The 72,089-nt window shown below is 36.1% G+C and overlaps 1 protein-coding gene across 9 annotated transcripts; it reads left to right on the top strand.

Moving 5' to 3' along the window:
- The first annotated feature begins 14,415 nt into the window (after positions 1-14,415).
- On the top strand, positions 14,416-48,031 carry LOC131155811 (uncharacterized). Of its 9 annotated transcripts, none has more exons than XR_009136909.1 (6): positions 14,553-15,411; positions 15,493-15,570; positions 15,723-15,993; positions 45,427-46,321; positions 46,623-47,247; positions 47,363-48,031. XR_009136909.1 is itself a non-coding variant. In XM_058109241.1 (5 exons), exons 3-5 carry the CDS (start codon positions 15,916-15,918, stop codon positions 47,096-47,098), a joined length of 1,449 nt encoding a protein of 482 aa, XP_057965224.1. In that variant the 5' UTR covers positions 14,556-15,411; positions 15,493-15,621; positions 15,723-15,915; the 3' UTR covers positions 47,099-48,031. The 9 variants fall into 9 exon arrangements, 2 of the variants coding, with proteins under 2 accessions (XP_057965224.1, XP_057965223.1); XR_009136904.1 differs by having other exon boundaries at positions 45,403-46,321; XR_009136903.1 differs by having other exon boundaries at positions 15,493-15,621; positions 45,403-46,321.
- Positions 48,032-72,089: the final 24,058 nt, after the last annotated feature.

Below are 72,089 nucleotides of genomic sequence, written 5' to 3'. Positions count from 1 at the left end.
AATAATACTTGTAAAACAACTGGAATATGATCAATATAGTTGAAATGTCAAGATGGAACTATTAAAACCTTGACTGATGTTAGGTATGTTCCAAGCCTAAAGAAAAATTTAATTTCACTGGGTGCCTTAGAATCTAAAGGGTTCATTATCACTTTAAAAGATGGAACCTTAAAGATTAAATTAGGTGCACTGGTGGTGATGAAAGGAATAAGGAAAAATAGCTTGTATTATTTACAAGGTAGTACAGTTATTGGCTCAGCAGCTGTTGTTTCTGAGAAAGATGTAGGTTTAGATACAATCAGGTTATGACATATGTGATTAGCACATGTAGGAAAAAAAATATTTGCAACAATTAGCTAAGCAAGGTTTGTTGAAGGGTGTAAAGTGTGCAAACTTGAATTTTGCGAGCATTATATTATGAGAAAATAGATTAAGTGAAATTTGGCATTGCAATCCACCATACTGAAGGTATTTTAGACTACATGCATACAAATGTATGGGGGGCCACAAAAATGATTTCATTGGGTGGTATGCATTATTTTGTCACTTTTGTTGATGATTTTTCCGGAAGAGTTTGGGTGTATTCTATGAAGCATAAAAATGTAGTGTGTTATATTTTTCTTAAGTGGAAAAAATTAGTTGAAACTCAAACTGGAAGAAAGATTAAACAACTCAAATTAGATAATGATGGTGAATACAAGAGTGACCCATTTATAAAGGTTTGTTAGGATGAACGTATTGCTCAACACACCACAGTTAGAGATACACCATAGCAGAATGGGGTGGTAGAGCGCATGAATCGGACTTTGTTGGAAAAAGTTCAACGTATGTTGTCTAATGCTGGGTTAGACAAAAAATTTTAGGCTGAAGCTATTAGATATGTGTGTCATCTCATCAATCGTCTACCATCATCTGTAATAGGGGGAAAAACACCCTATGAAGTATGGTTTGGAAAGCCTTTTAGTGATTATGATTCTATTTATGTATTTAGTACTATGACTTATTATCATGTTAAAGAATCTAAGTTGGATCCAAGATCCAAGAAAACAATATTCTTGGGGATAAGTGCAAGAGTCAAAGGATACTGTCTTTGGTGTCTTGAGATGAAAAAAATTATTTTAAGCAAGGATGTGACTTTTGATGAACTTGCGATGATGAAGAAAACAATACACAAGGAGTCACGAGTTGAAGAGAAGACCAGTGGTGAAACGACCTGTTAATAAAATAAAATCTTTTCCCCTATCTTAATATCAAAATATTAACCTAAACAATGGGAAGCCAATCATATAAAATAAATCCACACATAATACAATACCATAATGTCAAATCATCCCACAATATACAAACGTCATTGTTCTCTCGAAACTACCCTTACTGATACCCATGGTTTACAAAACATGCCACCCAAAAATAATACTCACTCTCAAAAAGGGCAGTACAACAACCCCTCTACCTACGAGCCTGCCCCGCTCACCTAGCTGGTTTACCTGAAAAACAATTCAACACTAGGATAAGCCAACGCTCAGTAAGACGAAACATGCTATTATGAGTGTGTGGCTACTGAGTTATATTTCTATATAAATAATCTGATTTAAAAATAATATCGTGGATAACTGAAATTTATAAATGCTGGTATAAACAACATATATTAAAACTATACAAATTTACTTTTCATAATACTACCACTATTTCTGAAAAGTCTACTTATACTTATAATATCTGAGAAAATTTTCCTGGATGACTATATGTAATGATTTAACCCCTCATGACAGGGTTGTGCGGCTCGAAGGCGGGACCTATCCTGGCTGGCCGACCAGGGTAAGTCAACTAAACTCCGATAGTTTGATTGGCCCCCTTAATCTATATTTGATGGAGAGCCTGTCCCGACGTGGGCACAATCAACCTCATACCACTTACTATCTGAGTAAAGTGGTTGCACTCTGAACTGAATATCTATAGCTATGGTACCGTGCTATGCTATCTAATCCATCAGGGTCTGATACTATATAGGTAACTGATATCTGTAATATACTATTTTTACTATGGTTTCTAAAATAACTATAACCCCATAGAATTTATCTGAAATTCTAAATAAACTGACTGAAAATTTGATTTCTGTATAACTGAACTACTGTATGAATATCTGTATATCGGGGTGTTATGGTACTGATAAACATGACATTCTAAAATTACTGATAATGTATATTTCTGAGTATACTGTATACTGAAAAATTTGTCATTCTATAAACATGAAAATATCATGGTATTTCTGTTAATAACTATAAACATGGTATTCACAAATTCTATAAATATAGTATTGTTCTGTTATCAACTCAAGCCACACAAATAAATATTAATAATATCAGGCTCTGAAAACCTTATATATAACTTGAATAATAACTTGATAACAACCTATATTTTGTACTGAAATCATAATGAAATTTCCTAACATAGCATGTTCCCTTTACCTGACTACTAGAAAGCCTCTACTGAATATCGATCCTACTCGCAGGGTTTCCCACTCAACTCCCTGAAAACCATATTCACCAGAACAAAACATCATTATTTATCTGTCTACTTCATTTCCTACAACTGCTGAAAAGTCTAATTTCGAATAAAAGACCTTACCCTGAACTTGGGGAGAAATTTAACTCGATCCCACTGATGATTTGCCCTGGCAAACTTGAAGAGAACTCCACCAGGAGTGTCGTGGTGGCCTTAGATCATCGATCCAGCGTCTGACGAGGTCGAAATTGAAGAAAGAAGGGAGAGGAACCGTAGAAGAGAGAAAGAAAAGAGAACGACGTTGAATTTCTACATTAATCTGAGGTTTTGCACTATTTATACTGCGACCTTCGTCGATAAGCCACATCATCTCATCAATGAGGTCCAAAAGAAGGTTCGTTGATGAATACCATCTCCTCGTTGACAAAATTTAGAATTTGAAAAACGGTCGCTCAGTATTTTCTCATTGACAAAATGCTACCTTGTCGACGAAGTCCTCATGTACCCTCGTCGACGAACATAAGTCCTCATGTACCCTCGTCGACAAATCCCCTGTGTTTGTTGACGAGGCCCTAAGAAAATTATTGGGTTATTACATTCCAAAATGCAACGTTACTATTTCCATTTTCCTCCCTCTTTATTATTTAAATATCATTATTCTTCGAGTCATTACATTCTTCCCTCCTTATAAAATTTCGTCCTTGAAATTTATTATTCCTATGATTCCTCCTTCTTAGAAAACAAAACGGTCTACTTATTTTATTACCTGCCCTTACTTATGGCGGAGGAATACCGTGGTTACATGGGTAGTTCTGGGAGATTACAACTATAAAAAGAAAATTCTCTTAAAACCAAAATACTACCTATCCTATACTCCATATTACAATTACATTATACAAAACAAAATAAAATTACTACTACTCTAATATATACATCACCGCTGGGTTCACAAATAAGTGGGGATATTTCTGTCTGATCTTATCTTCAAGTTCCCACGAGGCTTCTTTACTGTGTGATTCATCCACAAGATTTTCACTAACGGAATCCATTTGATGCGTAATACCTATTCTTTTCTATCCAGGATCCGCACTAAAGCTTCTTCGTATGCTAGATCACCACTGAGTTCCAATTATGCATAGCTAATGATATGGGAAGGATCTAGGACGTATTTCCTTAACATAAAGACATGAAACACGTCGTGAATCCTGAATAAAGATGGTGGTAGAGCTAGCCGATAGGCCATTGACCCAATTCTCTCAAGTATCTCAAATGGGCCAATGAACCTAGAGCTCAACTTACCATTCTTCCCAAACCTTATGATCCCCTTCAATGGTGCTATTTTCAGAAATACATGATCACCCACTTGAAATTCCAGTTCCCGGCGGCGAGTATCCGCATAGCTTTTCTGCTGGCTCTGTGTTGCACTAATTCTATTTCGAATGAGTCAAACTTTATCGCACGCCTACTGAACCATCTCCAGAACCACAACTCGCCTCTCGCCGACTTCATCCCAGAAAAGAGGAGATCGACATCTTCTACCATATAACGCCTTATATAGTGCCATGCCGATGCTAGCCTAATAACTGTTATTATAAGAAAATTCAACTAGCGGCAAAAATTGAGTCCAGCTACCCCCAAAATCAAGTACACATGCTCGCAACATATCCTCAAGTATCTGAATCATTCTCTCTGTATGACCGTCTATCTGAGGATGGAAAGTAGTGCTAAATGTTAGTTGAGTCCCCAATGCCTCCTACAAGCTCCTTCAGAATCGCGATGTCAAACGTGGATTATGATCCGAGACTATGGATACCGACACTCCATGGGGTCGAACAATCTCATGAATGTAAATTTATGCTAATATGCTCATAGGGTAGCTAACTTTAATGGGCAAAAAATGAGTTGTCTTTGTCAACCTATCAACCACCACCCAAATGGTATTCTGACTATGCGGTGCCGACGGTAGCCCAGTAATAAAGTCCATAGATGTGTGGTCCCACTTCCATTCAGGAATGAAAAGTGGCTGCAACTGACCAGTTGGCCTCTAGTGTTCAGCTTTAACTTGCTGGCACGTTAAACAATACTGCACAAATTTTGCTATTTCCCTCTTCGTACCACTCCACCAGAAATACTCCCGCAGATCCCTATACATTTTTGTATTGCTAGGATGAATAGTGTATAGAGATCTGTGTGCCTCTTCTAGAATTGTTCTCCTAATGCTATCATCCACAGGCACGCACAATCTGGTGCAAAATCTGAGAGCCCTATCATCAGAAATGCTGAATTCCTCTCCTTAACCATCCTGAACTCTAGCTAGCACCTCCACTAATTCGGGATCATTTTTTTGAACAACTTTAATTCTTTCATACAATGCAGGCTGTACAACCAGACTGGCAATAAACGTCAGAGGATCATCTTCCACTAACTCTACACCAAGCCTTTCCAAGTCCATTTGAATTGGGTGCTGAATTGCTACTGCTAACTGCGCTGTACCCTCTGATTTACGGCTTAAAGCATCAGCCACCACATTTGCTTTACTTGGGTGGTAACTGATGGTGCAATCGTAATCCTTAATGAATTCTAACCATCTCCTTTGCCGCATATTCAACTCTTTCTGTGTGAAGAAATGCTTTAGACTCTTGTGATAAAAAAATATCTCACACCTCTCACCATATAAGTAATCTTCAGTGCATGTACAACCGCAGCCAATTCTAGATCGTGAGTAAGGTAGTTATTTTCATATTCTTTAAATTGCTTGGATGCATATGCTACCACCCTACCTTGCTACATCAGTACACAACCGAGCCCTTTCAAAGACGCGTCATTGTAAATCACATACCCATCACCTCCTCATGGAATCGTCAGAACTGGTGCAGTGATGAGCCACTGCTTTAATTCCTGGAAACTCTGCTCGCATTCTTTATCCCACACAAATCTAGCGTTTTTCCTGGTCAAACGCGTGAGAGGTCTTGCTGAAAACCCCTCCACAAATCGACGATAATAACCTTCCAGTCCCAAGAAACTCCTGACTTCCTGCACATTCCTCGACCTGGCCCAATTCATCATCGCGTCAATCTTGCTGGGATCTACTGAGATATCATCTCCTAAGATCATATGACCCAAAAATGCAACTTGCTCAAGCCAGAACTCACACTTACTAAACTTGGCGTAAAACTTTTCCTCCGTAAGTGTTAGTAGTACCTGCCTCAAATGCATCTCGTGATCCTTAAAATTCTTTGAGTACACTAGTATACCATCAATAAAAACCACTACAAACTAATCTAGATACTGGTGAAAGACCCTATTCATCAAGTCCATGAAAACAGTTAGGGTATTCGTCAGACCAAAAGGCTTAACAAGAAATTCATAGTGCCCATACTTGGTCCTGAAGGCTGTCTTTGCAACATCCTCTGCCTTTACTCTCACCTGATGATACCATAATCTGAGGTTGATCTTGGAATATACCTGTGTACCCTGGAACTGATCAAACAAATCGTCTATATGGGGTAGAGGATATTTATTCTTGATAATAACCTTATTGATTTCTCTGTAATCAATACACATCCTCAAAGACCCATCTTTCTTCTTTACAAACAACACTGGAGCTCCTTACGACGATACACTGGGTCGTATAAACCCTTTGTTTAGCAAGTCCTGCAACTGCTCCTTTAATTCTCCCAATTCAGCTGGAGCCATACGGTAGGGAACCCTAGAGATAGGTGCTGTCCCTGGAGGTAAATCTATAGAAAAATCCACCTCGTGCACAAGAGGCAACCCAGGTAGCTCTTCTAGAAAGACATTTGAGAATTCCTGTACTACTGGGTTACTGACAAATTTCGATTCATTTTCTGACACTTCCTTTTCAAATGCCACAAACCCTTGACCTCCATTCAGGAGTAATCTGCTTGCTTGCATGGCTAACACCAGCTGCGGTGGAGCACGTACCCATGAACCAACTGAATTCCTACTCATTAGGGGGTCTGAAATTTAGCTCTTCCTGACAACAATCAATGCTGGCGTGATTAGCAGCCAACCAATCCATACCCAGTATTACATCAAACCCACACATATCAAATACAATTATATTTTCTGGTAGCACTCTCCTATGAATTTCTATTGGATGGCTTCTAAGTACCCTTTGACATCTCTTCACTAACGCTGATGGTGAAGCGACTGACAATGCTATATCTAACAATTGGGTCTCACTTTTAGATAATTTAACGTAAGATGCAGAGATAAAGAAATGAGTGGTACCTGAGTCAAATAGAACAATAAATGGATATGATAAAACAATAAATATACCTGTCACCACATTCGCGGTAGTTTCAGCATCACCCGGCGTCAGAGCATAAACTTGCGCTGGGGCTACATTCCTCTGCTGGCCTCCATGAGGCACCTGATATCCTCCCCGAGTTGCCTGATGTCCTCCCTGATAAGGGCTGGGAGCTGGAACCTGGTCATATGGTCCTGGGCATGCATGTGCCATATGGCTGGGTCTCCCACAACAATAACATACACCTCTCCTTGCTAGACACTCTCCCAAATGACGTCTCCTACATTTCTGGCACACTGGAAAGGTCTGTATACCCTAGTACTCCCGAGGTCTTGCCGTCTACCTCTGATCTCCTCTATCACGACCTTCTCTCCATGGACCCTTACTAGAGCCAGCCTGATAACCCTGAGGCCGCCGACCCTTTCCTCTGACTTTGAGCTGCTAAACCCCTTTGAATACCACTCTCAATGATCGTAGCTCTGTCTACAACCTCCGTAAATGTCTGAGCTCTAAAGCCAATCACCTGCTCAAACAAGTTTTGCCTCAATCCCTCTTCAAACTTCTTGGCCTTTTTCTCTTTATCGGGTGCTAGATGTGGAGCAAAACATGACAACTCGATAAACTGAGCTGCGTACTGGAATATGGTCATCTGCCCCAGTACTAGATGCAGAAACTCTACTGCCTTCGTGCTACGAACGACAGAAGGAAAATATCGCTCGAAGAGCAGCTCCTTGAATAGATCCCAAGTCACTGGCACTGGAACCGGCCTTTGCTCCTCTATCAGTCACGCTGATCTCCACCAGCGCTTCACCTCCCCTGTCAGTTTAAATGCTACAAATATTACCTTCTGTTCATTCGAACAAGGAAGCACGACCAACGTCTCTTCAATATCCTGGACCCAATTTTCAGCTATAATTGGGTCATCTCCTCCAGCAAAGGATGGGGGCTTCATCAGCATAAATTTCTCTATCCAATAGCCACGCTCCCCAGAGCTCCTGGCCATATCAGCCATCACCTGCTGGGTGACGCTGCGCAAAATGGCGTCAGTATCGGCACCTCCCATACTGGAAGGTCCTACTCCATCCCTCCTAGCATTCGTACCTCTACTTCCTGGATCCATCCTGAAAAGCAACAACACACTTAAGAACCTTATCTTCTGCACATACCCTATCTATTTCATTCGACTTAAATCCTATATTTATAATTAACTACTTTCCCTAATCTTAACTCAAAATCCAATTCTACCACCTAGACAAATGACCCGATGATAGTTTACTATGATTTTCCTGAAATCGTCACCCTAGGAAAAACACAGAAACCACCATGGAAAATCCTGTACCCAGACCACAGAACAAACCTCAAATCATTTCCTACACTCTGTTATTGCTTCCGTTGCATTCTAAAGTCTACAGAACAGAGTAACTTAGGCTCTGATACCAAATTGAAACGAATTGTTAATAAAATAAAATCTTTTCCCCTATCTTAATATCAAAACATTAACCTAAACAGCAGAAAGCCAATCATATAAAATAAATCCACACATAATACAATACCAGAGTGTCAAATCATCCCACAATATACAAACGTCACTGTTCTCTCGAAACTACCCTTACTGATACCCAGGATTTACAAAACATGCCACCCAAAAATAATACTCACTCTCAAAAAGGGCAGTACAACAACCCCTCTACCTGCGAGCCTGCTCCGCTCGCCTATCTGGTTCACCTGAAAAACAATTCAACACTAGGATGAGTCAACGCTTAGTAAGACGAAACATGCTATTACTAGTGTGTGGCTACTGAGTTATATTTCTATATAAATAATCTGATTTAAAAATAATATCATGGATAACTGAAATTTATAAATGCTAGTACAAACAACATATATTAAAACTATACAAATTTACTTTTCATAATACTACCACTATTTCTGAAAAGTTTACTTATACTTACAATATCTAAGAAAATTTCCTTGGATGACTATATGTCATGATTTAACCCCTCATAACAAGGTTATGCAGCCCGAAGGCGGGACCTATCCTGGCTGGCCAATCAGGGTAAGTCAACTGAACTCTGAAAGTCTGATCAGCCCCCTCAATCCATATCTGATGGAGAGCCTGTCTCGACGTGGGCACGATCGACCTCATACCACTTACTATCTGAGTAAAGTGGTTGCACTCTGAACTGAATATCTGTAGCTACAGTACCGTACTCTACTGTCTAATCCATCAGGGTCTGATACTATATAGGTAACTAATACCTGTAATATACTGTTTTTATGGTGGTTTCTAAAATAACCATAACCCTATAGAATTTATCTGAAATTCTAAATAAATTGACTGAAAATATGATTTTTGTATAACTGAACTACGATCTGAATATCTGTATATCGGGGCGTTATGGTACTGATAAACATGATATTCTGAAATTACTGATAATAAACATTTCTGAGTATACTATATACTGAAAAATTCGTCATTTTATAAGCATGCAAATATCATGGTATTTCTATTAATAACTATAAACATGGTATTCACAAATTCTATAAATATAGTACTGTTATGTTATCAACTCAAGTCACACAGATGAATATTAATATTATCAGGTTCTAAAAACCATATATATAATTTGAATAATAACTTGATAACAACCTATATTTTGTACTAAAATCATAATGAAGTTTCTTAGCATAACATGTTCCCCTTACCTGACTACTGGAAAGCCCTTACTGAATATCGGTCCTACACCCGTAAGGTTTCCCACTCAACTCCCTGAAAATCACATTCACCAAAACAAAAACATCATTATTTCTGTCTACTTCATTTTCTACAACTTTTGGAAAGCCTAATTTCGAATAAAAGACCTTACCCTAAACTTGGGGAGAAATTTAACTCGATCCCACCGACGATCTGCCCTTGCGAAATTGAAGAGAACTCCGCCAGGAGCATTGTGGTGGCCTTAGATCATCGATCTGGCGTTTGACGGGGCCGAAATCGAAGAAAGAAGGGAGAGGAAACGTAGAAGAGAGAAAGAAAAGAAAATGGCGCTAAATTTCTGCATTAATCCAAGGTTTTGCACTATTTATACTGTGGCCTTCATCAACGAGCCACATCATCTCATCAACGAGGTCCAGAAGGAGGTTCGTTGACGAATACCATCTCCTCATCGATGAAATTCAGAATTTGAAAAACGGCCACTCGGTATTTTCTCATCGATGAAATGCTACCTCATCGACGAGGCCCTAGGAAAATTATTGGGTTATTACATTCCAAAATGCAACATTACTATTTCCATTTCCCTCCCTCTTTATTATTTAAATATTATTATTATTCGGGTTGTTACAAGTGGTACTCAACAATAGGTGGAGGTTGAGATAATTTTGGGAAACCCAGTGAGAAATAAGACTACATAAGGTAACTCTCTAGTTACAATGGGGAATAATGTTCAAGAAGAGAAGATTTTAATTCGAGAATCTTCCCAGCAACAAGAATCAATTGTTTCTCAGGGGCCAAGAAGAGAAATTCGAAAACTTGCTCGGTATACTCAGTTGTGGAGGATAATGTTCCTTGAACTTTCAAAGAAGCAATGAGAAAGGAACTCTGAATTAGACAAGTGGAAAAGAGCGATGGATGAAGAAATGCAGTATCTTCATTAGAATCAGACTTGAGAGCTGGCCTAGCTGCCTAAGGGTAAGAAAGTAATTGGTTGCAAATGAGTTTATATAAAGAAAGAAGGATTTCCAGATGCAAATAATGTTCACTTCAAAGCTAGATTGGTAGCTAAAGGCTACACACAGAAAGAAGACATTGATTATAATGAGATATTTCTTCAGTTGTTAAACATTCTTCCATTTGAATTTTGTTGGCTTTAGTAGCACAATTTGATCTTGAACTAGTTCAGCTCGATGTAAAAACTGCATTTTTACATGGTGATTTGGAAGAGGGAATCTATATGACTCAGCCAGATGGATTTCAAGTTGTTGGAAAAGAAAATTAGGTATGTAAACTAGGTAAATCATTGTATGGTTTAAAACAGTCTCCAAGATAGTGGTACAAACGATTTCATCAGTTTATGATGGGTGAGAAGTACATCATAAAAAAACATGATCATTGTGTTTATTTTCGTAGACTACAAAATGGATCTTTTCTATATTTACTCTTCTATGTTGATGATATATTGATAGCTTCAAAGAACAAGGAAGAAATCAACAAATTGAAAAGTCAGTTAAATCAAGAGTTTGAGATGAAAGATCTTGATGAAGTAAAGAAGATACTTGACATGGAGATTCGTAAAGACAGAATGAGAGGAAGAGTTAGTTTGTCTCAGAAACAGTATTTGAAGAAGGTAGTACAAAGTTTTGATATGTCTGAGCAGTCAAAACCTGTAAGCACTCCTCTTGCTCCTCATTTTAAACTTAGTGCGACTTTATTTCCTAAATCAGATGAAGAACGTAAGTATATGTCACAGGTTTCTTAAGCAAGTACTATTGGTAGTCTGATGCTTGCAATGGTTTGTACTAGACCTGATATTTCACAAGCTGTTAGTATGGTGAGCAAGTATATGCATGATTTGGGTAAAGGATATTGGCAAGCTGTGAAATGAATTTTGAGATATATTATGAATACGATTGATGTTGGTATAGTATTTGAGAAAAATAATACTATTGAATAACGGGTTGTTGGATATGTGGATTCTAATTTTGTAGGTGATTTGGATAAACGTCAATCAACTACTGGATATGTTTTTACATTTGCTAATGGTCTAGTGAGTTGGAGGTCTACCTTACAGTCTACCATTGCCTTGTCTACAACATAAGCAGAGTACATGGAAGCTTCAAAGGCTGTTAAGGAAGCTATTTGGTTATAGGGTTTACTTGAAAATTTGGGATTTGTTCATAAGCACATTGTTATGTTCTGTGATAGCCAGAGTGCTATTCATTTGGCAAAGAACGAAGTCTATCATGCACGAACGAAGCACATCGAAGTTCGGTTTCATTTTATGCGGGATATTATTGATGGAGGCAAGATACTTCTTCAGAAGATTGCTACAGTTGAAAATCCCGCAGATATGTTGACCAAGATTGTGACAACAATCAAGTTCAAACATTATTTGGACTTGATCAATATCTTGCAAGTCTGAATATTTTTGAAAGGCGTCGATGATGTGGAAGTCCAAAAAATGTTGATGATTGAAAAATTTGTTGAATTTATCATCAAGGTGGAGATTTGTTATTTTTTGTCCCATATTGGTAGAATAGTTCCACATTGGTATAAAAAATTGTTTTGAATTTTTTATTTGTTTGTCCCACATTGGTGATAAGTGTTTTTTGGACTTAAGGTTGAAGCTATATAAAAAGCTAAACTCTCCATTTGTAAAACACGCCTCAAAGTTGTACTTTGTCAAGAAGTAGTGGATTGATCATCAACACCCAAGGTCGTAGGTAATTTTGTACCGAAACTCGTTAAATTCTTGTCTTGTTCTTTTTATTGTCTTTTATTATTAGTTTCTACATTCCTTTAGTTTCTTATGTATTCAATAGTATTAGTTGTAGCATTGGTGTTTGGCACAAATGGGGTGCCCGACACAACAAAAGCATGCTAATACCTATTTGCAAAAAGAAAAGTGATATTGAAAATTGTAATAACTATTGCATAATTAAACTTATGCATTATATGATGAACTATGGAAAAAGGGCAATTGAACAAAAAATAAGAATAGAAAAAGGGTCTCATAGAATCAATTTGATTTTATGCCTGAGAGATTGACAACATAAACTATATACTTACTAAGAAGATTAATTGAAACATTCATCGAAAAGAAGAGAGACTTGCATATGGTTTTTATTTACTTAGAGAAAGCATATGATAAAGTACCCAGAGAAGCTTTTGTGATGGGTTTTAAAAAAGAAGGAAGCATGTAATATATATACTGATGAAACTTTTATGATGGGCTTCAAAAAAGAAGGAAGCATGTAATAGATATGCTGATGTCATTAAAGATATATATGTATATACTTATTAAGAAGATTAATTGAAACGTTCATTGAAAAGAAGAGAGACTTGCATATGGTTTTTATTTACTTAGAGAAAACATATTGTAAAGTACCTAGAGAAACTTTTATGATGGGTTTTAAAAAAGAAGGAAGCATGTAATAGATATATATTCACTTAAGTTACGCATAACCAATAGAAGATAAGACAAGGACGGACTGACTTGGTTTGGACATTTAAAACACATTCCAATTAGTGTATTAGTGAGAAGGAGCAAAGTAGTCATTGTTAATGGTACTAGAAAAGAAGGGATGTATCTAAAAAAATTTGAAATAAGGTAGTAAGGAAGGATTTAATAAATTTTAAGTTAGTCAAAGAAAATGCCCTCGATCACATAAATTGACAAAAAACAATTCATATAACTGACCTCACATAGTAGGATTTAAGGCTTGTTGTTGTTGTTGAACATATATATATATATATATATAAATATAATGTATTTATAGTATTAAATATATGTGTAAAATATATTATATATCTTATATACTATAAAAATAATAAAATAAAAAGGTTGATTAGGCTCAACTAGGCTCATGACTAGTATTGTAGAGGTCGAACTTGACTTGTTAAGATACTCAAGTAGCTCAAACGCGAGTAGAATCAATTTGAGTTTAATTGAGTTTACATAGCTTGCCAGTAGGTTTGACTTATTGGTACCACTAGTTAATATTCCATATAGAAAAATAGGCTGATTCCAATTCCTATGACTAGGTATTTCAAACAACAACAATTTAATTCCAATTTTGATTCTATATCAAACCAAATGCAAAATTGGAACTTGTCATTTCCAATTATTCAAGTGCATTTTGATTTTGATTCCAAATTTGATTCTAGTTATAACAAAACACTACCTAAGAGAGAATTAATACGATAACGGATTTTGCCCTTTTTATCTTTAACGCATCTTCGAGAAGATAATGAAATATTTAACAAAGGATTTCATATTTTGCGGAGTTTAAATTCATGCAATTAAATGCAATTTTTTCAATTCTGCGGCCTTCTACAAAATACACTTAACATGAAGGTGGGACCAAAATGGGTATCCAAAAGGTGAACATTTAGTGTTACCCTACTTATAGTGCCATATGTCCAAGTGTCCTTTTGCTTGTCCTATCATGCATAGGGGTAGTGTGACACTCATGAAGAAATATAAAAGGCTTGTCATTGGCATGTGTGAAATTTTAGGAATAAAGTTTTAGCATGCTATGTCATCATTCCAATCACTCAAATTTAAAAGCATACGTACTAAATCACAAAGATGTTGTCCAATCTACCCCGGATAAAAGGATGTTGGGAAAAGAAATATCTTATATCCCAGTTCAAAATATATTTTGAAGCTTTGATAGAAATAAGTTACATCAACACTAACTTGGTTTTTCTTTTATCTTAAAAATGTTCATTGATCTAAGTATTATGAGTTTCCTACTGAAGAAGCCCCAGCCGTACGTCACTCATTTCTATCCTACTTTGCTAAAATCATTTCTAAGCTGCCTCAAGCCTCATCCAAGTTGATGTAAAATACCCATACGCTCCAGCAGCTAAACGACGTCAATTCAAGTTCTACCCCAGAAGTGCAAGTGCAGTTCTGTTCTGTTCCTCTCGGTGCAAACGTTTCTCTCTCTCACTGGGTCACTGTTTGTCAATGGGTATGAGGTGTAAATTCCATCTTTTTTTTCTCTCTCCCCTCTTCCCTTTATAAATAGGCCTTTGCTCCTCTCCATTTTTCTCCTCTTTCCGGTCTGTTTTGGTGTGAGTGGAGAGAGAGAGAGGCCCTCTCTCGACAAAACCCACATGCTAAGGATTGAAATTGAAGGAAGATCTGAAAAACGCCCACATAAAATTCAAAACATATCCACACAGTTATACGTAGAGGGAGAGATATACACCTAGAGAAAGAGAGGCACTTCGATTAATCTGTTTTCCTTAAATTCTTTCTCTGCCTCTTCCTCCTCCTCAACGATGACTCTTTTGTGCCCAACGAAGCTGTAAAATTTGATGAACCTTTTTTTTTTCTTTACAAACTTCCCTTCTTCTAATATATTATTTTCTATCATTAAAGCTCTTTAATTTTAATTGCGCAGCGGTTTTTTTTTCTGGGTTTTGTTTGAACAGAATTCTGCTTTGCAAATTTTTCCCTACCTTGATATTTCTTTATTTCTCTCCCATAAATTCTGGGTTTCAACAATTTGAATCAGGGTTTTATTTTTTTATTATTGTGTCTTGTGGTTGGTTCGTCTTCTAAGGTCTGATCGATCGCCACTGGTATCAACCCTAATTGTGGTTTTTGTACTATTAGGGTTCTGGTCAGGAGGGTGCAGATTGTAGATAGAAACTAAGCATTGTTGGATTGTTCGGCCGTGTTTTTTTGTTAGCGTAGCAAATCTTCAGTCGAATTTTTATTTAGCTAGCTTTCCAATTTTTTTTTTTTTGTTTTTTCTGTCAAGTGGAGATTGTGGGTTCACTAGGTTCGGTTTCAACTCACGGGGCAAGCATTTGCGAACATTGATGTGTGGAATTTTGTTTGTAAAGAAGCATTAGAATGTAGTAGCTGGAGATGACAAATTGAGAATATCTTCATTTCAAGGTTATGGTGATTGCTGCCTTTGTCAAGTTATTGATATTCTTGGTCAAGAATGCGTCTGATAATGTTTTTGCTAATGAGCAGGTGATGGTTTTTTATTGGCTTAGTAGGCAAGAAAAAGAGTACGGGTGATATAGCTTGGTTGAAATTTCGTTTATCTTGGTACAGTTGTGGTTGTTCAGTCTTGTTCTACTGTAAACTTGATCATTTCAGGCATGAACATAGTTTGTATATTTAGTTTTATGCCGAGTTTAAGATGGGTCATTTCAGGCATGTAAATCGTGATAAGAGAGATTTTGGTTATTGGGTTTCAGAATCTTTTGTTTGCAAGTGATCTGAGAAGGTCATGGAAGGACAATTGAGCTGCAAATGACTTCAAGGACATGGTGCATGAACAGGTGCACAGTTTCTGGTCTGTTCCTGTCCTGGAACAACAATGCCAGAAACTAGGTGAGACCTTTCTGCTGGTGGAAGGATCCTGCATTGCCATTTCAAGGACTCTGTGCAATGTCTCGCTGCTTCCCATTTCCACCTCCAGGATATGAAAAGAAGGCTAAAATTGATGTTACAGACTCGCTGAGAAAGGTGTCCATATCTTTGCTAGCTTCAATTCTGCTTATTATTTGGATCTCTGTATTAAAGTTCAGTTATTCCCAATTGCTTGTTTTCTCACCGTCTAAATTTAAGGTGTGTTTGTTTGTTTTTTCAGAAAAGTCATTTTTTATGAAGCATAAAAAATGAACATCTCCATTTAATCCATTATGAGAACATACCACCTATGTCATTTGAATATATGATGTTGTAAGGATAATTTGTGTATAATTATTATTGAAAAGTTCAATTACATAAGATTGGGGCTTTTGAGATTATGCAAAGGAGAGTGAAGTTGAGTGGGTACTAAACTCTACTGATTCTTCAAACAACATTGTGTGAGATTATTTTGTCACAAGCTTATTCTTTATACTTGGACAAACCCATAGCCATGTTCATTCTCATACAGCATAGCTTACTTTGAACTCATGCACCCTTCTCACTCAAGATTTAGGTAGCATGAAAAACACCATAGCCATGCTCATTCTCACGCAGTTTTAGATTTGTTTGTAACTCATGTTCCTAGGGACATAATAACAGCATAGCCATGTTCATTCTCACGCAGCATAGATTTGTTTGAACTCATATTCCTAGTTCACTTATGTCCCTAGGTCACTCAATTGATTTGCTTTTAATTGTGGATATTTCAAAAATCAACCATGTATGTTATATACTTATATTCCTTCATTTCAAGCAAGGGTTATAGAGAAATCAAAACTGGATGGTAAAATAACATGTCTACTTTCTCTGGTTTATGGGATTTAATATTGGATAACTTCATATAGATCACCCACGACTATAGGTCATTTGATTTCATCTGTGTGGGCTTGTAAAATAAATTACACTAATAAATGTTTGAGGCTGTATTAATTTTTTACTTTTAACTCGGCACCTGTAAATTTTACGTCACATCCATTTTATTGGTTCTTGGATCTAGATGCTCTCTGTTATTGTTTAGCTCAAAGAAAAAGATGCAGATAAAAATTTTTTGCTCCATCTTCACTTTCTCTCCTGAGCACTCTCACTTTCATTGTGCCTCCGTTGCTGGAGGGCAGCCATCATTATTGTTCCTGGTGACACTGCCATTGGAAGAGACGGAGAACCACTATCTTCATTAAGAGAAAGTCATTTAACCTTGTGATCGAAAGGGATAGAGTCGATCTCCTCCGGATTACTGAGAATCAAAAAGGTGGAAGAATGTTGATCTTTTTGGAGAAAAGGGAAGTTGAATGGCTCTTCTATGTGCTCCAGGAGTTTTGGAATTGCTTCAAGGAGTGATATATCCTTCTTCTTAGAGGACACGTACCAGAACAAAGGAGAAGATCCTTCAGCTTGACCTTTATGAAAATAGATCTGGCAGATCTTCTTGCCCTAAACAGAGTCAAATGAAGGTGGTTGGAGGGCTGTTGCCTTCCTTGAGGGCTTTTTCTCGAAGGAGTGGCTCAAACTCTTCATCACCACGGTGGAACTAAACAGAAGAATTTCCCCTGCCTCCCTGCTTGCTTCAGGTCTAGTTTGGAGTAGTTGAAGGCTTTGATCTAGCTTGCTTCCTAGTTGGAATCATTGGTCTCCTCTCTTGCTCCTTCACTGACAGTCTCCCCCACCTGCCCTCATTGCAGTGGCTGCTTGATTCTTTCTGTCTCGAAGTTGCAGGTGTTGGAGATGACAAGTGGAGGCATGCGCTCCTTTGCAAGTGTTGTTCGTGGTTAGTCTCTAGTCGACATGCAGTCAACAGATTTTGAATTTCCTGGGCCATGTCCCCCTCGGCCCAAACTATTTACTTGTTTAAGAGAAGTTGGAACTTATCTTTCAGTAGGCCCATTTGCACCCAGTCCTCGTTTTTTCAATTTTGGGCTACCTCCCAGCTGGACCTCCTCCTCACAACCTCCTTCCAAGCCCAATGCCTTCTCTCCTTTTCCCCTCTTTTGCTGGCACAACCAGAGGCAAGGCCCCCAAGCCTCCTTTTGGAGCCCCTATCCCTGTTCATGTTCATCCTCCGCCTAGAACTATTGTCTTGGGTGAAGATCAACAAAGGGATGAGTCTTCGGTGCCTGGGAGTCAAGTGGACAAGCTAGCAATCACCCCTATTGAGGAGCCTAATCCTTCAAATGCTGCAGGATCCTGCCTTTCATTTCCCTTGTTTGATTAAATAAGCTGGATTTTGGAGCCCCCCTTCAAGTTTAAGGTTTTGAACTGGGTTCTCAGAAAAATGAATTTAGTGAGCAAGCAGATTGGTGTTTCCTTTAAATGTTTTGAGGAAAGAACTTTCTGTCTCTTGAGGAAATTGTAAAAAAAGAGAAGAGATGAAGGTTTGGTTTGTGAGAAAAAACAAATAAGAAAGGCATGAAAAGGGAGCTGAAAAGATTGGAGTTTTCTATTTACTACGATAAATCAGATAGAGTTTCAGACATGGGAGTTTCTAGTTGCAGCGGGGTGAACTTACGTTGAGGAAAATAATCTCTTGGTATGTGAGGGGGCTAAATGACAAGGCCAAAAGAGCAGTTTAGATCATTTCTCAATGATTGGAGAGGGGATGTCTTCTGCTTTCAAGAAACTCAGGTTGAATCTATAAACTATTGGTTGATAAATAGCTTATGGGGTGAAGAAATTGTCAATTGTTTGAGTTTAAAGCCACAGGCACAGGAGGGATTCTTACCATGTCAAACAATTTGGTTATAGAATTATTAGATCATTTTGTTAATTCCTTCTTGTTGTCTTGCCTATTCAAGAACTTGGATGACAACTTATGCATTTTCATTGGGATCAATGGTCTTGGCAAAGGTTGTTTTAGGTAAGGCTGCAAATGAGCCAAGCCGAGCCGAGCCGAGCTTCAGCATGCTCAGGCTCCGCTTGGGCTTGACTTGGTTCGAGCTCAGAAAGTTGGGCTCGAGATTAAAAATATTGGCTCAAACTTGAGCTTGGGCTTGGCTTATTTGCAGGCTCGGTTTGGGCTTGGGCTTGGTCTCGGGCTAAAATTTTATAAATGACTTAATAATGATGGTTTAATCCACCTATTTTGTTTGGATCAAAATTTGTCCCTTTCTTCTTGGGTGATTAGGCTATTGGACTCTTGGGATTGGGCCAACTTAATGAGCATATTAACGTGCTTATTGTTGAGGTCCTTAACGAGCCAATTATTGAGCTACTCACAAGCTGAAATGAGCCGAGCTCAGCTATGCTCACGCTTGGCTCATTTACAAATCGAGCCTAAAAGTTAGGCTTGGGACTCGTTCATTTAGATATTAAATGAGTCTGAACGAGCCTTTACTGAGCTAAGCTCCCGAGTTGCTCTTGAGCAGCTTTGGATAGTAGAAGTAAATGGGAAGCCCCCTAGTGTGTTTTTTTTTCTGGGTTGGGTTTTAACTTGTTTTTGTATCCTTATGAAAGGAGTGGGAGATATTTGGACTCATCCAATATGTAGGAGTTTCATGACTTGGTGAGCAATTGTGGCCTCTTTGACCCCCTCTCACTCAAGGATCAACAAATTCCTTATCTCCTCTAACTGGGAGGAACACTTTCCAAGAGTGACAACCCTTTCTCCCTTAGCTTGTTTCGGATCACTTCCCATCTTACTTGACAGAGGAGGAATCAAGTTGGTGCCAACCCCCTTTTGTTCTGAGAAACATGTTGCTTAAACATGAAGGTATTGGCAACTTGGTTAATAATTGGTGGCTTAACATACATATTGAAGGGAAGGGTAGCTATGTGGCTGCCATGAAATTAAAACATGCTAAAAGAAAAGGTAAAGTGGTGGAATAAAAATATCTTTGACAATATCACTCTAAGGAAAAATGAGATCACTAATGACATGATAGAGCTTGACGACTATGAGCTTAGAGGAGCTTAAATGCTGAAGATATAACCAATAAATTTGCTCTCAAAAAAGCCCTTCTTGAGATTGTTAACTCGAAGGAGATAAGTTGGAGACGAAAATCTAGGGCCCTTTAGTTGAAGGCATGAGATAGGTTTTTCCAATTTGTTTTATCACGTGGTTAATGTGCATCAAAGGTACAATTTGCTAACAAAAGTTGAAGTGGAAGGTAGGCTCCTTCAGGAGGAGGGAGATATTAAAATGAGAATTTGCAATTACTACATAAATATATATACCGAAAAGGAATCTTGGAGACCAATTGTTAATGGTATATCTTTCAAAAAACTGATTTTCTTAATGGCTTGGTGGCTTGAGAGACCTTTTGAGGAAGAGGAAATTGTTTCAGCTCTCAAGAGCTGCAATGGAGACAAGGCCTCATGACCTCACAGTTGTAATATAACATTCTTTCAAAGGAATTGAGTCTCCTCAAGCAAGACATTATTGGAGTCTTTAAAGGTTTCCTCAGCTCAGGCAAATTTGTGGCTAGCATCAATTCAACCTTTGTATCTTTAGTACCTAAAAGAACAGGGGCTTTAAGCATCAAAGACTTTCGTCCCATCAGCCTGGTTGGTAGCCTGAATAAACTCCTCTCCAAATTTCTATAGGCAGGCTTAAATTGGCGATGTCAGAAGTGGTTGGGAAGCACCAACATGCCTTTGTGGCAGGCAGACAAATCATGGATGCTGTCCTTACTGTGAATGAGATTGTAGTTACCTATTTAATGGGAAGAAAAAGAGGAACGACTTGTAAATTGGATATGGAAAAGGCTATAGACCATGTGAACCGGAATCGTGTTTCTACCCCATCATTCTTTATGCTGATTAGTGGCTATTCTTTGCGTGGTTTGAGACAAGGTGATCCCCTTTTTCCCCTCTTATTATCTTATTTATCTTGGTTATGGAGGTTTTGAGCCATATGAGAACCAAAGCAAATGAGGATGGCCTATTTAAGGGGCTTAACATCGGAAGGAGTAGTGATAATTTTGTAGTCTCCCATCTCTTTTTTGTAGGTTACTAATAGATTTTTTGTGAGGACTATCTTGAGCAAATTCTTAACCTTTGATGCATCGTCTTTGGGTTTGAAGCAATCTTGAGTCTGAAGGTGTATTTGGGAAAGAGTGTTATCATACCTATGGAGCCTTGTGATTGTGGTCCCCTCCTTGCAGGCATTCTAGGATGCTATCTCGGAATCTTTCTTATTTCCTACCTTGAACTCACTTTGGGAGCCAAGTTCAAGGGCAAGGATGTTTAGGATTGACAGATTTGAAAGGAAATTGGCTGGTTGGAAAAGGAATTATCTTTCCAAGGCTGCCTGGCTCACTCTTATTGAAAGCACCTTAGCCAATCTCCTAGTCTATTTTATGTGCCTGTTTCCCATTCACAGGGCAGTGGCCAATCATTGGAGGGCATTCAAAGAAAATCCCTTTTTGGGAACACAGGAGAGGAATTCAAATATCTTGTGAGGTGGGGGGTTGTCAAATAGTCCATGCAAAAGGGAGGACTTGGCCTTGGATCCCTTCTTACTTTTACCAAGGCACTTTAGGGGAAATAGCTCTAGAGATTCATGTTTGAGAAAAATTATTTTTGGCGGGAGGTTATTGCTACTAAGTATGGCTTTCACCATAATGGTTGGTCCCCCAAGGAGACAATTGGCTATAGTAGATGTGTCTAGAAATTTATCAGAAGAGGGTGGGAGAACTTCTTTCCCCATATTCATTTCAATGTGGGAAATGGGGCGGATGTGTTTTTGTTTTTGTTTTTGGTATGGCATCTGGTGTGGTGGCTCCCAACTTAGTGCCTCATTTCCTTCTATTTATAGATTTGCCTATGATAAAATTGCCCTCATTTGCCAACACTTGGAACACTCAATCCATGGGATCATTTGGAAGTTTCCCCTAATCAAAAATGTATTTTGATTGGGAAATTGATACTCTTATTATTAATTTTTACAAAAGCCTTTACAATGTTTTGAGTTAGGCCTCCTTGAATAAGCGATGTGGTGCCCGAGCAAGAAAGGAACTTTTTCATTCAAGTTTTACTATAATCACCTTAGCTGTTCGGTGGAGTGCATCATCTATGTTTTTGGAAGCCCATTTGGGAAGCAGCAGCCCCTTCCAAGGTTGCTTTTCTTACATGGGAGCTTGCTCTGGGGAAGATCCTCACCCTTGCCAAACTTCAAAGAAAGGGCTTCTGTATTGTGAATAGGTGTTTCTTGTGCCTTGAGGAAGTGGAATCTATGGATTGAATCCTCCTTCATTGCCCCTGGGCCAAGAATCTTTGGGGCTTCACCGTTCCCATCGTCAATTAGAAATGGATCACTAGCATATCAGTTAAGGGTGAGATTTGGGCTTGGAAAGGAATTTTCTCCAACAAGTTCAAAAGGAGAGCTCTTTCCCTTGTTCCCCTTGCTATTTTTTGGGCAATTTGGAAAGAAAAAAACAGAAGGGCTTTTAATGGGATGGCCTCTTCTTTGTAGGCTGTCATGGATAACTAGATTTCTATGAACTTTAGTTGGCATAGTGGGACGCCTGAGAGGGACTTCTTTGTTATTCTTGATTTCCTGGATTCAGCGGCTGGGTTTGTTTTTGTTCGCTTTCACTGTGCTTGACTAGCATCTTCTTGATTCCCAGCTTTTATCTAATAAATTTCTTTGGTGATAAAAAAAAATGTTATTGTTTACACCAAAAAGAGGCCAAGTGGTTTGGAAATATTTGAGAGCCTCACTTGGAGTATGAAGCTCAGAACATGTTTTTTACTTTTAAAATGTATGCACATACCATAGCATTTGAAGTCATAAAATGAGCATATGATTGTACTTTGTTCTACCCTATGTTTTCACTTACGGTGAAAGATCATGAGAGTATTTAATTACGTATTTTATCTATATAAAGTCTGGGGTGTCACACGCTACATGTGTGTTCCACATCCCTAAGTTTACTGTTTTTAGTGAGATGATAGGGGAGTTATGGGTAGAATGAAGAGTAGGGAAGGAGGGAGGGGGCTTGGGGCTGAACCACTTTGTTTATAATTAAAACATAGGGAGACAAGTGTACAAGAATAAGTACAAAGGCTCTATACTAATAACATAATAAATAATAACTGCAGCACTCCTCTTCAAGCCAGAGCATGGATATCATACTATGAATGTAATTAACCCCTTGACCACCCCCCTAGAGACTTGGTGAAAGCATATCTGCTATAGTTTATCTTCTTGAAAGTTGAGGTGTGATCCCAAGAGAGGGGGGGGGGGGGGTGAATTGGGTATTTAAAATTTTATGCGTGGAAGCTTTAATCAATTTTTAAATTATTATTTCACACACAATCTAACTTCTTAACAGCAATGTTCTTCAACAAATAAGTATATCAAAATATGCTTTGAATATAAACAGGTTTATGCTATGATTTAAATATTAAACCAAACTACACAATATTAACACTTCTTACAACAAATCGATATCACTCAAAATATGCTCAATCCATTAGATAGTGTATATTATAACTTGAATAAGTGATATACCAATCACAATATCATTCCCTGCAGATATATACCAATCACAATAACATTCCCAGCAGATTAAATCAATATAATCTTAGTAACTACTGCAGATGTTAATAAGAATATTCAAATCATTCACAGCATTCAAAAATCAAAGTAAAATAGCATTCACAACAGATATATTTCAAGATAAATATGCTTAGAAATATAAAGAGATAAGGGAAAAGAGTGAAACCAGATTTTTTTTCAAGGTTCGGAAACCGTGCCTATGTTCCTGCCTCAAGCAACCCGCTATGAGGATTTTACTGTCCCTCCTTCAATAGGCGGAGAAGCCTCTTTCTTTTAGTAGGCGGAGATGCCTTTTACAAACCTCCTTCAATAGGCGGAGTCGCCTCTCTCCTTTATGTAGGTGGAGTTACCTCTCTCCTTTGCTTGGTTGGAGTACCCCACTCCTTCACTAGGTAGAGTCACCTCTCTCCTTTACTTAGGTGGTGTTACCTCTCAAGAGAAAAATCCTTTCACTTGTTCAATGATTCACAACCAGAACCGTCAGAATACAAAGAAACAATAATACTAGAGTTGTGCAAAAAGAAGCTCTCTGAATAGAGTAGATTGTACACAATAAGCTAATGCACTCTCAAAATGATATTGCTATGAAGCTCGAAGAGTAAAGGCTAGGTTTTCTGGGTTTTGAAAGCTTTGAACTTGAAAGAACAACTCAGAAAATGAGTTTCAGCAAGCACAGCGCAAATCACCTTTGATATTCAATAATAGGTGTAATCTCTTGTCCAAAACATGTTTAGGGTTAACTATTTATATCATCTTTTGAATTATAGCTGTTGTGCATGTTTTGGTAACTTTATATTTGAGAATCGAAAGGATTTTCGACCGTTTGCAAAAGTTATCACAGCGCTTTGGTCGATTGAATAGACAGTTCGATCGCCCTAGCCAATTTAAATCTGAATTTCAAAACATAGCCATTTGGTTGACTGAACTCTAAGTTCGGTCGCTTGAACTCAACTGTGTCTGGAGCTTGGCAGTAACCATTCGGTCGACTGAACCTATAATTCGGTCGCCTAAACTCTCTGATAGCAGACTAGTTTGTTCAGACTCTTGCATTCGGTCGACTGAGCATTAGCCTCATGCGCCCGAACATCCTAAAATTCAATATTCCTTTAAAATTTTGATTTTAAAAATGATTTTTAACCTTTTGAAATAACATTTAGACTTTGTAAAAATATTTTTCAAGTCTTTAAAAGGTATCTAGGGTCCAAATATATAACCTAAGAGCTTAATAAAAAAAACCAACTAAGATGTACTTACATAAACCCTATTTTACAATACACATGATACGCTATTTAGGTTTTCCTTAAGGCTTGGTCTTCGTCCAAGCTTTCCTTCAACAGCTGTCTTTCATTTACTTGTGTTCTTCATGGCTTTCCATTATGCATTTTTATTGTGCTTTTATATAGTAATACCTGTAAATACACTTGATAGCACAATTAGATCCCTTGGTTTGTCATTATCAAAATGAGATCTAGTCTTGTTAGGCCAATAATCTCCCCCTTTTTGATGATGGAAAACAAGGAGAAAAATGAGGTAGCCTTGATAAGGCTCCTCCTCACAATAAGCATAATCATAATCAAAAGAGTAAGCAATATAAAAATATTTGTTTAGGCTCAATTGTGATTAAATTCTTCCATTTTCTAAAAAATCTCCCAATTTTTACTTAGAATTCAAAAAGGTATTTTATAATAATTTATGCATTTTGCTTAAAAATTTCTCCCCCTTTTGACATAGAAATCAAAAGTATTATTTTACCACTTAGAAATTTCATTTTGCTTATTATTCGCCCCCTTTGGATATCAGCAAAAAAATCCCAACAAAAATTCAGCATTATAGTACAACCATGCAAATGGACAGTTAGAGCAAACATATGTTTGCCAACAACCAGCATGCAGGTCACAAAGATATGACCACCAGCAATATGTGATAAGCATACATTAATCAGCCAAAGTCTGCCAATATTCAACATTACATCACAACCAACATTCAGCAGTCAGCATGCATACACAATTAGCATTTCAACATAGAACTCATAATGGTTGCTAACCAGTCATGTATATATTAATATCAGTAATCATACATAACGAAGCTGTTTTCAACCGAACAAGAACCAAAAGAAGTACAATCAAAGTACAATCAGTTACAAAAAGTTTCAAAGATCACTCACTTTAATAACTAGCAAAACTCTCATCTAGTCCTCATCGATAGGATCTCCATTGGATGAGTTCTCATCCTCCTCCTCATCAGCATCTTCATCCTCTTCACTCAAGCTTACTTCCATGGGTGCTTTCCCTTTAGATGAGGAAGCACCACCCATGTTACTTTCAATCCTTGCGAGGCGTTGATTGAAAGAACTGAAGTTAGAGTGAATATCTCGCTGCATAGTGTCAAATCTGAAGTCTATATGCTGACGAAGATCATGGAGAGTTCCTAGGATAGAGGCATAATCAGAAGGAGCAGTAGCTAGAACAGCAGGGGCAAATTGCTCCTCATGGTGTGGATCATCTCTATGTGCATGTTCACGTTCCTCCTCCATGCGTACATTCACATCATCTCGCGGAGGTTGACGGTTTTTAGGGATCCAACCAAGTACACCAGCCAGCTCATAGCCATTTTTTTAAACAGTGGTAGATGAGAACTTATCAGATCTTTTTTGTCTAACAAATAAGGTGGAAGGATGGGCAACGCCAAGATGTTAAAAAATGAGGTTTAGAGCGCCCCTTTGTAAGGAAGAATGACTCTATGGGTTTCCTCTTTGACGATCATCCACCTTATGATGAGAGAGGGAAGATACAGACGCCTTCCGGTATATATACACCATATCACAAAACAGTCTACGTAAGACACGTGATTCCTAGATCCAGTTCTAGGGAGGATTTTTTATGTGATGAGTAGGTGGATTATTTTGGCTTCAAGAGTCAGATTTTTGTGCGAAGGAGAATGCCCAAAATCATTGCTTGGTTCAGTTAAAACAAGAGGCAAAAAAGCTTGGGGGGTAAGTGAAGGCTGAACCTTGCAGCCATGGTCTTAAATTTCCACGAAATTGTTGAAATTTCCGTCGAAATTTCCGGTTTCCATCACCCTCAAAATTGAAATGGCAATCGATTTCCGTCTTGGATAATATTCGTCTAAATCTCAACGAATCATCCAAAATTTATCGAAATTTTGATATTTTAGTGAAACTTGTCGAAAATTTAACTATACACTGAAATTTGCTCAAAATTCAAATGAGAGATTTAGGAGTGAGTAAAATTTCTCTCTTTATTTATTTTATTTATTTTTATTGAAACGAAAGATTATTACAAGTGCTTTTGAAATTATATGAAAAAATAAACTTATAGTAACATTTTATTTAACCATTCATGTCTAAATTATCATTATTTGTATAATAAATAATATTTAAATGATTTATGAATTGCATTTGTTTCAATTGAATATGTTTAATGTACATTATTTTACAAATATGTTTGTAACACATACTATATTACAACATTTCCATCTCATACACAACATAGATGTATCTAACTTGCAATATATTAGTCCTAAAGCTTACATTATTATGTCTATTAACCATTTCTAAAATTTCACAAAGTATTCCATGCTTTACTACTAATTTGCGTTATTTTTTCAAATCGAAATCGAAATTTCCGTACTTTTGGAGCTTCGAAATTTGAGTCAAAATTGAAATTTAAGACCTTGTTTGCAGCAATGTTGCTGGCATTGAGCGTAAAGGTTTTGGACATGATTTGTATAGTATGTTGGTTACCCTCCCCTCCTAAATTAGCATAGAAGAGACGTACTAGATTTCGATATACCCCTTGGGGTTGATAAGATACAAACCTATCCCAACCTAAGTCAGAAAACCTCCGAAAAATATTTGGAAAATGTTCTTGCATAAATGGAATGTCAATAATCTTCCCTAGAATAGGTTCCAAAGATCAAAGATGCTCATTGTATATTTTCTTAGCTCCTGGAGTCAAGAGCCAATGATGAATGAACTCAATGTCAGCTTTACATGAGGTGGGAGTTTTCCGTGCAATGCTCTTGGCTCTGGGCATGATTTTCGAGGTTGAATGCAAAGAAAGCTGTGATTAGGAAGAGAAATTTGAGCTTAGATATGAGTTTAGGAAGAGAAATCGAAGTGTAGAAAGTTCGAATAGAGAGAGACGCACGTTGGGTGAGAGAGGAATGGCGTTCAAGGAATTGAAGAGGCTAAAGTTAGGGTTTTTGCGAGAGTTTAAGATTTTAAATGCTCGCGGTTCAGTCGACCGAAAGTGGGGTTCGGTCACCTGAATCACCTGACGCACCAAAATATTAGAGGCAGTAATAGGTTTGGTCGATTGGATGTGTCGTTCAATCACCTGAAGCACTTAATACTCTCAATGACCAGGTTAATATGGGTTCGGTCGACCTACCCTCTTCCTTCGGTCGTCCGAATGTCCTGAGATTTTCCAATTTCTTAGATTTAGCTTGAAATACTTAGGGTAATGATCTAATTCTCCTCTAACACCTTTCCTAACATATAATAATCTTGATTTGCTTCAAATTTTCTCCTTTTTGACCAAGATCATTCATTTTGCAAACTTCCATATAAGATCTCCATTTTACCAAACAAGAACAATATTATGATTGGCTAAGGTCTGAATGGTTTTCCAATCTAGCTTAATCGACTCCTTGTGCAACCAATGTGGATTTGTTGAGGCCAACCATGCCATTTTCATATTCATTTAGTTCCAATACTTATATGATCAATAGGCCTAAGAACTAACATTCAAGATTGTCTAAACTCATTTTATCTTTGATTTGCACAACAAATTTCTGGGTTCTAAGATGCAAAATAATTATCTATGATTTAAAATGAAGAGCTGGTAGTTGACCTATGTAGAAATTCACCAAGTGTTTGATAAAAAGTTGATAGCTGAATAGAGAGTATGGAATTTTATCAAAGATAAGCCTATTTTCATGCTTGTGGATTAAGCATGATAAGAAAATTCTAATCATTTAGGCAATATGTATTTAGGAGTGATGATATCTTTTGGATTTATGTGGAGACAAATTCCGTTGCAGTCCTAAGCTAGCATGCTATCTCATCCCTTGAGCTATAGCCAATACTTTCATGCATTAATCAATCAGCAACGATATATAGTTTAGAGGATGTACTGGATTTCTTATTTTGGCTTATTTCTCTTAGGTCCTTAGTATAGTAGACACATCTATTGGGATTTGACATTTTAAGCGTTATCCACTATCAGAGCATTATTATTGTCATTACTAAACCTTTTCATTTAGACATGGTTGAATAGACTTGAATCCTTAATAGATTACTAATCCTAAGTTCTAAGGAAGAATTATTTTAAAAATTAGGTCATTCTTCTTGGAGCCCATCTTCCTTGGGTTTCAAGGTTTTAGTATTAGATGTTTTCTTGACTCTCCAAACTTGTTTTGTTTTCACACCTTTTCTTTTAAATGGGCTATTAAATTTGATATGACCCTTCTTTTTGCATAAGAAGCACGTGGTGTGTGTGTAAGCATTGTTTGAAGAAGTGTTGACATAATGTTTAGATTCTCGTACAAAATATCCCATATAGAGCTTCTTCTTTTTCTTATTTTCTTTTCCATTAAAGCCAATGCCTTCTTTGTCTAAGGTCATCTTTTGTGAACCTACTAGCTTATCAAAGTTATCTTTACCACTTGTAAATTTATAGATTATCTTAGCATAGTCATAAGCCTTTCTGATCCTTCTCATTTTCAACAGTAGCTTGAGATTTTAGGTCTTCTAGCTCTTTTGTCACTTTTTCAATCTTATTCTCCAATCTATTAATTTTTAAGTCCTTTTCCTTTTCAACAATAGTATGAGCTTCTAATTCTTTCATTAAAGCTTCATTCTCATTCTCCAATGAAGTGTATCGTTTAGTCATCTGAACTAGAATCTTATGAACCTTAAATAATTCTCTTTGTAGTTGTTCATAAGATGGCATACTTTCATCATTCGATTCATCATATGATTCATCACAATATTCACTATATGAATCGTTAAATGAGTTCAAAGAAGAACTTTGTTCCTCATAGTTGTTTGATGCCATAAGGCAGAAGTTCACAACCTTCTGGTCGCTTGATTCACTTCCTAAACTACTGGAACTTGAGCCTTCATTGCCTTTTTCTTCTTAGAGTCCCTTTTGAGTAATGGACACTCTGGTTTATAATGTCCAACCTCCTTGCAGTTGTAGCAAGTAGGTGGTTCTACTTTAGACTCTCTTCTTCTTGACTCTCCTTTATCCATCTTGGAGTCTTTGAATTTTCTTGTAAATTTCTTATTTTTTTTAAGGAATTTTTTGAGTCTTTTGGTTATAAAGGCTATGTCATTTACATCCATCTCTTCTTCATCTTCATCACTTGAGCTTTCCTTAGAAGCTTTAAGGGTGATGGATTTCTTGGCTTTAGGGTTTTCACTTGCTAGTTTGTTAATAGCCATCTCATATGTGAGAAGTGACCCGATAAGCTCGTCTAGGATCATTGCCTTTAAATTCCTACCTTCAACTATGGCTGTAGCCTTAGGTTTCCAAATAGATGGGAGTCCTCTAAGAACTTTCCTAATCATCTCATAGGTAGGGTAATTCTTTCCAAGAGCATTCGGGGAATTTATAATATGAGTGAACCTAGTGTGCATACTAGATATGGATTCATCAGGGTTCATTCTAAAAGCTTTATACTCACTAGTGAGCATGTCTATAGGATTATCCCTAACATCGACAATTCCTTCATAATTTATTTCTAACTTCTCCCAAATTTCTTTAGCATTTTTACAACCCATTATCCTATTAAATTCATTTGCGTCTAGCGCGCAATATAGGACATTCATTGCACTGGAGTTGATTTGCATTAATTTCATATCTGTTTTGTTCATTCACTTTCTTCCTAAGGAACTTCTTTATTATCAGTGAATTTTTTAGGCATGTAATTGACTTTATAATAACTCTCCAAGCCCTCCAATCCATGGTTTGTATAAAAATTCTCATCCTTTGTTTCCAAAAGGTGTAGTTAATACCGCAAAATATTGGGGGCCATGTGGAGGATTGACCTTAACCAAATGGGGATGCACCTAGGTTTGCCATTTAGATCTTTATGCAACTTCTTGTTAGGATTTGTTGCAACTAGGCTCTGATACCAATTGAAAGTTGAGGTGTGATCCCAAGAGGGGGGGTGCATTGGGTATTTAAAATTTTATGTGCAGAAGCTTTAATCAATTTTAAAACAATAATTTCACACACAATCTAACTTCTTAACGGCAGTGTTCTTCAACAAATAAGTATATCGAAATATGCTTTGAATATAAATGCCTTGGTGGAAGGTTTCTTTTTCTCTTTGAGAGTTGTATTACTTTAATCTAGGCTTGTTTTTGCCTTGATTCCCCTTTATTTTTTCATCTTGGTTTAAGGTTCTGGTAGGGGTTGCAGCTAAGCTCGTGGTGATTTTGAGCAGGTGTGATGAGTGGAGGGACCATCTTGTGGGGAGGCTGTTTGTGGGTCTAATGATGACAGGGGCTTGGGTCTAGATAATTTGGTCAATGTTTTGAAAGGTAAAGGCGCGAGTGATGCATTTTAACCCTTATGAAGCAAGGCATGAGCCTTTTAGGAATTTTATTGTTCAAACATCTAAATAAGTTATGTATATTTTCAAAAATAAAGAAAAAAATTAATAAACTTACGAAAAAAAAAAATCAAGTAGGATTGGTCATTGGAACATAAGAGGGCTGAATGAGCCTCTTAAACAGAAAGTAGTTAGTTTGATCAGAGAAGAAAAACCTTAGTATGATTGTTCTGATTGAAACTAAGGTCAAACCAGTCAAATTTTTAAGAATCTCTTCTATTCTTAATAATAGATGGGCCTTTCTTCCCAATTATACTAGTGATGCTTCTAAAGGCAGGATTAGGGTTGGTTATGATCCTAAGCTCTTCAACATCGTGGTCCTCAAATCATCTCTCTCAAGCTTTAAGTATGAAAGTGTGTATTTCAGCAGGTTATTCTCCCATCTGGATTACTTTGGCTCCAATTGAGCAAATGAGAGGTCCATGCTTTGGATGTATCTGGTGCATTAACTTTAGATTGGGAACTCCCTTTGAACTGTCTTATGTGACGTCAACATCATCAGTTTGTTTAATTAGAGTTTGAATATTCTCTCTCCTGCCTGTGTTTCAGCTATGTATTACTTTAGATGCTGTCTGAATTCTACTGGTCTGCTGGATACTCCTTTTCTGGCCCCTATTTTTCTTGCTCCAGCGAGAGAAAATCAGGTCTCGTTGCTAGAAAGCTGGATAGAGTCTTGGCCTCTCCTGATTTCTCTGGTGCTTTTCCTGATATGCTTTCAGAATTCCTCTATTCAGGGATTTCTGATCATTTTCCAGGGGTTGTTACTCAAAGATCTCTCTTAAGGAAAAAAATTTCCTTCCAATTTTTTGAGTTGTTAGACAGATCATCCTGACTTTCATAGAACTACCAAGAGAGCTTGGTCCTCTTGCTCTCCAGCTGGATCCCCTATCATTTTGGCTCTGTCAAAAGCTCAAGGGCTTGAAGATCCATTTAGAGATTCGTAAATCTTGCTTTGCATACTGGTCCTCCAAAATTCAGCTATGTAAGAAAGATCTAGATCACTGGCGATCTCCTCCTTGATCTAGATCACTGGCAATCTCTTCTCCTTTCTTCTTCTGATCCTGACATTATGATTAAAGCTAAAAAAGTTCAAGCTGATTATTACTTCTTGTTGAAGAATGAAGAGTCTATTTTGAAGCAGAAGTCAAGGATTAACTGGGTACCAAGCTTTTTGCAGTGAGAGTGAAATTTTGCAGTGACATTCTCTAGCAGCTTATTGAGTATTTCCTTAACTATGACAAAAATACAGGGGAAAGAGGGTCACCTTGTCTAATGCCTCTCTTGCTTTGGAAAACCCTTCCAACAAATGGTTAATGGAAAGGGAAATGGAGGGGAAAAAATGCACGCCGAGCCAAGTAAAAATTGAGGGAGTATGAATAGATTCAAAGATGTTAATCAAGAAGCTCCAATTGATCGAATCAAATGCTTTCTTCTACTCCACTTTAACAGGCAGTCTTGGAGGACCTAGTTTAAGATTCAAAGATGTTAATCAAGAAGCTCCAATTGATTGAATCAAATGCTTTCTTCTACTCCACTTGAACAGCCAGCCTTGGAGGACCTATCTTAAGATGATGATAATTATGCAAAAGCTCTGAATATATCTTGAATAGATCTACCTTTAACAAAAGCAGTGGTTCAAGCTAATGAAGGAGCCCAGACAAGACTGAAGTTTGTGTGCAAGAATCTTAGAAATAATCTTGTATATGAAATTGCTACAAGCAATTAGTCTGAAATCAGAAGGAGAAGCTGAATTCACTTCTTTAGAAGCTTTGAACTTTGGAAGAAGAAAAGAACAGCCTTGACAAAGATTGTTCTCAATGATACCCAACAAAACTTGAAGAACCTAGCATTGAAACCATAAGAGCCAGGAACCTTGTCAATACCAACTTTTTAAAGTCATCTTTTGAGACAGACTTACCTAAGCAGGTAATTTGTTCTTCAGACCATTTGAAATTCAGTATTTTCTTTATAAAAGAAGTGTTGCAAGGAAGAACATCATTGCCGCAAGATCTGAAGAGATTTAAATAAGAGAGCAATTCCTCTTCAATATCCTCAAAAGAAACCAATTTAGAGCTGTCCTGCTTTAGAAGAGACAGATCATCTGGGATTTGGTACTTCTTACTTTGATTGCTGCAGAGAACTTAGTATATTTTTGTTTCCCAGTTTTAGCTGAATAAATATAGACCATTGTGTAAGAATGTTTGCCTTGTCCTGGAGAACTTTTGATATACCGTTGTCTCTTGTGCTTCACAAGATTTATGGTATCAGCATTTGCATTGGTAAGGAGGCTGAGCTGAGCCTTATCCAAGTCATCTTTAGCTTAAACTTTAGAACGAATATTTGAAAGAAATTCTTATGAAAAGTCTTTGGGACTCTCTTGAGAAATTTGAGCTTCTAGCAGAATATATCTGTAGGTGATCCATCGGGTTTATGAGAATCCCAAGCCTTCTGAACTGTTGGAAAAAATCTTAAATGAGTAGCCCAGAAATTAAGGACCTTGAAAGGGAAGTTAGATCCACTTTTGGGGTAAGAATTGCAGATACTTGTAATCCAGAACAGTGGTCAGAAATACCAGATGGAAGGAATTCAGATGACAAGTTAAGAAAGGATTGGAAACAGCTAGGCTAGGATTCTGTCCAGCTTTCAGACAATAAAACTCTCTTCCGTCCTATTACTTCAAAGAGTAAACAGGTCCAGTGTATATGATATCATTATCATCCAAACTAAATGCATTCATTCCAACTAAACTAGAAGAATAAAGGGCAGAGGAGCCTTCTGCTGGGTACATAACGGAACTGAGGTCTCCCAAAAGAAGCCGATTGAGAATTATTTACAGAGTTTGAAAATTTTACCATATAGGCCCCGCAAAGTCCGTATTTTTCAATAATGGAGTTGAAGGCACAGATATAATATATGCAAAAGTTTGCCAAATTCTTAGTACATATTCTCAAACTCATTATTTGATCATTGTAATGAACTGCATTATTTATTTATTTATTGATAGAAGAAGAAGAAAATTTATTAAAACTGGAGAGAAAGGAGTACAAAATATGGAGGATGATTAGTCCTCTCCAACCAGCGAAAAAAGCTATAGAAAACTATAAACAAGAAGGAAAGAACCAGCATATGAACAGAAAAATACAATACTAGCAAAAAACCAATACAAAAGTGCTGCCTTCTAGTCTCTAATGAGCTAAAGAAACCCAAGAAGTACACACACAAAGAGGCAAGGAAAGTCATTGTATCCTGCAAAAGACGTGAAGAGGTTGATCAACTTCTGAAAATTCCTGTGTTTCGTTCTGTCCACAAGGTCCAGAGGATAGAAAATATAGCTGCACGCCATAGGGCTCTGCCATTACTGTTCTTTCCAAAGCCCCTGCAGTTAACCTGAAGCAAGTAGCTCACCTTTCATGGAGCCACCCACTCTTCCCCAGCCATAGAGAAAAGGCCATTCCAAAGCTGTGATGCTACCTTGCAATGCACAAAGCGATGGGCATTGGACTCGCTGTCTTCACAACACATGAAGCACATATCAGGACTGAGAGCTGTACAGGGTCTTCTCCTCTGGAGCAGATCATGCATGTTAATCCTTTCCAGAATCACGGTCCAGACAAAAGCCCGAATCTTCCATGGAACCTTAACCCTACAAACAAAGCAGTAGCAAGGAAAAGGATTGGGGGTATGGGTTTTCAGTAGGTAGAAAAGAGAAGATTTATAAGTAAATATACCTGAAGAATCCCCTCCCACACTCTTATCCTCAGTATTAGAAGGAAGTTGTTGGTCCAACAAGGAAGTAAGATTCTTGAAGAAGTGAAAATCCTGAGGAGAATAACCCCCCTCAGAAGAAATAAAGGAACTGATAGAGCATCATGAAGAGAAAGAGAGCTTAAAAAGACGAGGAACCTTCAGTTCCAATGAAATCTCCCCCACCCACACATCTTCCCAGAAGTGGACTTCATGAACTGCTGTAATATTAATAGCCTTTCGATCATAGCCCACCCTAAACCTTCCAAGGGGCTTTATTTCTGTAATTGTGCAGAAAAACCCAGCTTCTGCTGATGGAAAGACTAATTATGGGGCAATTAGGAGCCTTCACCTTTGTTTCACATAGCACTATCGTATTCAAGCGCTTTTTCTATATAAAATCATATACTTTGTTTTCCTTGAGAGGTTCATTTGCGAATGTTTTCTGCGACTTGGTGAAGGAGTTACAAAAAAACTCAGGAGTTATGGCTGCAGATGGTCATCCATGTTTCAGATTGTGGAGGCAGGTTGTGCTGGAAGGTAGCATACAGGGAGGCAAGAGTCGCAATAGTCAAGCCCTCTCTGGTGATCGAGTTATGGCAGCCATTAAGGAGGATAGGTGCTGTAGGTCTGGCGGTGTAGTTCAGATGAACAAGGTTGGGCTTTCAAAGTCAGCAGCAGTTGTCAATATACCGGAACCAACCATAGCCAACCAGTCGTCAAACAGTCAGCAACCTCCGAAGGATGCAATCTTCGCCAACCAGTCAACAGAGGAGTCACTTGTTTCAGAGGCTGCTAGGGCTGCACTCAGGAGGGAGGAAGCAAAGAAATATGACCCAACTTATTGATAAGAAGGTTATTTCTTTTTATATAAACTGGGCCATTTATCCGAGACTTAGGTTTATCCAAATTGGGCTCTAATGAGGAGTCTAGGGCAGGTCCTCATTCCTTGGGTTCTATTGAGAAGGCAAATGGCTTAGGTCAGGATAATGGACAGGGAAACCAGGAATCAGAAGTTAGAGCTAGATTTCAACAACGTGAGAGGACCAGATTTCAGTCCTTAGAGCTCAGGAAACAAGCAGTGGGAGGTTAAGAGTCCATCACTCCAAACTTGAAGTCAGGATGACCAAACTCTGGTACATACCCAGACCACTAATAGTTCAGAGCTTTAGACTATGGGATTAAAAATGTAAGTACGTAACAAAGCTGGAAGAGTGTTCAGAAAATGGGGAGGTAAGATGTAAAAATCTAGGGGCAATTATGAGGGAGATTGATGATATCTTGTGCTCAGATTTTGTTAGATTTGAGGGTAGTATGGGGTATGCTCACTGGAAGTTAGTTCATATGGGTGCTGAGATGGGGAAGGTGTTTGATGATAAGAGAGAAAATTCTGGTGCGACAGGGAGAAAGCTTTTAAGGAGAGACTCTAAAGGAGAATTTAGCTTAGTGGAAGACTCTTTAACAAAGAAAGAGGTTGGGTGCAACAATAGGGAACAGAAAGAAAAGGAGGTTAAGAAAGGAGGGGATATTTCAGATTCAGAAAATGATGATTTCAGTGAATTTGACTCTGGTGGGGTCTTATTGTTGGATGAAATTCGAAATGAATATGGGTACGCTTCTGATTATTGCGTTGAAGTAGGGGATTTAGAAGCCAAAGATCTTATGGATAAGCTGGATTTAAAATTGAGTCATATTGGAGGAAATGAGGTTTACTTGGATGGTGGCAAAAGTCGTAAATTGAAGCGTAAAAGAGAATTAGCAAGTTTGAAGAGTTCAGTAAATTATGATGAATAGGGTCTGAAAAGGGGTTTTCTGGGTTAATTTTATCTAGTTTCTTGGTGTGATCTTTGATTTTTTTTTCCCCGGTGGACTCCTTGTCCCCACATGTTGTACCTTCTTTTTTCCCTATCTAATATAGTTTCATTTATTACCAAAAAAAAAAAAAGCCTCTAACGTTCCAATGGCTATAAAAAGAAAATATTACATAGTGGCAAGACACAACAGAGCTCTTTTTCATTCTCCAAGATGGCTTCTGCAAGAAGCTTGCACGTGATGTGTCCATGTTTTTTTTTTCTGGATTCTATTATGCTAATTGTGTCCATGGTGGATCATGTCCCATGTTCAGGTCTATTATTTTTTCTGTTTGATTGTTTTTTTAGCTTAATTTTTATTTCTTACAAAAAAGCCCTTGATCATCTGAACAATTTGTGAAGTTGCCTCATCTGTATTGCAGCCTTGTTGATGTGTCCATGTTAGACATTTGTTGGAGACCAAATTTTTTATATTTTTTTGTTCTTACATACATGGATTCATGAAATGTTTGTGATTCAGACGCAACAACACACCTCTCAAGTAACATGTTGGTCCTTCATAGGACTACCTTTTGGAACCTGATAAATTTCTTGGGATATATCATAGATAGGTGAAAAATCATCCTTCCCATAACTCCATTATATTCAATGTGTAACAGATGCACTCTGTTGCTCTACATCAACTATGAGACACAAGGGAGAAAGCTGAGAACCTTTCTGAATCCACTCCTTCGGGTTACAAGCAGATTTAGGAGGGCTGTCAAATTAGTGACCTTGTTCATCTCTCCGTACTAGGAGTATCCTAGTTTGATATATAACCGAGCAAGCTTCATTCATCGTTGAAAGTTTATACCATTCAGCTTTTGGCCTGTGATCCACAAGGATAGGGACTCTTAATTAGTGGTTTTAGTATACCTCACCTTTGAGCAAGATGTATTAGACAAGCCAATAAAAATATTCTCAAGCATCAGATTAACCAGATACCATGAAATTTATCAATAGTGCATTGAGATTCACCAAAGACCACTACACCCTGCATTGGGATGTAACAGCGCCTTGATACGACTTGATAGGTCCAAATTTCATCATGAAGATGGCTACTAACTCCAAACATGAATTACATAGCCATCATTGTCTGGTCCAGACACCCCTTATTGAAGCTTAAGGATTGGTGAATAACCAGCATGTTCGTACTTCATATGGTCTTTACAATGCTGTCTAATGATTTTTTGGTCAGTAACCATTCTTTCTGTTGGCTTATCATCTTAACAAGCAATCTTAACAAGCAAAGAAGAAAAAACTCATGGAATGAAACCTTGCTTTTGGTTTAAAAAGCAAGAGAAAAACAAAGAAGAATCAAGAATTAAGGGCTGATTTTCTTTGTTTATATATACACACCATAATGCCTTTATTCTAATAATATTTTTTGGACTGCAAAAGAATATTTATTATGAGAGACGGAAAGAAATACAAAATAAAGGAGCACTGGAAGCCTATGTTAATAATATAATAACCATAACATCTACAATTAGCAAATTAATGTTGTCAATTTTCAACATTCTATTGAATTGATTTGATTTTAATTCTGATTGCATGATGCGGTAGAATGAATAATTATTGCTCTTTGCTTTTCCAATCTATTCATCATAACTCGTTGAAACATTTGTGACTTGATTTGTGATTTCTAACTCTAGTGTTAACAAGCCATGACAACCGTGCTCTCTGGAAGTGTTTGAATCAAAATTTTGGTGCTAGATATTATTTTTTAAGAATGTGGCATTTATGTTTTCAATAGTAATGATCATAGACTGTTCTTTTTCAACTTAAATGAATACTTTTAATGTATATTTTCTGGGACATAATGATGGAAGTTGGAAACTGATGCATGTTATTTTACATTATTCTGACCACATTTGTAGCATTAGCTGGAGTCATTATATTTGTGCTGATCTCTGGGTAGGCCACTAATAATTTTTTGCATTTTCTAGCAGCTCCTTGTGTCTAAAAGGATGATTTTTTAAATTGATGGTTCCTGGAATATTCCATGAGATATTGGACTTACGAAGTTTTAAAGAAACAAGATTTTTTGGGATTGGTTACATTATATTGGATTGGTAGGTTACATGCTATATCAGGTTACACTACTGCATGGCCCATGGTCTTACATTTTCATTGAAATTGGGTGAAATATAAAATAAAATCTCCTTGAAATTAAAATTTGAGATTCAAATCCCAAATAGAAATTTGTCTCTTGATTAATCTTTCTTCTTTGTTTTTTTTTTTTTGAAACCAAATATTCTTGCAAGAAGATATGAATAATAGTTCATACATTCGAAACTTTTATGAAAAATCAAAATTATATACTAGCTGCAACACTTTATTTTGTCAATTATATTTAAATTTTTGGTATTTTTTTAATAAATGCTATTTAACTAATTTATGAATTTCATTTATTTTGAATGAATATGTTTAATAAGATTGCTATATCAGTTATAAATCTTGCATTATTATGTCTATTCATAATTTCTAAAGTTTGATAAAAGAATTCCATGCTTTACTAGTAATTTCCATCAATTTTTAAAATCAAAATAAAAAATTCCAACGATATTGAAATTTCTGTATTTATGTAGCCTATAAATTTTAGTTGAAAATGAAATTTAAGACCTTCAGTGCATCTTCTATGTGAATGGGTTATTTCCTCACTTTGCTTTGGGCTTTTAGCATCAGGAGTTTCTTATAAAGTTTCTTTGACCAACTTTGAAATAGATTGGAGAATTGTTTTCTTGCAGCTCTTCAATTTTTTTCCCTGGAGTGTTCCTTGTTCTGCCATTTGTATTTTTTATTCTCCCTAAAAAATGGTAAAAAAAAAAAGTCTCTAGTGTTCAATTCTTTGGTTCCCCATTAGGATGTCATTCGAAATTGTTCTGGTCTCATCCCCCCCTCTCTCTCTCTCTCTCTCTCTTCCTCTTCTTTGGTAATTGATCTCATTTTCTTTAGTGCTTTCAATTGATTATCTATTAGCAGTGTGTTTTTATTGAAGTCCAATTTTCTGATATCCTGTTGTTTAAGTCTTTCTTTTTATATTTCAAGTTGCTACTTATTGTCTATCGTGTGCTAATGATACGTGAGCTCCCTGATTGCTTTTGAAACAAGATTGCTCATTTGATTGGATTTCATCTGGTACCGAGGTCCAAATTTATAAAGCTATGTTAAAGAAATGCTACTCAATTTGTGGCTGTCCAGAGCTGAAGCTTTATAAATTGTCTCCATGAGAGGGTGGCCATCTCAACTGCTCAACAACCATACGCATTCTTACTTGAAATATCAAATCACAAATATATTGTTCCCCGTTGGGTATATGAGAATGAAGTAGGACACGACCCTCATAAAAATTGATATCTTGTTTCCTTCCTTTTAGAAATATTGATGTTTTGTAAGTTTTGTTTCTTTCCCTGTGCCACTGTGTTAAAGAAAGAAAAGCTTCTGTTCTAGGAACTTTGAGCGCCTAGGAACTTGCTCATGGATGATGAAGATGGGAGTTTGATTTCAGGCAGCTCTTAAGATAGCAACCAGAATAGTGCCCTAGTAGTGTTTCTCTTTTTTACCAGAATGAATTTTCTTAGCAAGTGTTAGTTGATGCTTCTGATGGATGGGGCAGTATTTAGAAAAAGATAAGTAACTCACTAAAGCCTTATCCCATCTAGTTGATGCTGGCTAGTCATTCTGCTCATTCAAGTGCCATTTTTTCAATAGAAAGCATTTTTTTTTTTTTTTTTTTTCAATTTAATTATCAACAAGCATCCCTTTTTGTCTTTTCTCAATCATTGTTGCACCTCAGCTGCAACTATCACTCTGAACTGTTGCATTACCTGGACTTTGATCCAATGCAGTAAGTCATTGCTCTGCGATATGGTTCTTGAAAAGAATGGCAAAAAATAATTAGAAGAGATTCATGTATAAAACTTAAGAGAGGAAAGGCAGCTTTTATTTTTTTTCTTCTTGTTTACCTTATTCTTTTTCTATTTTTTGGGGATCATAAAAATATACTAACAAAGAACAAGCAAAGTACAATGAGAGGAGAACTTGATTCCTCAACAGAGCAAAAGGAAGGAAAACATGAAAATTACAATAAAGCTGCCTCCAATGCCTTTGAAGAACAGGCAGTGATAAACCACCTGAAACCCTTCGAAAGAATGGGACAGAAAAGAGGCCAAGAACACCACTCTAACCCATAAAAGACTTAAGAATGGTTGTGCAATCCTTGAATGTTCTTGCATTCTTCCCAGTTCACAGGGTCAACAGAATAGCAAAACCACACTACACCATAAGACTCTTCCCTGCTCTTGCTGACCAGCAAAAAATCATCCCCTTGTCTAAGGCAGCACCCAAGTTTCCCCAAAACAAGAAAAGGAACACGCTGAAGATTGGTTGCCATCCTTAGGAAGAGGTATGCATTTGTTTCACTAGACTTGCCGTACATCGAGCACATATCAGGACTGAGAACCTTGTAGGGCTTCTAATCTGTAATGAATCAGAAAAAGATCATGCTTCTTTTTCTGTTAAGAGTCACTGCCCTGATGAAAGTCTGAATCTTTGGCTCCAAGGGAAGATGAAATTGGTGGAAGGAGTTTTAAGGGGGTGAAGGAAGAAAGTTTAGTAGAAAAGAGACCTAAAGAATCACGCACCCAAACCCTCTCAACCCCCTATTGAAAGGAATAAGATGATCAAAAGTATTTAGTATGGTGGTAAACTTGTGAACCTCTCTTTCTCATTGAGATTTCTAGGAAATGGAAATCCTGAGAAAGAGAACCACCGTCAGAAGAGAAGAAAGAGCTGGTAGATGCATCGTAAAGAGTAGAAAACTTAAACAAATGGGGCACCATCATCGCCAACAAACCCTCACCCCACCCGAGCATCCTCCTAAAAACCAAAGCTTATGACTATTACCCACTTTAAAATGGGTGAGGGGAAAGGATAGACAACCCGAACAAGTTGAAGTTTGCAATTGTTGAGATTTTGATTAAAATGAATGACCTAACTTGAAGATAGGTCTCTCCCTCTATTTATAATACAAATTATATACATTCTAGTGACAATAATAGCCTTACTAGTTCTCACTAATTAATATACTAACACACTTATTAATAATAATACTTAAACACATAAATAACGTCTAACACTCCCCTCAAGATGGAGCATAAATGTCATATGCTCCTAGCTTGTTACAAATAAATTTAACATGAGCACCCCCCAAAGCTTTTGGTAAGCAAATCAGCAAGCTGCAAATCAGACTTCACTTAAGTGGTAGTAATGATCTGCACAAGTTTCTCCCAAACAGAGTGGCAATCAACATCAATGTGCTTTGTCCACCCATGAAACACTGGGTTGGAGGCAATATGAAGAGCAACTTGATTATCACACATCAACTTCACCGCTAGAGTTTGTTTCTTCCTCTTCCAAGAAACCAATTTACCACTAACCAAGATACAATATCCTGTCGTGGATCTTCAATCGGAAGGCAACCCAGCCCAATCTACAGTTGTATATCCATGGGTATAAGTGTGACCCTAATCACGATATAAAAGACCTCTCCCAGGTGCACCTTTGAGATATCTCAAGATGCGAATTACTGAATCCCAATGACTTGGCCTCGGAGAATCTAGAAGTTGACTCACAATACTTGTTGCAAAAGATATATATGGTTGAGTGACTGTGAGATAATTCAACTTTCCAACAAGTCTCCAATATTATCCTGGATTAGGTAGCAATCACTCATTCAACACTAACTTGCTGTTAGGATCCATGGGAGTATCAACTGATTTAGATCCCAACAATCCAGTTTCATCCAACAGATCAAGAACATACTTCCTCTTTGACAAAACAATTCCCATATGAGATCTAGATACTTCTGTACCCAAGAAGCATTTCAACGGTCCCTAATCTTTGGTTTGAAACTTAGTCCTTATAAAAATTTTGAGATTCTAAATACCTTTATCATCATCACCTTTAATAACAATATCATCCACATATACAAGAAGGATCCTACCTGATGAAGTACGATGACAAAATAATCCACTACCCACCGTGAAGACCAAACTCAAGTACTACAACACTGAAATGACCAAACCAAGCTCTAGGAGATAGTTTTAAAATGCAATGGGAAGAGAAGCTTGTTGCGACGTTTGATATTGTTGGATCTTGGAATACTCTTCCTTAGACATGGATACAATATGTTGGCCCCCACTCGGCCCCATAGGTGTAAAGTCAGTGATGGCTGCATTGGCTGCCCCCGAAGGTGTGAAGTTGGTGGTGGCTGCATTGGCAACACATGAAGGTCTACTGTGGAGATCCCAACACTATTGAATAGTATGATTATTCCGTCAATGAGTGCAGTTGTGAGGAGTGCTTCTACCTTGTCCATCTCTACCACCACGACCACTCGAACCACCTCAATAACTTTTGCGGTTGTTTGGTAGAGAACTAGAATCACCTGGTGTGGTAAAGGTTGTCCTCTTAGAGCCAAATGCAAGAGCAGGAGAATGCATGCTAAAGGAAGCACGAAGGACACGAGAATAAACATTGGAAAATGATGGCAGCAACACTACTAAGTATTTGGGACTGGACTACCTCAAACTCAGGTCTCAAGTCCGCTAGAACCTGAAGGGCTGTCATCTGCTCCCTTTGCTTCTGCATGTCATGAACGTTGGCAGTTATATGTTGCACGACCTTAAGCTCCTCATGAATACACTTCATCTCTCCAAATTAATATGCAATGCTCCAAACCCCTTGTTGTAACTGAAAGTACTCCTGGGATAAATCATACATGAGTGTAATGTTACTAGAGTATAGAAGCTTGGCATAATCCCAAAATTTCGTGCATGAATTCAAATGCATACACATCTGTGCAATCAGTTGCTCCATCAAATTTCCCCAAGAGGGAAACAATCAAGGCATCTTCTTGAATCCACACTTTTCTCTTCTCATAAGAAGGATCAGATTGAATCAAGTAGTCAGATTTTCCTAATCCTGCTAAATAAACTCGAACAGCTTTGGACCATTGAACATGATTCTTTCCATCCAACTTTTGAGTTGTTATCTATGGCGGCGATGTAGAAAACATATTTTTTGGATTCATAGACTCCACATCCCAACACTCACAAACTTGCAGCCACACCAATGTCAAACTAGAACAACAATCAAAACTAATTGGGACAATCACAAACTATGCAAAGCACCGACACAACCACAAGGTACATGACTCATCTACTGATATAGCACTGCCACAGCCTCACAACTTGACTTATGAACACTGCCACTGCTCCAAGAAACTCACAAAGATGCTTTTACAAACATTGAATGGAACTTAACGGATTACCATGAGTGCATGGTTGAAAAAGGTTGAATGATTGAATAAAAAACATTCCCAACAGCTTGATAATATTGTCTAGAGAAGGAATCAAAACATGGCAGAAGAAAAAGAAAAGAAAAGGTGGCTGAAAACTCCCTTATGCACCAGCACGTGGGGTTGGCACTGCCGGAAATTGGCCGGCGCATGGAGGCGTGTGGGGCCTTTTTTGGCAATGGGATTTTATGGGGGTAGGCTTCAGAGGGTTCTGTTTTTGGCTATATGGTTGGTTTTGTGAGATAACGGAGGGTGGAGGTGGATTTGAGAAGGGCAACGACAAGAATGTGTTTTCCGGCGACGGCCGAGTATAAAAGGGTTTAGGTTATGATACCATGTTGAGATTTTGATTAAAATGAATAACCTAACTTGAAGATAGGTCTCTCCCTCTATTTATAATACAAATTAAATACATTCTAATGATAATAATACCCTTACTCACTAATTAACATACTTACACGCTTAATAATAATACTAAAAGACATAAATAACCTCTAACGGCAATCTTCTGCTGTTATCTTTTTCCTTAATTCCGCCTGGGAACAAATGCAAATTATATGAATATTTTTATCTTATACACAGTTGATTCCATTTCTCCACCCTCTCAAGGTTAAGTTTGGTTCATGGATAGCTAGTCCTGGGAATGAGAATATAATGAGAAATTTAGGAATAGAGGTAATAGCTATTCCCTGCATATTCCTTTTTACTTCATTCAATGTGCAATTAGAAAGGAATAAACATTTCCATGGTGAAATTTGGGAATAGTTCTTCTTTGTCGATTCCCTATTATGGATTCGTAAAAAGTTTCACATTGTTATTTGCTTTGTGTTATCAACATAATTTTCTGTATGACTAACTATAACTTACCGATTGTAACTAACCTATTCCTTGGAATAGCATTCCACGAACCAAACATAACCTAATAATTCATTCATTTCATATGCATCGACTGCATTTGTCAAACACCCTCAAGCTGTGGATATTTTTTTGTGTTAGATTATCAAAATTTTTATGACATAAATCAGTGTTAGTCACATGAATTTTCTTGTGATGTGTATGCCATTTGAAAAATCAGAGCCTCCATTAAGATAAATCCCATGTGTTGGTTTGACTATGACTTCTATATTATCAGTGTCATGATTTTTACTCATGTTGCTTTTATACTTTTACTAATTTCTTATGTGTGTTTCTGTAGTATTCCTTTCATTCATATTGTTACTTCTTATGGTTGGTTGCTTCATTCTTTTTACTCATGAAATATGGACAAGAGTTAAGTCTGAAAAAAATCCAATCCATTTAAAGCACTGACATAATTATTAGAGTTGATAGCCAATTCTGAGTTCATTATCTTATTTGTTTTTTCTCAGAGATTTTTTCCCCCCTATGTCCAGGAGAAGCTGAAGGAGAAAAAGCATAAAAAAAAAAGGACAGAGAAAGAAAAAAAGGAGGGTAAAGAAAAAAAGGAGAAAGAGAGAAGTAAAGAAAAATGGAAAGAAAAGAAAGACCGTAAGGAGAAGCACAGAGACAAGACAGACAGGGATAAAGATGATGGAAAAAACCGGAACTTGGATGTGAAAAGAATTGAAGGGAAGACAGAGTGCTACAATGGTGAGAAGCTTGGTCCAAACAGCATGCAGTGTGTTGGGACCAAAGATTTTAAACTTGTGCAAGAGTTGGATAGAAGAATTAGAGATGAGGATAAAGCAACGGGTAGCCAAATGGTCCAAACAATTAATGTTGCAGATCAACAAAGATATCGTTTACCAGGAATGGTGGAGAGCAACCTTGCAGGTTGGGGTGGAGGAAAAGATAAAATCAATTACAAGAAGGAAGACAATGAAAAGGCCAATGGACAAAGAAATAAAGTTGAGGCAACAGGTGCAGAAAATACAACTGTCCAGAACTATGCTTGGATGGATCAACGAAGAGTTGAAGGAATCAGTAGACCAATGGACAAGAATAATGTTGAGAAGCAGGAGGGTAAAAAAAGGGGTAAGCACAAGGAAAGTGATAGTAGAGGGGAGAAACACCTGGGTAGAGACGGAGGGGATAAAAGCAAGTCAAAAAAAAAAGACAGAAATAAAGAGAAGAAAAAGGTGGAGGAGAAAACGAAGGAGATAAGGGAACTGAATAAGGAGCTGGCTAAATCTAAAGAAAGTGGTGAGGAGAATGTACGTACTTGCATTATTAAACCATGGCAACTTTTAAAAGACAGCAACAAGAGTTCTGCTATTGAGAAAAATCCTGGCAAGCGAAAAGGTTTTGAGATAAATGGATTTTTGCATGGTGAGTCTTTTCTATGCCTTACAATGATCATACTTGCACCTTTATTTTTCCATTCGGTGGTTAGAGACATGAATTTGGATTGTTTGGCTCAAAGAATTCCAGTAGAAACATTGTGGAGCTTTAATGATTCAGAACCACTGATAGTTCCATAATATTGAAATGCTTATTTTGTTCTGATATCAACTTTATTCAGGCTGGTAATAAGTACTCATCATGTGGAGTCATGTCAGAATATTGTATCAGTTGTATGTCGAGCTGCTTATTAGCTAATATTTTATCTCTACTTTATTTTTTATTGCAGATGATATTCAACCTAACAAGTTGCCTAGATCAATCTCATCTCTAAACCCAGTTACGGAAAATCAAACAAAATTGGAACCATGCCAAACTGATATTGCATCTCACTCTAAGGGGCGGCAGGCAGACAATATGGTGGATATCAAGGAACACGAGATTAATGGTTTAGTAGGGGTCCCACAATCAGTTGTATGCCTAAAAACGCCTCCATCGGCTGCTGTATCAGTTAATGAGAATGGTAAAGCATCTGCAAAACCGCCGCATCCTGATTCCAAGTATTTGAACCAGATACTTCTTGTACCCAAAATGGAAGAGTGGTCTGATTTTGATGATCAGAAATGGTTGTTCAGCAGCAATAACCTCCAGACCAAGTTGCCAAAGGGTTCTTTTAGGGATGATGGAATAGCGGAAGTGTGGGCAGAAGCTCAACAGATAGAGTCTGCTGGTGTTTCTGCTCTGCCATATGTCATTCCTTTTTGATTGGTACTGATTGGGTTTGACACCCACTTCTGTCACCCCAGGTGGTTGTCCTCCCAAGGGAACCTTCAGAAGGCACTTCCAAGTTGAAGTTAATGGATTTCCTACCGCATGTCTCCTTTTATGATTCCCCCAAATTGGGCTCTTTAAAGGTATGCATTGTGTTGATCTATGTTGCTGTCAAGTATGAACATTAACCTGTTTCCTTTTCCTGCTAGTGTTTAATATGGAATCTATTCTTGCTACACATGATGCCTCCATTGATAGGATAGGGCATCTTTGCACAGCTTGGGTTTGAAGGGGAGCAAAAGGAGAAAAGAAGAGAGTGGGCGGGAGAGCATTTTGATAACTCATTTGCAAGTACTAATCCACAAGAATCATATTACCACTGAGAGATATAGCCTGAGGTTACCATATCTTAAACCTATGCATTTGGAGAGCGGGATGTATTGGTTGGAAATGGTGATACTGTTAACATATTTTTGGGGTTTTGATTGATTGAAGTTTTCAACAACTTGGTATAAGGGAAAACGAGGAGATTACTGTGGTATTTGTTGCACCGCTACAAAATTTTGGTTTGTAAGATACAGATATCGTTTACGCAATGTACAATAGATGCAAAAAGAAAAGAGGCAGTTTAATCTTGTTTGTAAACCTGTTGGTGATTAAAAATTTATGCAATGTGAAGAACTGTTGTTTTCTCTGCCGATAACTTCAAGCTCCTGTTACACTGTTGTAGTCACTCACTGATTGTTGTATGCTAATTTATTTCTTTCAATTTTGTTTGAGAAACAGCGAGTTGTAATTGTTTTTCTCCAATGTATTTTCTTCTAGTAGTTAATGTGACATTATGTTATATTTGTAAATACTAAGAAAAACTAGGATTTCCGTTCTGTTTAATGAAAAGCGTTTGCAGGTGAATGTCATTTTGAGTCATCTTTGGTTCATAGTTGTATTTGTATTTTCTCCAATATTCGTCTTCTAGTAGTTAATGTGACATTATGTTTCTAATAAGAAACACTAGTTCTTTTCTGTTTAATGAAACTTTTGCAGCTGAATGTCATTTCGAGTGTTCTTTCTTTTGTGTTTAGTGGCTGCGTCGTCTTTGGTTTTTGAACCCTGCATTCATGTGGTCTTAGAGGTTAAACAGGTGTATCATTTGGAAATGGCAAGGTTTTAAGACAACTCGGATGGTATGGATACTTGCAACGTAGGCCACATAGTGCACCAGTGAGGAAGAGTGAGTTAGTTATTGTGAGGGGCAATAGGAGTAGGCGTAGGCCTAAAATAACTTGGGAGGAGATAGTAAAAATTTAACATCCTTGAATCTATCAAAAGAAATGGTCTATGATCGTATATATTGATGAAAAATGATTCATATGGCTGACTCCATCTAGTGGGACTAAGACTTGGTTTGTTTGTTTTTTTGTTATTATTAGTTATTACTTATTAAGCATGCTGGGTGCGTGTGTAATACATTTTATTTTTAGTTTTAAAATTAAGAATAAATATTTTTAATATGTATTTATACTTTAATTAATTCCTTTTTCATATTTTGTCATTTATTTTCAAATCTAGCATGAATGAATTATTTTAAGTTAGACAATAATGGTTAAATACATCGTAAGATGATGTTTGGCTATGGGATAATTTATGATTTCTGAGAGCGTGAGGCACATAATATTTATCGTATATGTTTTGAGCTTAGAAAGCATGGTTAGAAAGAAAGTATTATAGTGCTAATGTAACAACTCTTGGAGTAAATAAAAAAAATATTTTTACTAAATATACGCCTCATTTTAAAAAATATGAGTTTTTAAATGTAATTTGAAGGTTATATTAGATTTTGTGATCCAAATGGCATTTAATAGTAATATATTTTAAGAAAATTTTTAATTTGTACAAAGATGTTTAGGAAGTTACAAGGTGAACATAATTATTTGGTAATTTTTTAACATTAGTGTTAACATTCAATTAGTACTTTTACCGATGGAACAAATCTAGGGCATGTGCATATACCCATTTGGGTCTGATTTGAAGGATAAAAGTATTCTCATGAAAATGGGATATCATGCTTTGCTTTGTTTATGTAATAAGATGTTGAAAAATGTATGTAAGAGTTTTATGTTACTGTTCAGTTCAATATTAGAAGCGAAACATGTATTTCAAAATAATTACTATATGTTCTTCACCATAATATACAAAATAATCAAAATTTCAACATTAAAACTTATTATATTCGTGCCCTAAAAATTTCAATCAGCATCAATAAAAAATAGTTCAATATGTAATATTTAACTAATCAATGAAAATCACAATATTGAGAATATTAAAAGATACTGAAAATCACAAGATGCCATTCAAGTTGTGTAAAATATGGTACTCTACATTGTAGTTGCTAGTCTTTTTATTTTTATTTTTATTTTATTTTGAGTACAAAATATATTTTGTTAAATATAAATACTTTTAAAATAAATACTTTGTCTTAAAAATATATTTTTAAAAATATTGTCTTCAATTAAAGAGTAGTTTGAAAATTTATTTTTAGAATAAATACTTATTTAAGTATAAGTACTTAATTTAAGTACTTTTAATAATAAATACTTATTTTAAAGATGTTTTAAATGTTCAATTTAATTTAAGTACTTTTAATAATAAATACTTATTTTAAAGATGTTTTAAATGTTCAACATTGTTTGTTGAAAAATATTTTCTTTTTTGGATCTTAACATTCATTTCAGTTTTTTCCTCTTTTTTAATTTACAAATACAACATTAGAGCTAACTTTCCATACAATTGACAACGAAAAGGGGAAGGATTAGAAAAGGATATTTTATATTCACCACGTTATCTCATTAGAAAGTATGGTGTAATGTTATTGCATAAGATGTGTATTAGGAAGATCTCATGCATAAAAATCGGTCTAAACTTCAACTATGCGAGATGCCTTTTATAGGACAAAATCTTGAAATTAATGGGACAAAGTAGATAAAATCTCATTGGAGTTGCATTGGGTCGGTACAGTTGGCCCTCAGATGCGAGTATTGTCATTTTGATTGATCTTACACAAAGGTGAAATTTCACACAAGGTATGAATCATTATGAACAATCTCACATCAGGCATGTACTAGGGGGGTCTCAGATATATAAGGGTAGTTTAGGTGTCATTCCAAGGCCACAAGAAATTACTTTTGCCTTAATCTTTCAGAAGAATGAAGACTCCTTAATAGTCCAATCCGAGTATGAGATGCGCCACCCAAAAGGATACCCACAAACCAACATGCGCGCAAGTCCCAATCTCTAGGTTGAGAGTGACACGAGACTTCATTCTCTAGTGATTCGTCCATAGGGCTCCCAATCCTACATGGAAGCTTAAGATACCCCTCGAGGATATTAAAAACACCTTTGAGTGCTCCATAAGATGCTCACTTAGTGCCCAAAAAGACACTAGGGGAGGTTGGTCATTCACATGGTGTTTCCCTTACAAATATCTATCCATCACATTCTCTCTTAAGTAAGAGTAACCATTTGTGAGCTTAGTGATCAAACATCATATCCTGAGAACACCACTATGAAACAACCTAGATCCACCATGATACCATAGTGACACTCAAAACATGTGATGCGAACCTCAATCGACACGCGTTGAGACCCAGCAAAGAATGTTGGAATGCTTGCTCAAGAAAGCTAAAATTCAGATTTTTGGATAGATATGAATGGTAGACCTCGACCCGTTGTTTACGACAAACAAGAACTTTGGTATATACGACCTCAACCCGTTGTTTGGTGCGAAACACGAACCTTGGTATAAGGAAGACGCCACAAACAATGGTGGAAAGCCGTTTGATAAGTCGCTGGTGAACGCCACGGGAAATCCCGATAAGTTCGAAAAGTTCTTCAAAAGAACCAAGAAGAAACAAAGCCTCAAAGCCTCACATTTTTATTCCATTCTCTTCCTTCTTACAATGGTGAGATATATATAGCTAGTATGGGAGACAAGGACATTAAACACTTAACAATTCCCACACAAACATGGGAGACAAGAACATTAAATACTTAGCAATTCCCATACAAACATGGGAGACAAGGACATTAAATATACCAACTTACTAGACACATTAATGACTTTCACAACTTACTAAAATCCTATGCAAGCTAAGTTGCCTTGCAATACACCATTAAGTCAAATCCCATATTTGAATTAGCACACAATTATTAATAAGGAGATTAGAGTCATTAAGTAAGATTAGCTCCATCACAAACTTGAATTAAGTTTAGTAAGTCTTCATCTTTCTTTGGGCCATGCTTGGAGTGCCCCATTTTTGAATAAGCCCAAATATCTTGAATCAGCCCGTGAAGTATTTCTTTGATTTTCTTGGATCTCGCTCTGATGATAGGCCCAATTGAAACATATAATGGATCCTTCCATGGGAATTGCTAAGTATTTAATATTCTTGTCTCCCATGTTTGTGTGGGAATTGTTAAGTGTTTAATGTCCTTGTCTCCCATACTAGCTATATATTATCTCACCATTGTAAGATTGAAGAGAAGGGAATAAAAATGTGAGGCTTTGAGGCTTTGTTTCTTCTTGGTTCTTTTGAAGAACTTTTCGAACTTATCGGGATTTCCCGTGGCGTTCACCAGCGACTTATCAAACGGCTTTCCACCACCGTTTGTGGCGTCTTCCTTATACCAAGGTTCGTGTTTCGCACCAAACAACGGGTTGAGGTCGTATATACCAAAGTTCTTGTTTGTCGTAAACAACGGGTCGAGGTCTACCATTCATATCTATCCAAAAATCTGAATTTTAGCTTTCTTGGGCAAGCATTCCAACATTCTTTGCTGGGTCTCAACGCGTGTCGATTGAGGTTCGCATCAACATGTCCTATGAAATCTTTATAATTGCATTTATGACTCCACAAACAATCTAACATGAACACAAATACTTACCACTGCGACTACTTCCTCTACTCCATCTTATCAATGTCCTTGCTAATTAAATCACACATTTTTCTTGTGTTGAAAATTACATAAAACACAAGTAAGAACTCTGGGAACAACCAAGCTCTTGTGACCCATCTTTTCATAAGCACGCAAACTCGTTCCTTTTTTCGATTTAGACACCCAATTCTTATATGAAGACCCTTGTGGAACACATTCTAAAACTTGAAGTCTTTTTTTAAATTCATATGCAAACTGATATTCAACTCCTCTAGAACTATAATCTTAAATTTTGATTTTGACTAAAATTTTAAAGGTAAAAAAAATAGAAATTTCTATTGAAATTTTGGTTTTGGTTTTGGTTTTTTTTTTAAGGGTGGAAATTAATAGTAAAGTATGGGATTCTATTTTAGAAATGGTTAATTAGATACATCAATGATGGGTATATAGGTGTAGTAGCTATAATAGAACAATCATATATATATATATGTGTGTGTGTGTGTGTGTGTGTATGAAATTCATAAATGGTTAGTTAATGTTAAGTGTTATTTATTAATTATATAAATACACATACTTTTAGACATAAAGTGTCAAATAAAATGTTGTTGATAATATCTAACTCTAATTTTTTTTTTTTACATATAATTTCAAAAAAGCCCTTGTAATAATTTTTGGTTTCAATAAAAATAAGATAAAAAATTAAGAGAGATTTTTCGCTTTGGATTTAAAATATAATATTTGAATTTCATAGAAATTTCATTCAATAGTTAAAAGTTCAACAAGTTTTGCAAAAATTTCATGATTTCTGTAATTCAAATGTTTCCTAGAAATTTTCAAGATGAAATTTGGTTATAGTTTTGATTTAAAAGGTAAGGGAAAGCTAAAATTTCAACGAAAATTTTGGCAATTTTGTGGAAGCATAATACCATATTGAGAACTACACTTGAACTTTAATTCCTTACCCCATGCTTGGGAGAGATCTTGGATTTGGATTTGTGTGGATTTGGACAAAGTGTACACAAATCCAGATCCAAGATTGGAAATTCATGATTCCAAACACTACCTTAATGAATTTGCAACATCAAAGAATGTTGCTCGAACCCATTAGCATCAACCATCCTTAATAACAAAATTTCCAAAAAATAAAAAACACCTCTTCTAGAACTCCACGCACTAACCTTTAATACACATTCGTATTTTGTCCTTGACAAAATACTCAAACTCCCTTTGAAGACTGTTGAGTATTCATCATCTAAGTCACCAAAGCAAACTCTCCCAAAGTTGACCTTGACTCTTGAAATCAGTCGAGACCCACAATATTTCAACCCCAAGGAAATTTCATATGTGAAATGCCATCTTGGTTGAGTCCCTTCTCAACATCTATCTCTAAGATCCTTTCTAAATACACACCACTTGGAGGTTCTAAGTAATTCTCTTTGTCTACAAAGAAGTTCATCCCAAAAGGTTATCATACTAAAGGCTTCATTGTTTTACTTTCCATGTTTTCATCACCGGCAAAGGTTCTCACTCGATATACCAACAAGGTTTAGCCCAACACTAGTGAGGTATTGTCTACTTTGGTCCACTGGCATCAAAGATTTTTCTTATGAAATGTGTCTTGCAAAATTGAAGCTTAAACCATCTTTATATGTCCAAGATCTCCATTGTACACATCCTATATGGAATTGAGTTAAGTTCTCATGTCCAATCTCTTATGTCCTCATTAGAGTGACTCACACCTTTGTGTGGGATCTACACCTTTTGTGTAGGATCAACCCATATTATAGTAACCTTATGGTGCATTGGTACCAAATGTGACAGTTGCAACTCAACTTCGATGAGTTATTGATCACATTGGCCTATTGGCCTTATGATTTTGTCTTATAAAGAAACCTAGCATAGTTGAAGCCTAAACCATCTTTATGTGCCTAAGATCTCCCTAGTACATATTTGATGTGGGATTGTCACAGCCTCTATTATTTGATCTCTAATGTCCTCGTTAGAGTGGTCGACACCCTTGTGTGAGAACTACACCTCTATATAGGATCCACTAACATGACATTACCCTAAGGGTGGCTTTGACACCAACTTTTGAGGTGGCCAATTTCCAAGGCCACAAGGAATCACTGTTGCCTAAAATGTGATAAAGTCACACATGTGCAAAAACTATGCTGACACCTCAAATTTTTTTTTTTTTTGGGTCAATTTCATCAAAATAAAAGAATTTCTCAATTAATTAGGCAGTTAAAAAGGGTCCTCAACCTTTTTGTACTCTTATGCACATATTTTAAGTATTCTAAGTTTGAGCTTCAATTTTGTAGTCTAAAGGTTGTTGGCCTAACAAGACTTAATCTCATTTTGATGATAACAAATCAAGGTTACTTAACATGTCTATGTGAGTTTGACTTTCATGACTTAAGTGTTTTTATGAGCATACTTGAAGAGCTTAATTGATTTGAACACTTAAAGTCATGACTCATGAAGGATATAAAACTATGTGAGACATGAAGTCAGTGAAGCAATGCTTAAAGCTCAAAAGACATACTGGAAGCTTGACAACATGAAGACTTAGACACTTAGATAAAATAGTTTGATGAAAGTCTCATGTAAGTACTTCAAAACTCAATATTGATTGATTGAAGCTCCTAGGATATGCCATTGTATTTAGACACTTAATTTTATACATGGAAATTGTTTTCTCAAAGTCCAAATTAAGTTTTCCATTACATGAATTAAGTTTGGAACCAAAAATATTGAAAAACTAGTGTTGCTGAAAGGACAGACGAGTGATGATAAATCATCAGGCGACTGTGGTGCTACTGAGTTTAAAAATATACAAATAGAATAGGCACATGCAACTGACCTATCGAGCACAATTGACTGACCTCATTTTGACTTTTAGAATGCGCTATTTTTAAAAGAGCACAGGCGACTGACCCTTCAAGGACAGACGATTGATGCATATGTTTAAATGAGTTACAACGCTGATCTTGTTTCCATATCTTGTTTGATTGGTTTTCAAATTAAGAGAAAACTTTAGGGAAACTTTTTAAAACCCTAGTACACTATTTAAACATCATATTCTCGCACATTAGGGTAACGAAAATTTCAAAAAGAAAGAGAACAAAATGTTTATACTTTGAAAAACTCTTTGGTTATACTACTACTATGTTCTCTGCGAATACTCTAAAAAAACAGATCTGATCTTTTAAATCTCACTCGTTTGAATCAGTTATAATGATATACTTTTGAGCTTCAACTTTGATATTGTTTATTTGAAGTATTTTTTTGATACTAACGTGTACTAAATTTGCTCATTTGAGGAGCTTCCTCTTGTACATGCAATTGTTGCTATTTGTTGTATTGTTTGATGGTTCAGGTATTGAATCGTTGCATAGTGAGAGGGTGTCCTCATTAGAGAGGCAAACTCTACCTTTAAGGGAGAGAGGTTGTAACTTCACCTGGTAACGAAGTTGGGAAAGGAAATTCCTGTAGCATGTTGCGTGAGGTAAGGACGTAGGCTGCGGCCAAACCTTGTAAAAACAATGGTGTTCAACTTTCTCTTCCCTTCTCTTTTTATTTCTGCAAGATATAACCTGCGTGCTTGAATATATTTTCATTATCATGTTGTTGAATATTGAATAGTGCTAAATATCGAACTTGTTGAATATCCATTCTTGTTGAATATTGTATTGTGCTAAAATTATGAACTTGTTAAATATTGGGTTTTGCTGAATACTAGTTGGTTGTGATTGAACTTGTATCGGCTATATGGTTGATTTTTTGAATTAAAATTTCGGATAAACATATAACTCTGAATCTGCAAGTAATTTATCTGAGGAACAAGTTGTAAATTGATTTTTAGATTAAAGCATAAAAGTTGAAATTAAACAAGTAATTTATAAAATCAGGTTTGAAGGAAAATTTATTTGTTGTTGAAAATAAGTTCTTAATCTCTATTATATCATTGAGGCATAAAACGAATCACTAAGTTTATTCTTGAATACATTGTCGATTCTAGCTGAAAATCATTTTCTAAACAAAGGGCCTAACTGAATGTATTAATTTTTATTTTTCTTTGTAAATTCAGATTGTGCATTGATCTTTACATTCATACTTAAGACTTCTTACTTGTATAACTTGATAACTAAATAGAAATATTGTTTGTGTTGAAAGATAGAATAATTAAGGGTTAAAGTAAATAAGATTTCCGCAAATAAATTTTTAAATAACCCAATTCACTCCCTCTTGGAAATATATCCTAATTTCAATTGGTATCAGAGAGTATGTTGTAGTATATCCTGATAAGTAGCTACATAAAGATCTGTATGACATAGTTAGGAGTATCCCCTTTTGGCGAAGGCCAATCATCATCTAGACCTCCCATTTTCTGAGGTGTAAACTACACCTTTTGGAAACAACGAGTGAGGATATTTTTGCAGACAATGGATTATAAAGTATGGAAAGTGGTCACAAATGGTGACTTGATTCCTACTAAAAATATAGATAACAAAGAAGTCCAAAAAGAAGAAAAGGAACTAACTAACATAGACATGAAACAACTCCAAATTAACTCTAGTGCAATGAATGCACTATATTGTGCATTAGATGCAAATGAATTCAATAGAGTCATGGGTTGTAAATCAAATAAGGAAATATGGGACAAGTTAGAGGTTACCTATGAGGGAATAGTAGATGTTAGGGATAGTAAAATTGACATGCTCACCATCGAGTATGAGGCCTTTAAGATGAACCAAGAAGAATCTATCATTAGCATATACACCAGGTTCACGCATATAATAAATTCCCTCAATGCACTAGGTAAGAATTATTATACCTATGAGATGATTAGGAATGTTCTTAGAGGACTTCTTCCTGTTTGGGAACCTAAGGCCACTGCCATAACTAAAGGCAGAAATATGAAAAATACTTCTTTAGATGAAATAATAGGCTCGCTTTCACATACAAGATGGTGATTAATGAAAAAGACCATTGAGGGTAGTAAACAAAAGAAGACCATAGCCCTAAAAGCTTCAAAAGAAAGTTCTAGTGAGGGAGAAGACAATAAGGTAGATGACGATGATCTAGCCTTATTCACTAGACGCTTAGGAAAATTCTTTAATAAAAATAAGAGATTTGCTAGAAAATTTAGAGGGTAAAAAATAGATATGGGTGAGACAAGTAAGAGAGAAACAAGGAATGAACCCCCTACATGTTATAACTGTAAGAAAGTAGAACATATAAAACCTGATTGTCCACAGCTCAAGAAAGATGCCAAGAAGAAGAAAAAGAGAGCAATGAAAGCAACTTGGGATGACTCAAGCTCAGGTGACTCAGAGAGTGAATCAAGTGATCATGAGATTGCTAACCTATGCTCTACGGCAAGAGACAACAAGGTAAGTTTCTATTCAACCTCATCTTATGAAGCTGGTGATGAATCTTATAATGAATCATGTGAGAGTATGCCTTCATATAGGGAAATCCAATCTGAATTATTTTCATTACATAATAAATTCATAAAAGTTTCCAAGAGAAACATAGCTCAAAGAGAACAAAACTTCTGAACCAACTAGAGACTCAGAAATTTGTAGTCTTAAAAGAAAAGTTGAGGATCAAACTAAATCATATACAACTTTACTAGAGGAAAAGAGAACTTTGACAAACTTGTTGGAGATCAATAAATGTCCTTGGATAAAGAAGGAATAGGCTTCAATGGAATTAAGAACACAAAGAAAAAGAACCTTTACATAGGGTACTTTGTAAAAGCCTCTAACAACTATGTTAATACATCTTCAGTTAATACATATGAACACACTACATGTTTCTTATGTAAGGAGAAGGGGCACATAAAATTTGAGTGTCCATACAAAAGAAAGAATATTAAAAGCAAGAAAGTATAGAGAGTAAAAACTGAAAATGAGTGAAAAAGACCTAAGAAGGTTTGGGTACCAAAAGTAACACCTTGAGTCTTGTAGGTATGCTTTAGATCCACACCAACAAAAGATAAATGGTACTTGGACAGTGGGTGCTTGAGGCACATGGCCAGAGATAAGTCCAAGTTCACCTTATTGACACTAAAGGATGGTGGTGGATATGTCACCTTTGGAGACAACGCTAAAGGCAAAATTATTGGCATCAGTAAAGTAGGTAAGAAACCCTTCTTGGAGATTGATGATGTTTTATTTGTAGAAGGGTTAAAACATAATCTTCTTAGCATTAGTCAACTAAGTGAAAAAGGTTTTGAAGTAACGTTCAAACAAGATAAAAGCATAGCTGAACATAGTAAAAAGCATAAAACCTTGTTTATTGCAAATTGGGATGATAACGTGTATTGCATTAACTTTGAAAACTTGATATCTCAAGAAGTCCAATGCTTCACTGCTGTGAATGAAGTTAGTTGGTTGTGGAATAGGAGATTAGAACATGCTAGTATGGATCTGTTGTCTAAATTAGCAAAGAAAAACTCAGTCAGGGGCTTACCTAGCATTAATTTTGTTAAGGACAAGGTGTGTTATTCTTGTCAACTTGGGAAGCAAACCAAGACAAGATGACTCACTCTAAAAATAAGTAGCTTAGAAGTTATCCCAAGTATAGGAGTTCAGTCGTATAATAATTAGCCCAAGGGTCAGATCGTCTCCTCAGGGAATGCAGTTTAGTTCCAAACTTTGTATAATTCCAAAAGAAAATAAGAAACATAAGGTTTACTGAACACAGTTTAGATTTGATTTTTGGGATGTTTGAGTTTTTTGCAACGAAATTTAAACCCTAACTAAAGATTTAAGATGCATGAAAATAACTAAATAAGAGCCAGATTCAATACCAGAATAACGAAAGAAATAACCTTGCAATTATTCAACTAAATGAAAATACTAACTTTAAACATAAACCTAATAAAAAATAAACTCTCACTTAATAAAAAAACTAACTTTAATAATAAAAATACCCAAAGAGAATATTTAAATGCAAACCAAGATTATAAAAAAACTAGAATAAGATTCAACTCCAACAACGTATTTAAATAAAAAAACAAATTGAACTTCATTATAAAAATAACCCCAAAGAAATATTAAGATTCCAAAGAGAACTTCAAATAAAATAAAGAAAACTTGAAATTAACTTAATAATACTTAAACAATAATTTAAATGCAAGCTTTAAATTAAAATAACTAAGGTTTTAAAAAAATTAATTCTAACAATCTTGAATTCAGAGAGAGAAAGAGAGAGAGGAGAGAGAGAGTAAGAGAGAGAGAGAGAGAGAGAGAGAGAGAGAGAGAGAGAGAGGAGAGAGAGAGAGAGAGAGAGTGAGAGAGAGATAGAGAGTAAAGAGAGATAAGAGAGATGAGAGGAGATGAAAAGAGAAGAAAAATAAGAGAAGGAGAGTTGGGAGAATGAGAGAGAGAATGGGAGAGATAAAGTCGTGAGAGAGAGAGAGAGACGAGAGCTGCTCTCAGGTTCCTCGTCCACCCAGTAGGCAGCAATAGCACAGCACAGCACAGTAGCAGGTAGCAGCAGTAGCACAGTACATCTCTCAGGTTGTTCCTCTGCATGCGTGAAGACTCCCTTGCGGCACTCCCCCCAGCCCAAAAGAAAACCTCCTTTTATAAAGCCTATGAAACAATAAAAAAAAAGCTCCTAGCGCACGACCCAGTGCACCCATAGCCCACAAGCCTCTCTTTGCATGGTTGGGTCACATCAGGGCTTCTTTAAGCCCAGCTACCACCCCACATCACTTTTGTTTGAAGCCCATCTCCTGCCACTCACACACGCACACGACCATGCACGCACGACCATCTCCATGTTTCCAATCTCTCTTCACGTGCATGTGCATGTGCATGGGCTGTGTGGTCACATCATGGGCTACTCACAGGCTTGTCTTGCATTTGAGTGTATCCAGTTGCCCCCAAGCTTTATGCATGGCCTTCTTCACACACACACACCCACGTAATATGTTAGGCTCTCGGGTTCATTCACACATGCGCATGACTCATGTACACGACCTCTCTTTGCGTGCATGGTTCACGGTTATGTGCATGGCCTCATGTACATTTTAATTTCAATTTTAATTTCCAAAAATTGTCCCAAAAAAATAAAATACCAAAAATCCTTAAATTATCGAATAATGACCCAAATATTATAAATGAAGCTTAATGTTAAAATATGGGACATAATCGAGCATTTAATTAAAATTATTGTCTTTAATGCATGAATTTAAACGCCTAACTATGCATCTTTGACACATAATTACACCCCCAAACTAACGCTTCGTTAGTCTCTAGCAAATAACGTGAATGCAATGTAGGGCGATACCCACAGATACCAATTCCAACAAAAATTAAATGAATGCACATGCGACATAACCATACCATTTTACATACAGAAATATAACCAGATTACACGTAAGCTCATTCATACACAATTCACGCAACTGCGAAGCAAATCATTCATGCAAGTTTCATTATTATATAGCCATTTAGAACAGGATACTCACATAAAGTTAACCAGTAATTAATTTTAGAGTTAATGTAGCAATATAAATTCGAGTATAAATAGGCGAAATTTTGAGGCATGTGTAATGTGTATGACTCGTTACACCCAGCATACCAGTGGATACCAATAGAACGGTCATTTTGACTCGGCCTAATTGGTATATCCTAAAAAACATTCAAAAAGGATGGGTTCGCTCTTTATATGTGAGGAGGAGTGTCATGATCAAGCATCCCACATATTGCAAGGAACAAATGCTAAATGTATGGAGTGGACTAGTCTAAAAAGGATCCAGCCTATTTGTGAGGTGTCGGGTCCTTCACCCTAACATCTTTTCACCTACTCGCCATATCCAACCAAGACCACCTTAGATCAACTTATTCACAAACCAGACATGAATACATATGTGACATTAGGCGGTTGAAAAGTCTTCATATGTGGAGAACATGTGTCATGTCCTTGACTTTTTGTTGTAGTTGTGGGGAGCAGGTATTAATCTTTTACCTCATTTTGGAGCATTTCTATTTTTCTTTTTCTTTCTTTTGCTCAGTCTTCAATATTTTTCTTTTCATGGTCAGTTAGGACAATCATTACACTTCTTTTATTGTCTTCATACCACCCATGTGAATTAAGCTCGAATAGGAGTTCACGAAATAAGTCTATTTCTAGGGGTGGCTCAGCCTTCATATCTTGAGTAGGCTACAAGACCTAGGTTTCTATCTCTCCACTAGATGTCACCTCTAGGCTAGTAGGTAAAAAATAAAGACTAGTGTACAAAGAATTATCTAGAAGAAAAGGGCAAGTTGAGTTCCATGAACTATGAGTTGATGTCAAAAACTCAAAAGAACGATAAATGACTCAATAGTACCTCACAAGATGTCATAGTCACCACAGGTGCTCTCTCAGTGCTCACAAGGAACCCTAAGTGCTATAAGTTATGTGAATGTGTATGAAAAAGTCTCATGATACCATGTAAATACAAGAGTTTATATAACCAGATTAACATGAATGAACTACCAGTCAACCTTCATGGAGTCACAATTCCTAACTTAGTTATATAAAGAGAAACTACACATAAATAACCTAAGTGTGTAACTCTTAGGTTATATGCATGTATGTAAAGGGTATAAGTCAGTGTTAATCATGGACATCCATATTCAATTTTTGTTTTTTTTTTGTTGTTTGTTTTTTTATTTTTTAAATTTTTTTTTGAAATAAAAACTCATCAAATGGAAGCACACAGTGTCACATGCAAATTTTCACCCCTCAACTAAAGTGAAACATTGTCCTCAATGTGAAAGTATAGGGGAAATAGAAAAGGTGTGCACGGGGGAAGTAGAGCGTACCTGGGTGGAGAAGTAAGGGAAAAGAAAAACTGAAACTAAAGAAAAATGTACCTGAAAATTAATTAAAAATAAAACAAGGTAAAAAAAAATAAAAAGAAAGCTTTTAAGGTGTTGTGCTAGGGACACTGCAAATGTAGGAATTGAAGGTTTTGTGGGCTTCTCGATAAACCAGGTAAGGGGATAAACTAAGTCAGAATCTTCCATAAAAATAATTTATTATTTTAAAGCATTAAATTTTAGGAAAGTATGTATATTATATAATTATGTTTGCGAAATACTTTTATGAACATGAATATGATTTAAATGTGTTTAATCATAAAATATGATTTTGGAATAGATTTTACATTCAAGAGGTTACCCTATTTTTGTGTGGCATGAGTTTAATTTCCATATAATGTGTATTTTAGAATAAAATGGTTTTCCCAAATAAAGCATGATATGAAGTTTTCATGGCAATTATAAAATAGTACAGGAATAATGATTTTACATATTTAAATAGTACAGAAAATTATGTTCAGAATATTATGTAATGCTGGTGCAGATGCCATGATTCTTGTTATGTTATGCTAGCACAAATGCCGTGTTTCATGTTATGTTATGCTAGCGCAGATGCCGAGGTTCATGTTGGCGCAAATGCCATATCAAGTATGATCAGATAGAATTTATGAAATATGTTCATGACAGTTATTATTATGAAATACGAAACAGCTATGTTCAGAATATGAAACTTATTATATGATATCAGAACTCGGATGGCATGGTTTAGTACAGTTTCAGGAGCACGGTACCATAGCTATATGTTTAGAATTATGATAGTGCTACCACACGACTAGTAGTATGGGAGATGGCAGTTGATGTGGCTTCAATGTAGAGTGGAGTAGTCCCCCTGGCAATTCGGGACTAGGTAGGGGTGGGCCCATCGTACTTATAGACTTATGATTGATCTAGCATAGTCAGCCAGCCATTACTAGGTCCCACCTTCGGGTTGCACAACCAAGTCATGTGGGGGTAAGACATAACACCAGCTAACTATCCATTATGGGTATATTTCAGTATTGTACATTTATATAAGATGATTTTCATGTTATATGTTATGAGGAATCATGTTTTATTCAGGTATGATGGCAACAGTTTTTACCAAATATGATGTATGTACTAATATTATGTATAACACGAAAACACTCATATTAACACACACTGATATTAGTTTATTTTCCTTACTGAGAGGTGTCTCACCCCAACTATATATAAACATTTCAAGGAATCCAGGTAGAGGAGCAGATAGAGCTCTGTGGCAGTAGAGTCCGACCGAGTTACCTTGTCTAAAGGGTGAGTTATTAAGCTAGGGTTAGGTTTATTTTTGGGTTGAGACCCTAGGATACTTTTGTGGATGTAGTATATATAACAATTTTAGTAGAACTCTGGTATTGTGGTTGGTTGTATGGTATGTTGTAATTTATGTTTCCTGCTACTTAGGTATCAAAGTTGTATTTTGAGTATATCCTTAGTATCCATGGGTCCAGGTTGATTATGTTATATAGTTGTACATGATTATTATATTGAATGTTATTATGGAAAATATATATATATATATATATATGGTAAATTAGGCAAGTCGTTATACCTAGGTTTCCCATAACATCTTTATGCAACTACTTGTTAGGTTTATTGCAACCTACTCTAATACCAATTATTGGTGAAGGTGTGATCCCGAGAGAGAGGGGGGTCGGGGGGAGGGGATGAATTGGGTGTTGAAAAATTTTATGCAAATCCTAATCAATTTTAACTATTATGATTTTCACAAGTGCTCTAACTTTTCAATAACAACAGTATTCTCAGTAGATAAATTTCAATATAAGTATGCTTAAACATAAAAGATTTTTTGCTATGATTAGAACAAGTAAACAAACAACACAATGAAAATTATCTTTATAGTGTTCACAGTAGATAAATATCAAAATAAATATGCCTAAAAAAAAGAGTAAAGCAAGAGAGAGTGACATCATTTTTACAAGGTTCGGTGATCCATGCCTACGTTCTTGCCTCAAGCAACCCGCTTTGAGGATTTCACTATACCTCCTTCAGTAGGCAGAGAGGCTTTTCTCTTTTAGTAGGTGGAGAATCCTTTTACAAACCCTCCTTCAATAGGTGGAGTTGCCTCTCTCCTTTACTTAGGCAGATTTTCCTCTCTCCTTTACTTAGGCGGAGTAGCCTCTCTCCTTCATTAGGCAGAGTCGCCTCTACAAACTCCCAAAAAAAAATTACCTTTCGCTTGTCAATGATTCAGCCTAGAATCGTTAGTATACAATGAAGTAATCAACGTAGAGTTGTACAAGAATAACTCTTTGAATAGAGTAGATACGTACACAAATTAAAGTTCTAATACATTCTTAGAAAAAAGATTGAAACGAAACTCAAAGAGTTAACTATGGTTTTCTAGTTTTTGAAAAGTAGTAAGTTTGAAAAGAGAACTTAAAAAATTTCAGTAGTAATGTGCGACGTTAATCTCTTTAATCTTTATAATCGGTATGTAAAACACATTTAGGGTTAGCTATTTATATCACCATTTGAATTTTAGCCGTTGTGCGTGTTTTAATGAGTTAATATTTAAGAATCTCAGAGATTTTCTGCTGTTGCGATAAGCATTGCAAAAGCTTCAGTCAATTGAACTTTATGTTCATTTTCCTGAACCAATTAAATCTGGAATTTCCAAATTGGCAGTACCCACTTGGTTAAATGAACTCTAAGGTTCGGTCGCCCAAACCAATCCATTTGGTCAAACAACCCAGTTGGTTTGGTCCCCTAAACCAACTGAGTTTGGGAATTAAAAAGGAAACAGCCATTCGGTCAACCAAACCTTGAGGTTTGGTAGCCCGAACATCCTGGAGCCAGACCAATGTTCAGATAGTATATACTCGATCAACTAAGCATTTGCCTTTGGCCCTTGAACATCCTGAAATAAAAATTCCTTTATATTTTTCATTCCGCAAATGATTTTAGCCTTTTGAAATAACTTTTTGTTAGCTTTTGTGCAATCCCAAGAGGGGGTGAATTGGAGATTAAAAAATTTCCTTCTAGGTTCAACTAATCTAGCAGCAGTATTACGTAACCTAGGGGCAGTCTAAATGCATATGAAATTGCACATATGATATATTTAACAATGTCTAGAACATACACCATAATTTCATTATTTCTCAACTAAAAAGTAATTTTATGCCAATTAGATATGCAGTATATTCAATAGGAAATTTAAATCAAGCACAAAGCAGAATATAATGCAGGAATGTAAACTTGACACCAAATATGATATTGGGGTTTGACCAATTATGCCTATGTCCCCGCCTTGGCACACTCACACAAGGATTACACTATGTTGACTTTATGAGTCCAATCCAGTTTTGATAATGACAAATCACTTGGTATTTGATCTGTGCATTGAGTTTCTCAACAGGACTTATATTAAGCATGCATGGAAGGATAATGAGTCATGAAAGTTACAAAGTAAAGTTAACATATCTTGGCAAGATCCATGAGTACAAGAATCAAGATGCAAGCGGCAAAGTTCAAGAACATCTTTGGAATGGGTATTTAGAACTTATGTACTTATATTTTCATATGATTTAAATTGAGGCTCAACATAACCTAGAATGACTTTAGGATTCATGCATTTCATGCATATCATTAGGGGACTTTCAAGGACATAGAAATACTTTTAAAATCATGGAAAATATGTTTTATAAAAGACCCAAGAAAGAGAGAAAAGCAAAATTTTAAATTAGAGAAGAAAAATTGAGAAAAGGGCACTTCGGTAGCCTAAACTCAATTTCAGTCATGTTGGAATTGGTGTGATCCCAAAAGGGGGGGGGGGGTGAATTGGGTTTTAAAACATTTTTTGCTAATTTAAACATTTCACCGATTTACCACGTATCATATCCCATTCAACATATACATGTGTGTGTAAAATGATTTTAACACTAAAAGCAAACATACACGTGTGTAGTATCTAATTTAAATCAAATGTGTGCATGAGAATAATTAAGACATTAAACAATCATTTATACACATGCTAAAATTAAAGTGTAGGAATTTAAATAAGATAGAGAGAGTAACACCAGATTTGTTATCGAGGTTCGGCCAAACCAGCCTACATCCTCACCTTGGGCTTGCCCCCAAGGATTCCATTATACCTGCTTACTTAACCGGGTAGAGCAGAAGCCTTTTACATCCTCTCCTTACGGGACGAGAAAAACCCCAGCTCAATTACTAGGTTGAACCGAACTAGTCTCACTTACGGGGCTGAGACTCCCCTGTTCAATTCTGAGCTGAATCGAACCAGTCTCATTTACGGGGCTGAGGCACCCCAGTTCAATTAACGGGTTGAACCCAACCGTTACAGTAAAATCATTTTTGTACATATGAAAAAGCTTCTAAATACAAGCATGTATGTACACATTAAAACTCTAAGATGTATGCACTCTCTTATGATATGATTTGAGCCCAATAGAGTAAAGGGTGCTTAACTATATTTAAACCCTAATAAAATGTTTTCTCCAAAATGATATTTCAATAAAAAATAGGAGAACCTAGGGTTTTGCTCTTTCAATTATTTTTGCACAAATAATATATATGAATATGTATAAATAAGAAATATGTTTTCCAACAAAGATTTTTGCAAACAAGAGTGTTTGGAGAATTTGGAGTTTATGTGTAAGGATGTACTTGTGCAATGAACAATTTTCTCCCAAAGAATATTAATCAAGGAAATAATCTGGGAGAGAACCATACTATATTCTCAAAAATGATTTTCAATATAAAGAGCATGTGAGAGTATAACATGTGAATACAAAAGTAATTTGCCCAAAATAAATGTACTCTTTTACAGAATGATTTTGAAATGAATGGATGGAAAGAGAGTTTGAAGAGTTCAAAACAAGACAAGTGCTCTCTTTTAAAATTATTTTTCAAACATAGAGAGTGAAAGAAAGTCAAAGAGATTAAAAACATTTTACCCCAAGAAAATATTTTTGCAATGAAAAATTAATTTAGGGGAACTTTGATAAAAATTAGCCCAAAGAATAGACAAAGATTAGATAGAGAAGTTTGGCTAATCAAAGTTGCTAATCTAGAGTTATGAGGGGGTATTTATAGATTCTCAACAAATCTGACCGTTGAGGGACACGCTCGGTATTTTGGAAAAGTTTAATTAAGTTTTAATGACATTTTAAACCTTAAAAAGAATTCTAACCCGAGAGCACCGATCGACTAGGATAGGTTCGGTCGACCGAAGTTCTTGAGGTTCGGTCGATCAAGCCAAAAATGAACTGTTCATTTGGTCGACCGAACATGTATGTCCGAAGGGCGATTTTCAATTTTGCGAGGTTCGGTCGACCGAGAAGATTTGAACTAGATGGTTCGGTCGACCAAATCGTTGGGGCATCTCCCAAGGACCCTCGGTCGACCAGAGCGTTGGAGTTCATTTTGGGCTCAGTCGACTAGGAAGTCAAAATGTTGACTTCAGAAGGTTTCGGTCGACCGGGGCCATTTGAACTACATGAGTTTCATCGATCGGGACATGGTCAACCGTTGATCTGAACCTAGGTTCGGTCGACCGGACTACAAATGTACTATAAAGGTCAGTCGACCGAAAGTGCACATTTTGTGCATTTTTAAAATAACTAACATAAATAAGTGCAAGAGTGAGTGTCCTAGGGTCATTTCTAGGTCATTTTGAAGACATCAAAAAAGTCTGGTGTCGGTCAACCGAAGGTCGATTGAAGTTTTAGTAAACTTTGTTTTAGCCTCGATTTTGACCCTGAAGCTATTCCAAAAACTTTGTATGATTTTCAGTCTTTTTAGAAAAAGATTTTTAGTGAAATGTGCTGGTCCCTAGGGTCTATCTACGGTCGTTCTGAGCATTCAAACACATCATGCAGATGCATGCATTATTACAGATCGGAGATATAAAATGAAATGCAATTACAAATTAAAAACAAATGTCTTCATTTTTTTGCCCTTCTGACTTCATGGAATGCGCTTAATCGTATAGTCTTTAAGTCCTTTAAGCTTCCATTGCCGTTTCCTTATGTGCGTGTTAAATAAATGGAGCTGTTCACATGCTAAATACACACATAAGAAACATGTGCTTTGTCAACATCAAAATAGGGATCAGACTCAAAAAGTCAACAATCTTCCCCTTTTTGATGATGACAAACGTACCAGAGCAAAATGGGTACAACCTGAAAAGGCCCCCCCTAAGAATATGCATAAGGTAAAATATAAACATTAAAGCTTAAACATATTCACAAAAGAAGACAATTTTCAAAAGATTATGCATTTAGTTTTAATGTTAAAGCACATGCTCAGATATTTACCCCTATATTTTCGCCCCTCAAGATATTTGCCCTTATGGTCATAAACATTTTGCTCAAGAATATTCTCCCCATTTTGTCATCAGCAAAAGGGCTAAGCTGAGTATAAAATAATTTTATCATTTAAAATAGACTCAACAAAGAGAACTCCCCCTTTTTGAAAAACTCTCCCCTAATGTGATATAATAGTTGGGCATAAAAATTTTATAACCTTTTTAAAGATATATGGCAGTTAAGCACAAAATAATTTTCATAACTAGTCATTAAAGAATTAAAAAGCATATGACAAACAAGATCAAACCAAGATTATCCACAAACCATGACAAATTAAACATATCATAAGACTCGTAAAAGATTTGAGTTCAACACGCACGACATATGATAGCAAATGTAGGTTTGAGCATAAGAGTGGTCTAACTCGTTCATATGCATTTCATATATGATCCATGGACCAATTATGTAGCACCCTTTAAAAAGGATTTCATGACACAAAATTTCAAAACAATACAAGCACAGTCATGAAGACATTTCAACACACGAGCAAGACATAATATATATTCTATATAAGTTCAATTCTTGCTTTCATAAATGTATATATATATATGTATGAAAATATATATATATATATATATATATATATATATCCCCTTATGATCTTTCAATAAACATTGGGGTTTATGCTTGTTGAAAAAGGAACTTTAATTTAAAACTCAAGCAAGCATTATTTTTCTGGTTAATCATTTAAGCCCAAATCACAAAATATAACCAGAAAAATGTGACCATATAGATCCAAGAATATTAAATAAATTTAAGAATAGGGATCATATGGAAAAACCTAAAACACTGTGGCAAACAAAATATTTTCATTTATTATATTCAATGAAGACATTACAATTAAACACAAGTCACAGTGAATTCAAAAAACCAAATCTAAGCTACAAATGTTGTGAGTACAACAAGATCGAAAAATAATTTCTAGGTGCTCCCCCTATCAATTTGAATACGTGCTTAGATTCTTTTAACTACTTATACTGATGTAATTTGTGAAAATTCATTAAAAGTCCAAACAATATAAGTATTGATTTCATATTTTACTCGATATGTATTAGACGAATAAATTTCACTAGTAAAATGTCCCTAAACACACATGCGCTAAATATTAAGTACTAAGTCATGCATAGTGTTCATGTGTACCCAGAACAATCCATATAAAAGATATTCAGTAGAGATAGGATATGATGTTCAAGGTGCGTAGAAAAACTTCGGACTCAAAAAGTGGAAACAATAGAAATAATGTGAGTCCATGGGTCAGGTGATTCTTATCCTTTTTCAAGGATGGGGCTTAACCTCCGCGGTATAGTCTCAAGCATACAAAAGTGCATTAACGTTCAAGGATGGATTTCATTTAAGCACACTCAACACAAGTTCATCCTTCTAAATATTACTTAGCATGCAGGAGATTGTAGACATTAAGTTCATTTTTCTTAAGAGTGGGGCTTAAACTCCCTTTGTATATTTGCATGCATACATGCTTGCATTAAGTTCAGGATGATAGTCATTTAAGAGCATTCCTAAAAAAATTCATCCTTTCAAAGGATTTTCAGCATGCAGCAAATATAGGCATTTGGCACATACTAGCATGTCATATTGCATTTTATTTTAACAATACGATAGTCAAACAAGACTATACTCAAAGGTAATGCAATAGGGGATTAAAAGAATGATACAACTCAAAATTCACAATGAGTGTGTGTGAAATGAAAAACTCCCCCTGAGTCAAGCAATTCTCCTAGTTTATGGACCATCATGAAAATATGGTATGTTCAATTTGAAGGATGATGCTTTACCATTTGGGTCCGAGTGAAAGTACATAACACAAAGAGTTGGACCAAATGGTGTCCATGAACTAGTCTCTCCCAGGACAACATAATGTGTACATGACTTCAATTTATATAGCGGTTTGGATTTCACATGTACTATCCTATGTAATTACTGTGCATCCTAGGAAGGGAAATGTGTTGCTTATACTAATCAAAAATTAATTTCACTAGGTATACCAGATAGTATAAGCGATCCTTTTAATGCAGCTATACTGGTTATCTGTTAAGAGATTTTGTCATATGTTTAGTATAGTCTTCCCTATAAGCCATAGATGCATCAGAAAATATATATTGAGGCATGGAAGAATGTTCATGACCCAAGAACATTTCATATCAAATCATAAGACTTTAAGCACTGGATATAATGTTTAGGGTATTCTCAAGAGCCTTGATATTCAATAAATGAAGGTGATGCATATGGATCATTTTTGTGCTTCCTATAGGGATGGAGCTGGGCCCTCCTAGTTATTTGATGATTATGCGAGGATGAATTTTAATTTTATGTTTGGTTTCACTCATCCTTTCAAAAATGTTTTAACATTAATTTTATCATAATCATCTTTAGCACAAGATTTTGGTTTGGGAAAAATCCTATCAAAATTTCGACAGCATGCCGTCTGTAAATTGAACATTTCCCAAATTTACCATGTACCTAAAACCAGATAGATTCACGCAATCAACAAATAATAATCCAGTTTAAGCATGCAAGAACCTATTTCCACTACTAGCATGCAAATCTCATCAACTGCATCCGCCATACAGGAGGCATTCTAGACTAAGCATGCAATCAGGTAGTTTAATCAATATATCAAATAAAAATATAAACTATCAATATGAAGATATAATCATCAGGCAAGCAATGGATAGTGGCATTCAATAAAAATAAGTTATCCATCAAATATAATTGAACTTAAATCAAAAGATGGATATATGCAAATTATCAATTCATGAGAAACTGTAGTCATTTAAATAGGAATGGTCATAGACGTTCAGCTCACAACATATCATATTTAAACAATATCCATCCATCATAAAATATATTCATTGAGCACACATGGATATTTGTGTTCAGCTCATATAAAGCATCCAATATATATGAAATAATAAGCACAATGTAACAAAATCCATATTGGATGAGTTTTGAAAGTCAAGGCTGCTCCCCTGCAATTATGCAGCCAATGAATTATATGTTCAATTAATTGTATTTGGCATAACAAATATTTCAAGTATGAGGATGAGCTTATGAATTCGTTGGGTTCAATTCATAATTTGAAAATGATTTATCGTTTAAGCTTAATTATGAGTTTAGGATTATACATTACATAGCATAAGATCAATTTCCTAAAACTCAATACTGTGTGATGGAAAAAACATGCTATATTTAAGATTTTTCAAAATATAGCACACATAGCACCAAAAACCATATAATAATCAAAAAATTTTATCCATTTGAATGAAATTTATTTAAGCATGCTTATGAGGTTTAATTCCACAAATGATAATGATATAAGCATGCACTAGCCAATGTCAGCATATATTAACCAATCATAATTACATGTACATATATTAAGCTTAGATTGGATAAAATCATTAAAAACTCACACATTGGCTAGATTTTTCTTAGGGTTCTCAGAATGATAATAGTGTATATTAAGGTTTTGAATATTAAGCTTTATACACTATTTAGGCATTTAAAGTATTCTAACCCTATGTATAACACTTTCTAAAATCTTATGAGTATATAAAAATTTCTTTGAGATGTACCTCATAAGACATCATGCTATTATCATAAAAGATTTATCATGATTCATACAAAGATTTAATACACAAGATATATAATACAAATCATGACGTGAAATTAACACAAATATCATATGATTCACAATGACAAACAAATTAAACACAAGATATATCATGTGAATCATACTGTGAATGATTCAATATACTAGAAGGAGAATAGATATACCTTTAAGTT

The sequence above is a fragment of the Malania oleifera genome, chromosome 5 (assembly GCF_029873635.1).
Source record: "Malania oleifera isolate guangnan ecotype guangnan chromosome 5, ASM2987363v1, whole genome shotgun sequence".
Taxonomy (NCBI): Eukaryota; Viridiplantae; Streptophyta; class Magnoliopsida; order Santalales; family Ximeniaceae; genus Malania; species Malania oleifera.
This window is presented reverse-complemented; position numbering and strand designations above follow the sequence as displayed.

What these genes read in the sequence shown, in the direction of transcription:
- LOC131155811 (XM_058109241.1), top strand. Translation starts at nt 15,916, where the DNA reads ATGTCTCGCTGCTTCCCATTTCCACCTCCAGGATATGAAAAGAAGGCT. An exon ending in TTACAGACTCGCTGAGAAAG is followed by an intron (nt 15,994 to 45,426) that starts GTGTCCATATCT and finishes CCCTATGTCCAG; the next exon opens with GAGAAGCTGAAGGAGAAAAA. An exon ending in GATAAATGGATTTTTGCATG is followed by an intron (nt 46,322 to 46,622) that starts GTGAGTCTTTTC and finishes TTTTTATTGCAG; the next exon opens with ATGATATTCAACCTAACAAG.